Raw genomic sequence first — 72,089 nt, 5'->3', positions numbered from 1 at the left:
TGTTTAGGTCTTTGATACATTTGGACTTAAGTTTTGGGCATGGTGATAGATATGGATCTAAATGCATTCTTCTACATGCCAGCATCCAGTTATGCCAGCACCATTAGTTAAAGATGCTTTCTTTTTTCCATTGTATATTTTTAGCTTCTTTGTCGAATATCAGATGTTCATGCATGTATGGGTTAATATCACGGTGTTAAATTTGATTCCATTGGTCTTCCTGTCCATTTTTGTGCCAATACCTACTGTTTTCAGGAATAAAGCTCTAGAATCATGATTGAGGTCAGGGATGGTGATGCCTCCAGATGTTGCTTTGTTAAGTAAGTTTATTTGGCTATCCTGGGTCTTTTGTTTTTCCATACAAATTTGATTATTATTCTTTCAAGGTCTGTGAAGATTTGTGCTGGTATTTTAATGGGGATTGCATTGAATCTGTACATTGCTTTTGGCAGGATTGCCATCTTTACTACATTGATCCTACCTATCCAAGAGTGTGGGAGATCTTTCCATTTTATGAGGGTTTCTTTAATTTCTTTCTTTAAAGGCTCAAAGTTCTTGCAATACAGATCTTTCACTTGTTTGGTTAGCATTACCCCAAGGTATTTTATGTTGTTTTTGGCAATTGTAAAGGGTGATGTTTTTTATTTCTTTCTCAGCCCTTTTATTGGCTACTGATTTTCTTGAGTTGATCTTGTAGCCTGCCACTTTGCTGAATGTGTTAATCAGCTGTAAGAGTTCCCTGGTAGAGTTCTTTGGGTCATTTATGTAAACTATCATATCATCTGCAAATAGTGAAAGTTTGACCTCTTCCTTTCCAATTTGTATCCACTTGCTCTCCTTTTGTTGTTGTATGGCTATAGCTAGAAATTCCATTACATACTGAAAAAGTATTTAGAGAGTGGACAGCCTTGTCTTGTTCCTGATTTTAGAGGAATTGCATTGAGTTTCTGTTCATTTAGTGTGATGTTGGCTGTTGGTTTGCTGTATATACCTTTTATTATGTTTAAGTATGTTCCTGTTATCCCATATCTATCCAAGACCTTTATCATGAAGGGGTGTTGGATTTTGCCAAAGGCTTTTTCCCATCTAGTGAGATGATCATGTGATTTTTATTTTTCATCTTGTTTATATGGTAGATTACATTGATGGATTTTCGTATTTTGATCCATCCCTGCATTCCTGGGATGAAACCTACTTGATCATGGTGAATCATTGTTTTGATGTGTTCTTAGACCCGATTTGTCAGTATTTTCTTGAGTATTTTTGCATCAGTGTTCATGAGGGTTATTTATCTGACGTTCTATTTCTTAGTTGTGCCTTTATGTGGCTTGGCGATCAAGGGTATTGAAGCCTCTTAGAAAGAGCTTGGCAAAGACCCTTCTGCTTCTATTGTGTGGAATAATTTGAGAAGAACTGGTATAAGCTTCTCTTTGAATTTCTGGTTGAATTCTGCACTGAGGCCATCTTGACACGGGCTTTTTTTGGTTGGGAGACTCTTGATGACTGCTTCTATTCCCATAGGGGATATAGGTCTATTTAAACTGCTTGTCTGTTCTTGATTTAATTTTGGCAAGTGATAGCTATCCAGAACACTGTCTATTTCCTTTAAATTTTCAAATTTTGTGAAGTACAGGTTTTCAAAGTATGATCTGATGATTCTCTGAATTTCCTCAGAGTCTGTTATGTCACCCTTTTCATTTCTGATTTTGTTAATTTTCATGTTCACACTCTGCTGTTTAAGTTTGAACAGAGTTTTGTGTATCTTGTTGATTTTTCTCAAAGAACTAACTCTTCATTGCATTGATTCCTTGTATTCTTTTCCTAGTTTCTACTTTATTGATCTCAGCCCTCAGTTTGATTATTTCCTGGCATCTACTCCTCTTGGGGGAGTTTGCTTATTTGTGTTCTAGAGCTTTCAGCTGTGCTGTTAATTCTCTAGTATAACTATTCTCCAGCTTCTTCATGTGGGAACTTAGTGCTATGAACTTCCCTCGTAGCACTGCTTTCAAAGTGTCCCATAGGTTTGGGTATGTTGTGTCTTCATTCTCATTGAATTCTAGGAAGTCTTTAATTTCTTTTTTTATTTCTTCTTTGACACAGGAATGGTGCAATTGGAGTGCACTCCTTGAATCCCAGCACTTGGGAGGTAGAGACAGGCAGATATCTGTGAGTTCAAGGCTAGCCTCGTGTACAGAGATAGTTCCTGTACAGCTAGTGCTGATACACAGAGAAACCCTGTCTCAAAAGGAAGAAAAAATAATACAAAGTAAAGCCTAGTAAATGTCTTGAAGAAACAAAATTTTAGCTCTATTTTACATGCTAAATCTGAGTTATATCAGTTCCTGTATAACAGATTCTTAATTGCCCCTCACTACCAACTATCTTAATAATGTTAATAAGGATGACAGGAAAAATAAAAGGAAATAGTATGTGCTGTGTTATTTACTTTTCTATTCTTGTAAAGAAACAACACAACCAAGGGAGCTTATAAAAGAAACATTTTTATTTGAGACTTGCTTGCAGTTTTCAGAGGATGGGTTGTATGGAGGCCAGCACCTAGGACTGATACTGTAGCATTAGCTGACAGCTCCCATCTTACCCACAAGCTGGAGGCAGAAGGAGAGTGAAACTGGAATGGTATTTGCTATTGAAACTTCAAATCCCACCCTCAGTAACATACCCCCTTCAATAGGAACATACCTCCTAATCCTTCCTAAATATTCTTGTATTGGAATCCAAAACTCAAACACATTAGCCTAAAATAGCATTTTATTTAAACCACCACATGAATTGAACAACATTTTTTTACCAAAAATTAGAATACAGAAACTCAACTTTAAAATATAAAAGGATCTGAACATCTCTGCGTCTTGCCATTGTTTTGCCTTATTTACCACAGATGTGACTGTGCCTAATTCTCTTTTCCTTTATGGATACCAATCATCTTATAGTAAGACCCACTCATATAAACCTTAGGGTGTAAAATTCAAATTTCTAGATAAAAATCTTTCTCTTTCAGGTATTTGTCTTCCCTGTCATGCGTGCATATTTTTCTTTCCTGAAACAATATGAGAATATGTCACTCTGTGCTACTAGAGCATGCATCATTGCATGTCTATCAAAATTAGACTCTGGTCTATCTTCTCACATTAAAACACATAGTCTTCTTTGAATCAATCACTTATCTTGAAACAAGCACTCTTTCTCCAAGTCCAGCTTTCCAAATCTTGTACAATATTCATGTTCGTATGCAACCCTAAGGAAGACATTAAGATAGGAGCTTTTTTACCTCAGTGTTCAGAAGTCCCCAGTCCCCTTATACTCTAATTTTGGAATTCAAGTCTCCAGAACAATTTTAAAATAAATTTGTACTGCCAAATAATCTAGCCTTGTGAACCTTGACTTAACACAAGCATCCTAATGTTAAAATCTTAGGACCAACTCTTCCAAGATCACAGAAGAACCAAAATAAAACCTCTTATTATAGCTCCATACAACATTAATATCGTCCAGGCATATTCCATGTTCATCAGTCACACTTGGTACATTCATCCATGAATGGTATTATGTTCGTTTCATTTGTGAATGATACCTTGGTATGTTACAACTTTCCATAATCCTCATCCAGAAGCTCTCCTTATACCACATATGGAACAAAGAAAAGCACCTTCCTTTGTCTCTTTGTTTATATAAATTAAATCACCCCTCCACTCCCATTTATCTTTACTGCTTTTCATCTGTTTATTTTCAAAATGCTACTTAATATTTAATCCCTTGGTTCTTATTTCAGTCTTGTATTTTATGTGGATCTTGTGTCCATTAATATAATGAATACGAATATCTTTTGATATAACAGAAGAAATGATGGCTTCTGGTGGATTTCTTGAGGAGCAATAATGAAGACATTCTAGGGTAGTAGTTTGGACAGAGGAGGAACTGCACTGTAATCAAAGTAAAACTTCATGGGCAGTGGTCTTTGAGAAAATAGGTGGAAAATGATCTGGTTCCAGTGTCCTGGACATGGAGTCTTAAGTACTCTGTCCATGAGCAACCTTTACTAGTTAATGCAAGGTCCAGGAATGGGGAAAAGTGAGTCATGACTGTCACATTTCTTCCAGAGAAGCATCCTTTAGACAGATAAGGAGAACTTTAGGGAAAGCCCTTCCCTGAACTTCAGAGAAAGGATAGAATTGGTTTTGAGGCTGCTTTTAATTTTGAAATCTGCAGCATACCAAATTGCCATACTTGGGGCCATTATTGATTTAGCCTCACCATCCCTTATCCAAATGGTAGAATTTTATGTACAAGATCATTAACTCTAGAATATCCAGAGATGAATCAGTTTTGGTCTAAAAGTAAAGAACATGTAATTTTTACATGCTGAGTTACTGAGACCCCGTTCTGACATTTTATCAATGTGTTCCTGTTACAGTCTCAGACCAAGATAGACAATGGTGTTCCTGTTATAAGCACAGACCAAGAATAAAATACAATTCAAATACAGTAGCTATAACCTTTATTTTTTTTCAGAACTACTAAGAGGAAAGACCTGAGGACCATGAACCAGAGTAGGCTTTATATATTTCATCAATTAACTGGGTTTCAGTTTCTTGTGTTAAGGTATTAAACTCACATTGTTTTGTTTTTACATTACTCTACTCCAAATTGTTTATTGTTTCTGTTCTTCAGTACTTAATAAATGAAAAAAACAAGATAAAAATGCAGGCCTACGGGAAACCTTGAGGATGATTCTGGACAGTCTCTAGAACACTGAGAAAAACAATTCTGCTATTTACCCCCCCGCCCTAGTTTAAAGAATTTCATTGTTAGAAGTTCTAGCAGGTTAATATAGCATGTCTTCTGATATTCTGGGCAGACAGATTTTCTTCGTTTTAATGATTTTAGAGTTTTTGGATCAAGCTTCCACCCAATACATGAAACTTCCAACAGCCATTCAATCCATGTAAGCATTACCCAGTTTTCATCCAGTTTTGAAAAGTTCTTCAAATCCCCACTTCAAATCCTGGCTGCTACTTTCTCTGATGACACTTTTGTTGTAGAAACTCATCCAGCCAATTGTCTTTGAGATACTACCCCTGCCCCACGTTGGGTACCAAATGAAGGATGATTATGGAAGTGCAGGAATGCATGAATAAAAGAATAACAAATATATATTTGGGCAACATTCACTGAAATGAAGTTAAAGATTCATGAACATCTCTACCCATTAGGCGTTAGAAGCTGTCATCTGCTCTCTGACCACCATCCAAGAGACCCAGCTTGATCCCAGTCTACACATAGTACCTGATAGAATGCCCTGAAGGGACTAGTACCTCAAAGACTATTGACTGAATGAGTTACCACAACACACTGTGATCTATACTCTGATTATACTTGAAGTCTTATACTCGGTCCCAGTCACTGGCTCTGCTTTTTCAATGTCACTCCAAAATATAGGCAGGAAATGTTCACCAAAAATATAAATCTCAGACAAAGCTAATTAATATCATTGTTCACTCTATAAATATATTTATACCTATGAGTAATATGTATACTTTCTCCATTTTGTCATTACAGGCATGTGGGTTATTTCCAGGTGAACACTGAGAACATACCTGAATACATAAATAAGTCTATGGGGTATAGAATATGAATACATTCAGTTTTATCCTCTTCCTAATTATTATGATGCTTTTTATCCACAGTGGCCATCATAAGATTTATGATATGTTCATTTCTTAGTTAAATTTATTTAGGATTTTTGCACAAAAGTGAATCTTGGCACTAATTTTGCTTTCTTAAAGAAGTGTTTATTAATCACTTGATTTTGTTCTTGTCTTTGTTATTGTTGTTGAAAAATTTGTGTAGAAAGTTACCCAATCTCTCTGGAATTTTAACTTTGTAATTGTTTTGAGGAAAGCTTTTTCCTTAAAAAATAAATAATTACAATGTGAAAAAAATGTAAAGGGATCTTTGCTTTTATATTAAGCTCACTTCATTGTCAACACATTTTTAAATTTTAGGTATTATTTTTATTTTTTAAGATTTATTTTTATTTTATGAGTATGAGAGTTTTGCATGAATGTATTTGCACCACATGCATGTCTAGTACCCATAGAGGCTAGACTAGAGCAATGAATTTCATGAAACAGGAATTATAAATGGTATGGGCCACCATGCAAGTGCTGAAAACCAAGCCTGCTTTTCTGCAAGAACTGATAAAAACATCCATGTCCTGCATTTATGTATTTTTTATTTATCCATGTGTGTGTGTGTGTGCGAGCATATGTGTATATGTGTGTGTATGTGTGTGTTTCTGTGTGTGTATGTGTGTCTATACTCATTAAAGGGCAACAGGTACATGCAGAATCTCAGTCTGCTATAAAAGCAGAAAGTACTCTGTAACTCCAGTGATAGTTCACTAGTCCCTGGCAAAGCAGTTTTTGCTTCTAAAACTACTAGAGAATAATAAAAGTAATGCATCAAAAGACAGACCCAACAATTATAATAAAGATGATTGTTTTGTAATGAACTCCTTTTCTTCTTTGAAATGATGGTGAAAATCCCATTAATATTCCTTAAGAATTTGGAGCATACTGAACAGATATTATAATGTCAGGCAGTATTCTATATAGGAGGTCGGCTCAAAATGAAATTGAAGTCCAATATTGAATTAAACAGTATATATTCCCTGATAATTTTAGCAAGAATGGGGCTTTGATATTCGCATTTATACAATGTGGTTAAAATTGTTGCACAGAAGAGACCATTATACTACTACATTTTATCTAGTATAATTTAAGATCGTTGTCATAAAAGCCACCTTTTACAATTATGATCTCATTTTCATAAAAGCCAAAGAAAAGAATGTCTGCATGAGAAGAAATACAAAGATATTTGCAAGAAAGATGTGTTTAGTAATGGATGAAAAATTTATGTGGTGAATAAATCTACTCTTTGCATAATTAAAAGCAGACTATCTCTAAAAGTTTCCATGTTAACAGGCAAATGTTACCTACGTTGATAATTAAATATAAAAATAGCAACACAGTTGTCATACTAAGATTTCTTCTTTGGCATAATGTTAAAACAAAGGCAGAAGTAATATTAGTAAGGTGTATACACACTGTCATATATAATAACTTCATTAGATGATACACTGATCAGTGGTAGTGTAACTTCTTTTATATTTATTTTTATTTTATTATTTTAATTTTAATAGCTTGCTTCACATGTCAATTCCAGTTCCCTCTCCCTCCCCTCCTCCCGCACCCCCACCATCTCCCCCCAGCCTCCCACCCTATCGCCACTTCCTTCCACATAGGGGATATCTAGAATCTGTCATTTCACTCAGGACAGGGTCCAGGCAATCCCCTAAAAGTCCAGCCTGAGGGAGCATCCCTCTTTGTGTTATGGACACACAAAATTCTTAAGCAATGTAAGCTTTCTTAGCATTTTATACTGAAAGCATCCATGAAAAAAAATGTTAAAGCTTGCTTTAATAGTGCAATTATGACGTGAAATTAGCACTCAGAAGAATTTACACTTAAATACATTGCAGCTTACTCTCTGGGCAAGTCACTATCAGTTTTTATCCTATTTTTATCATTATTATTTTGCCCCAATCATGATTTTACATGAAATTTTTGCATGCATATACACACACACACACACACACACACATATATATATATATATATATATATATGTATACTGACTACATAAAAATACAGTGCTTTATGAATGGATAATAAAGCTATGTGTTCAAATCTAGCATATTTCAGGAATAGAGACATGGCTCAGCTGTTGAGCACATATACTGCCTCTGCAGAGGATCTGAATTCAGTATCCTACAGCCATGGCAGGTGGCCTACAAATGATTATAACTGTAGCTCTATAGGACCTAGCTTCTGGACTCTGAGATTACCTGAAATCATATGCATGTGCTCACACAAAAATGTGCACAAATATTTACGACTAAATTTTGTGGCTCTAGAACCAGGCTGGCGGGAAGGCTTCTCTCAAGGAAAAAGCTTCTCTTTACATAATGGTGTCAGAAGTGGGATTGAATTTCCATGCAAAATAACAAAATCTTTAAAGGAATTTTAGAAACAGAAGAATGGGGAGAAGCACAGATTTTTCTTAGCAGCATTTTATCAGGTGGGCTCTGTTCTGCTAGCGACAAGCCGAGATTCATGCGGCTCGCTTACCGGAGTCGCCCTGACTCTTCATAAAAAGAAAAAAAAAACAGCAAGGTTCTCTTAAAAGACTCTGCTCACAATTAAAAAGTTATACGTACAGCTGGAAGTGGCAGTACCACATCTCTGAGCAGGCAGCTTTTGCTGGATGTCAGACTGAGACAGTAAGCTGAAATCACGCTTACGCCGCCATCTTGGAAAACTTCAGTTTAAACTGCCACGGTTTTACAGATAAGGCATGTGGCCAGAAAAACGTAAAGATTTACAGCAAATTCAGACTTGGATGAACAAAACCTCTAAAGGTTTACAGTGTGTTTAAAAATATACATGAGATTGAGAGAGAAAATGAAATGACGAAGTGGTAAATAAATAAAAATGCCACCATTGTTGTAGCACATGCCGGTAGGATTTACTCCAGAGGCAGAGGCAGGCAGATTTCCAAAGAGAAACCCTGTCTCAGAGAAAAATAAATAAAAGTTAAATAAATAAAGTAATAATAGATAAATAAATAAGCCACACAAAGATGGAAAATACACAGAGAGTCTGGTTACTGTACGCTATTGTGTTTTTCAGTTTTTTAATTGCTCAGGAAGGAGCAACTGCTAAAGTACACTTGATTATAAATGCTGATGAATTAATTCAACTTATATCTTTTGAAAATGCCTTGATTTCAATTTTAAGTATAAGGATATGTTACTTGGAAAAGGAGTTTTTAGTTATGTTTCTACAGAAAATGAAAAGCTGAGGATTCCTTCCAGGCTTTCGTGGTTTGAAGAACCAAGACCCCCGGAAGCAGTGGGCCAGGTGTTTCAACAACTGAGACAGCTAAGATGATGGAGCTGTACAGACCATGAAAATAAGGACTTATACAGGTTTCTGAGTTTTGTCATGATCCCCCTGGTATGAACAGCACCCCCTTTCAGCACGAAGCAGTTTGGAATGAGCGACATCCTAATTCCCATCTTGTTTATAAATCTTTGTTTTCATTTATATGAGATTGTTTATAATTGGCTAGTGATCACAGCCAATCTTTTTAATGGTAAAAATTGAATACAGACTATAGACAGTTAATGATAATAGAATTTATAGTTAGTAAGTTAGGTTTTCTAGATATACAGAAATATATTTTAGATAGATAAACAGTCTTCAAACCTCTCAAAGACCTTCAGAAAATGGCATTTAAAATGGTTTAGGGTTTTTCTTGACAATGAGAAATGTCTGCTCCTGGCAGCACCAATTATGTCTGAGAGGAAGATGGGCATCAAAGAAACTTGTTATAGAGTTTGCTTTCAACATGGCAAGATTGGCCATTTGGGCAAGAAACTACTTTTGCCTGTACTGTTTGACTGTTGCTGTATAAACTGGACATGCAGGACCCACGGGAAAGTGACTGCTGAACTCAGTCTTACAGGGTTCCTGATTCATGGAAGAGACTACGAGATATTCTACAGGACACAGAGAAATGACTGACAGACTGCCAATGCAGATGAACAGTTTTGAAATTTCCTGCTTTGCTGAGAAATCTTCTGGACACATTGTGGCCTATGGGCTGAAGATGGATGCCCCGACAATACAGAGGAACTTTGGGTGACTGTCCAGGTAGCAAGATGTCTCTGTCAATCCTAATGTTTATATAGTATCCTTCTGTGGTCTTTGATGGAGTTGAAGACAGATAGTTATAGTTATAGTTTTCCTTTGTTATGATAAAAGATAAGCTACACAGAAATTTGAACTCACAAGAATGGGATTGATGATATTTTCTTTAAATCTTGCTAAATGTTGACAAAATATTGTAACTTTGCTCTTACTTGATAACTGTTCTGTTATATATAATTTGACTATGTTAAAGTTAAGACCTCTCTTTTTGTTTAAACAAAAAAGAGGAGATATTGTGGAAGTCCTATTATTTGTCAGTAAAGCACTGCTGGCCAATAGGAATCTAGATAGGTGGGACTAGGAGTTCAGGAGAACTCTAGGAAGGGTAAACACAGGAGAGTCGAGATGTAACGCCATGTGGTAGGAAGCCCGGAAGTTTCTCCAGTAAGAGACATACTTAGATTAACAATTATGGGGTAATTACTTAAGTCAGAGTTAGCCAGTAAGAAACAAGCAAGGCCAACAGCTTCATAATTAATATAGCCTCCTGCGTGTTTATTTGGGACTGATGCAGCTCTAGAACCAGGCGGGCAGGAAGGCTTCTCTCAAGGAAAAAGCTTCTCTTTAGAAAATCTAAAGTATACCTTTTTGTAATGATTTAACTTTATATACTAAGCTAATTTTTTGAAAACACATCTAAGTAGCAGTTTTTTCTCCATGATGTTTAAACTGAAGTATAATATGATCTATCACATAAAATTTTAATATAATATACTACATGCTTTAGTATTAACTGCTTTTTAATTTTCAAGAGAAACTCCCTACCTAAAATGAAGATGATTTTATATTTAAAAATACAGAGATGATGTAGTATGAATACATTTTTATTCCATAGCTTTAAGCTATCCATTAGAAGATGAGAAAAATTGGAATGGTGGGGTAGGGAAGCATAGAAATAGCATGAGTCTCATTTTCTATCTATTCAATTGTTTACTGTTTCTTATGTTCTTCATTCCCTGTCTTCAGATTCATATTTAGATATTTATATTAATAAAGGCTGTAAGGTGAAAGGTTTTCCTCATTTTTAAAAATAAAATATCTTGATATTAATGCAATTTGTATGATAACAAAATATTTGGTGCATATAAATAAGAGTAACCTATTACATTTACTCTCAGGGAGATGACATCCAAACAGGAAATATTGTTCTTATATTCCAGTGGCAAATATTTTCAAAAAATGAAGCAAGAACTACAAAGAGCAGTAAGAGGTAGGCTTTTTAATTTTTAATGGAAGAAGGTTCATAAAAGTTCAGGATTTGAGATGTTCTTGAACAAGGAGATAGATGTATAGTGAATTGGGAGAAAGAATGACATTTCAACAAGACTGAAAATATAAAGGTTGGATATAACTGGATATGTTGGAAGAATAATAAATAATTTAAATTTACTTAAACCTAAGCTAAACTTAAGAAAGTATTGACACATATAGTATGTTGGCATTCATGTACTGACATACTGAATTGCAACTTATTCCAAGTATATATTGAACTTACTCTGGATCACATATTGCACATAGGTCAGCATGACAAAACTAATGTTCTGTGTGAAATAAAAAAAGAAGAAGAAAAATGAAGGTCAAACTATTGTAAGTAAATCTCCAAAAGTTGTTCACTTTAACATACAGTGAAGTATATTCAAAGACCAAATTTCATTGTAGAGTTTTTTATACTTAGAAAACATTATTATGTTTTGATCATTTCCTTTTACCTCTTATACCAAATCATAGAATTTGTGCAAGTTCAAACGCAAACGTGAAACAATTCAAGTTAGCCATAACTGTTTCAGAGCCCAGAAATTTTGAATAGTACATGTCATTTAAATTTAGCTAACTTTCTGGTTTCTAATCGTGCTGAAATCATAGATGCTATTGACTTATTCCCTTGCTTTATTTACTAAAGTATGCTGGTGTCACTGTGCCATAAAAGTACAAATCCCATCACTTGATCCTGTTGATTTTTCAGAAAGACTTCCCATTTCTCTTTGTATTGTTTTTGCCTGTAGGGACTTGTCAAAAATCTATGTCTTCTCAAAGGTGACTCATTTATGCAGTATGTATGAAAGTGCTCTTATATCTATAGCTGAGAGCAGAATTAAACTGCTAAGAATTATTTTGTGGAATTGTGATACATCCGGTTAATGTACTGGTCTATGAATTTTCTAATTCTCTCCCCATTTGAATTTTACTTACACATTATTAAACTTCCCTATTTCTTTAACATTAGTTTGTGGTACTATATCTTTCTATTATACAAGACAAATTAAAGACATATGAAATACACATACTTTAGACAAAACAATTGAGTTACCTTATAAAATAAAACTAAGTTGTTTCAGGCATGTTAATGTATTCACAGAGAACTAACTACTGTGGCAAGAAGTTAGAGATAAAAGAAATACCACATGAAACAGATATAAAATATAAGCATTTATTTTTTAATTTTAATTTTAAATAGCTTGTTTTACATGTCAATCCCAGTTCCCTCTCCCTCTCCTCCTCCAGCACTCCCCCATCCCCCACAGCCTTCCACCCTATCGCCAATTCCTTCCATATAGGGGATATCTAGAGTCTGTCATTTCACTCAGGGTAGGGTCCAGGCACTCCCCTAAGAGTCTAGGCTGAGAGATCATCCCTTTTTGTGCTATAGGCACACGATCACTGTTTGTATTCCAGGGATAGACACTGATCCACTGCTCAGGGCTCCATAGGTTGCCCAGGCCTTCGCACTGACACTCACTTTTGGGGCAGTCCAGATCAGTCTCATGCTGGCCTCCCAGCTGTCGGTCTGGGGTCCAAGAGCTCTCCCTTGTTCAGATCAGCCATCTCTGCTGGTTTTGCCAGCCCATTCTTTGCCAAATTGCTCATCACTCCTCTCTCTGTCACTGGGTTCCTTGGGTTCAGTTCAGTGCTTAATTGTGGGTGTTTGCCTCTGCTTCCATCAGTCACTGGATGAAGGCTCCCAGATACTTACAGACATCAAGTTCATTATCAGGAGTAGGCATTCGAAGTAGTCTCAACAATATTGCTTAGCTTGCCAATTGGTGTCATCACTTTAGATCACTAGAAGTCACTCTGGTGCCTGATCTGTCCTCTAACCTATGATTCCCTCTTCCCCCTATTCTACCCCCCAGTCAACCTTCCTGTTACCCCATGACCTTCTCTCTCTTCCTCTTCTCTCCCTCTCTTCCACCCAGCTCCCACTCGCCCTCACCCCTCGCCGTGTTCCCCATCCATTCAGAGGATCTTGTCTCAATCCTCTTCTCTTGGGTACTATGCATATCTTTTAGGTTCTTTCCTGTTTCACAGACTCTCTATGAGTGGAAGTGCAGCCTGGCACTATCCTGATCCATGTCTAAAATACATATATGAGTGAGTACATACCATGTTTGTCTTTTTGCAACTGGGTTACCTCATTCAGGATGGTATCCATTTACCTGCGAATTTCAAGATTCCATTGTTTTTTCTGCTGAGTAATACTCCATTGTGAAAAAGTACCACGTTTTCTCTATCCACTCTTCAGTTGAGGGGCATCTAGGTTGCTTCCAGGTTCCGGCTATTGCAAATTATGCTGCTATGAACGTAGTGGAGCAGATGCCCTTGTTGTATGAATTTGTCTCCTTTGGATATATGCCTAAGAGTGGAATTGCTGGGTCGTGTGGTAGATTCATTCCCATTTTCCTGATGAAGCTCCATACTGATTTCCTAAAGTGGCTGGACGAGTTGGCACTCCCACCAGCAGTGGAGGAGTGTTCTCCTCCCTCCACATTCTCTACAGCGTAAATTGTCTTCGTTTTTTTTTTTATTTTAGCCATTCTGACAGGAGTAAGATGGTGTCTCACAGCTGTTTTGATTTGCATTTCCCTGATGGCTAAGGATTTTGAGCACTTTCTTAAGTGTCTCTTGGCCATTTTAGCCTCCTCTATTGAGAATTCTCTATTTAGTTCTGTACCCCACTTTTTAATTGGATCCTTTCGTGTTTTGGAGACTTGCTTCTTGAGTTCTTTGTAAATTATGGAGATTAGACCTCTGTCAGATGTGGGGTTAGTGAATAACTTTTCCCATTCTGTGGACTGCCTTTTTGTCTTGTTGACTGTGTCATTTGCCTTACAGAAGCTTTTTAGTTTCAGGAGGTCCTATTTGTTAATTGTCGATCTCAGTGTTTGTGCCACTGGTGTTATGTTTAGGAAGTGGTCTCCTGTACCGACTCGTTGAAGAGTATCTCCCACTTTCTCTTATAAAAGTTTCAGTGTGGCTAGATTTATTGAGATCTTTGATCCATTTGGACATAAGTTTTGTACAAGGTGATAAACATGGATCTATGTGCAGTCTTCTGCATACCAGTACCCAGTTATGCCAGAACCATTTGTTGAAGATGCTTTCTTTTTTCCATTGTATAGTTTTAGCTTATTTGTCAAAAATCAAGTGTTCATAGGTGTGTGTGTTAAAATCAGGGTTTTCAATTCGGTTCCATTGGTCTACCTGCCTATTTTTGTGCCAATACCAAGCTGTTTTCAGGACTATAGCTCTATAATAGAGCTTGAAGTCAGGTATGGTGATGCCTCCTGAAGTTCCTTTATTGTATAGGGTTGTGTTGGCTATCCTGGGCCTTTTGGTTTTCCATATAAAGTTGATTAATGTTCTTTCCAGGTCCTTGAAGAATTGTTCCGGAATTTTGAAAGGGATTGAATTGAATCTGTAGACTGCTTTTGGCAATATTGCCATTTTTATTATGTTGATCCTACCAATCCAAGAGCATGGCAGATCTTTCCATTTTCTGGTATCCTTTTTGATTTCTTTCTTTAAAGACTCAAAGTTCGTGATATACAATTCTTTCACTTCCTTGGTTAAAATTATCCCCAGATATTTGATGCTGCTTTTGGCTATTGTAAAGGGTGATGTTTCTCTGATTTCTTTCTCAGTCACTTCATCATCTGTATATAATAGGGCCGCTGACTTTTTGAGTTTACCTTGTATCCTGCCACATTGCTGAAGGTGTTTATCAGCTCTAGGAGTTTCCTTGCAAAGTTTTTCCAGTCACTTATGTAAACTATCATATCATCTGCAAATAGTGAAAGTTTGACTTCTTCTTTTCCTATTTGTATCCCCTTTATCTCCTTTTGTTGTCTTATTGCTGTAGCTAGAACTTCAAGTACAATATTGAAGAGATATAGAGAGAGTGGGCAGCCTTGTCTTGTTCCTGATTTTAGAGGAATTGCTTTGAGTTTCTCTCCATTTAGCTTGATATTATCTGTTGGTTTACTATATATTGCTTTTATTATATTCAGGTATGTTCCTGTTATCCCTGATCTCTCTAGGACATTTATCATGAAGGGGTGCTGGATACTGTCAAAGGCTTTTTCAGCATTTAGTGAGATGATCATGTGGTTTTTGTTTTCAGCTTGGTTATACTGTGGATTACATTGATAGATTTTCTAATGTTGAACCATCCCTGCATTCCTGGTATGAAGCCTACTTGATCATGGTGGATAATTTTTCTGATGTGTTCTTGAATCCGATTTGCGAGTATTTTATTGAGTATTTTTGCATCGATGTTCATGTGGGAAATTGGTCTATAGTGCTCTTTCTTAGTTGTGTCTTTGTGTGGCTTGGGCATCAAGGTAATTGTAGCCTCGTAAACAGAGTTTGGCAGTGAGCATCCTGCTTCTATTGTGTGAAATACTTTGAAAAGTATTGGAATTAGCTCTTCTTTGAATTTCTGGTAGAATTCTGTACTGAAGCCATCTGGGCCTGGGCTTTTTTTGTTTTGGAGACTTTTGATGACTGCTTCTATTTCATTAGGGGTTATAGGTCTGTTTAGATTGTTTATCTGCTCTTGATTTAGTTTTGGCAACTGATATCTATCCAGGAAATTGTCCATTTCCTTTAACTTTTCGAATTTTGTGGAGTACAGATTTTCAAAGTATGCCCTGATGATTCTCTGGATTTCCTCAGAGTCCGTTGTTATGTCCCCTTTTTCATTTTTGATTTTGTTAATTAGCATGCTCTCTCTCTGTCTTTTGGTTAGTTTGGACAGAGGTTTGTCTATTTTGTTGATTTTCTCAAAGAACCCACTCTTTGTTTTATTGATTCTTCTCAATGTTTTCCTGGTTTGTACTTGATTGATTTCAGCCCTCAATTTGATTATTTCCTGGTGTCTGCTCCTCCTGGGTGAGTTTGCTTCTTTTTGTTCTAGAACATTCAGCTGTGCAATTCATTCTCTAGTATGACTGTTCTCCAGTTTCTTCATGTGGGTACTTAGTGCTATAAACTTTCCTCTCACTTTCCTCTCAACACTGCTTTCAAAGTGTCCCATAAGTTAATGTATGTTGTGTCTTCATTCTCATTGAATTCCAGGAAGTCTTTAATTTCTTTTATTATTTCTTTCTATACCCAGGGATGGTGCAATTGTGCATTGTTCAATTTCCATGAGTTTGTAGGGTTTCTGCGATTTGTGTTATTGTTGAATTCTAATTTTAATGCATGGTGGTCTGATAAGATACAGGGGGTTATTCCAATTTTTTTGTATCTGTGGAGATTTGCTATGTTTCCTATTATGTGGTCAATTTTAGAGACGGTTCCATGTGGTGCCGAGAAGAAGGCATATCCCTTTGTGTTTGGGTGGAATGTTCTATAGATGTCTGTTAAACCCAGTTGGATCATAACTTCTATTAGTTCTTTTGTTTATTTGTTAAGTTTCTGTCTGGAGGTCCTGTCTAGCGGTGAGAGCTGAATGTTGAAGTCTCCTACTATTAGTGTGTGAGAATCTATGTGCATTTTGAGCTTTAGTAATGTTTCTTTCACGAATGTAGGTGCCTTTGTATTTGGGGCATAGATGTTTAAAATTGAGACTTCATCTTGATATACTTTTCTTTTGATGAATATGAAGTGTCTTTCTTCATCTCTTTTGATTGAATTTAATTTGAAGTCTAATTTGTTAGATATTAGGATTGCTACACCCGCTTGTTTCTTGGGACATTTGATTGGAAGATCTTTTCCCAACCCTTTACTCTGAGATAACGTCTGTCTTTGATGTTGACATGTGTTTCTTGTATGGAGCAGAAGGAAGGGTTCTGTCTTCAAATCCATTCTGCTAGTCTGTGTCTTTTTATAGGCAAATTGAGGCCGTTGACATTGAGGGATATTAATATCCATTGATTGATGATTCTTGTTTGTGCTTGATTTATTGGTAGTGAAGTTATTTTGAGTAGTTTCTCCTCCCTTTTTCTTTTGGTGTTTTGTAAAGTGGGATTATATATTGCCTGTGTCTTTGTGAGTGTAGTTATCTTCCTTGGATCTATGTTTTCCTTCTAGCACTTTCTGAAGAGCTGGATTCATGGATACGTATTGTTTAAATCTGGCTTTGTCATGGAATATTTTGTTTTCTCCATCTATGGTAATTGAAAGTTTTGCTGGATATTGTAGTCTGGGCTGGCATCCTTGTTTCCTTAGCGTTTGTAGGTCACCTATCCAGGATCTTCTGGCTTTCATCATTTCCATTGAGAAGTCAGGTGTAATTCAGATAGGCCTTTGTATGTTACTTGGCCTTTTTCTTTAGCTGCTCTTAATATTTTCCCTTTACTCTGTATATTTGATGTTTTGATTATTATATGGCGAGGTAACTTCTTTTCTGCTCCAGCCTATTTGGTGTTCTGTAAGGTCCTTGTATTTTCTTTTTTTTTTCCTCCAGATTTATTTTGGTAAAAAAAATCAGATATAACCTTTCAAAAATTACATTAATGTTTAACATGCATTCAAATAACTTTCTTTTTTCCAGTTTAAATTTAGATAAGAAAGGAGGTTGCTTCACAAGTCAGTTCCAGGTCCCGCTCCCATTCCCTCCCCTCCTCCCGTGCCATCCCCCCACCCCCCCCCGTTATCCCCCTCATTCCCCCAGGGAGGGTTAGGCCCTCCATGGGGGTGTCCATAGTCTGTCATTTCATATAGGGCAGGGCCTAGACCCTTCCCCAAGAGTTCAGGGTGAGAGTGCACCTCACATTGTTCTATGGGAGTCCAAAGTCCGTGTGTATACTTGGGATGGGTACTGTTCTGCTGCCCAAGGCTCAGTAGGTTCCCTAGGCCTCCTCATTGACACCCAAATTCAGGGGGTATTGATCTGTCCCATGCTGGATTCCCAGGCTGATGCCTGGGATTCAAGAGTTAAGAGTTAACCTTTGTCTGGTCAGCTGTTTCTGGGGGTTAAACCAGCCCAGTCTTAATCCCTTTGATCATCAGACCTCCCTCTCTGTTACTGGCTTTCTTGAGTTCTCTTTCTTTAGGTTAGGGAAGTTTTCTTCTATGGTTTTGTTGAATATGTTTTCTGTACCTTTGAGTTGTATTTCTTCGCCTTCTTCTATACCTATTATTCTCGGGTTTGGCTTCTTCACGGTGTCCCATATTTCCTGGATATTTTGTGTTAAGGATTTGTTGGTTTTGAGATTTTCTTTGGTTGACGACTCTATATCCCCTAATGAGTCTTCAACACCTGAGATTCTCTCTTCTATCTCTTGTATTCTATTGGTGATACTTGCATCTTTAGTTCCTGATCATTTACCCAGCTTTTCTATTTCCAGCATCCCCTCATTCTGTATTTTCTTTATCGTTTCTATTTCAGCTTTCAATCCTTCAACAGTTTGAGTTGTTTCCTTTTTTTCTTTTTGGTTGTTTTCTCTTGGTGCTCTTTAGATTCTTTGAGAGATTTGTTTATTTCTTGAAATTTTCCCCCATTTCATGGATTTTTTGTTTGTTTTTTCTTCTATTTCTTTAAGGGATTTCCTCGTTTCTTCTTTGAGTGTCTCTATCATCTTCATGAAATAATTTTTAAGGTATGTCTCCTCTGCTTCATCTATGTAGTGCTTTTCGGTCTTGCTGGTGTGGGTTCCCTAGATTCTGGTGGAGTCATGTTGGTCTTTCTATTGCTGAGTGAGCTCTTATTCTGTCTTCTTCCCATGTCTTCCTCCAGTGGGTGCTGGTGGGGTCTTTCTGTCTCCACTGGTCTCCTTCCTTCCTGAAGCTGAAGCTGGGGATGCTGACAATGAAGCTTAAGCTGAAGCTGGGGTTGCTGGAGGTTGGGGCCTGGAAGGGCTGATGTCTTTCCTGAAGCTGGGCTCACCGGGGTTTGGGGCCTGGAAAGGTTGATGTTTTTACTGTGTGGGTGGGTCTTCTGAATGCCAGGAGTGGCCCCAGAAGATCGAGGGAATAGGTGTTGGGCAGGGGATTGGGGGTGTCTCCACTGGAGACCCAATCTCACCTGAAGCCGGGCTCACCAGGGTTTGGGGCCTGGAAGGGCTGATGTCTTTCCTGTGTGGGCAGGTCTTCTGGATGCCAGGAGCGGCCCTGAAGCTGGGCTCACCCCAATATAAGCATTTAATAAAATGCTAGGTGCTTATGAGAAATGATGAGAAAAATATTTATGTCATACTATAAAGAAATATGCAAAATCACATTTTAATGAAAATGATAAGTTGTAGATTATTATATGATACTGCTGTTTCTTACCATATAATGAAACCATAATGTCAAAAATATATTTGCATTGGCTTAACTATGCATATAGAAGAATCAGGAAGATAAATTAAAAACTAATTAATATAGTTATACTGTAATGCGAAACAGTAAGATGGGAATGTAAAAAGAGCCACAGTAAATTAGAAGTCTCCCAGACAGTTCCATTCTAAGAGTAAAGTTTGGTCACGCAAGAAAAATCTCTGGGACAAGGAGAAAGACACATTTACTAAAAGTCTTTCTTCATCAACATATATCCTGGATATGCATCCATCATTTTTATATATTTTTAAACTTTAGTGGGCTAGGGGATTCAATCAGTCCTATTTTTTCCAGTTTTTGTGGTTACATTTTAGCACAAACAAGGCATAGGCATGAGCCATCTATTCATTTTCTTCACTGCACAGCCTGGCAATGGGATTAGTGACTCTGATGATTAGCTGTGCTGATCTTTCTATGATGGTTCCAGTGTTCTTATAGGAAATACTATGAGCAATCTCAGCAAAGTAGCATTTTTTGCACATCAACAGAATGTCGAGTACTTAACGTGAACCAGAAGCATGTAGAATACACTACACAGCATGCTCATCATTTGCCTTTTCCTCCTGTAACAGATATTGGGCATCAGGAACTAGCTCTTGAATCTTCTCCACACCCTGTTCTTAATATCTCTGGATTTCTGCAAGTTTTGATTAACATACAGATTTGACTGGTCCTTGAAGAACTTCTTGGTACCTTTTTGACAAACCTGGGCTTCACCAGAGGCCAGAAGGAAGCTATCCAGAGGGCAGCAATGATGTGGGGAAGAGATGGAAATCATTTCTCAGTCAGAAATGAAAAAGAAAAGAGGTGCTGCTCCTCTGACTAACACTCTCACTATATATATTTTACATATTTTTATAAATTATTTAATTTTTCTCTTATTAAGGACAAGCCCAAAACTAGGGTTTATGGCTGGAATATGAAAGACATGTGACTTTACGGTATCGGGGACAGTGAAAGACTTAAATTGAGATATGAATATTATATTTTGCATATATTTTAGTTTTTATACTATGTGAATGTAATGTATACTCACCAATTAATAAACAGGCTAAATTAATAAGTGTCTCACCTCCTCTCAATGGATTTAAATTATAGCACAAATTATGTGGTATTAGCTTCTAGGAACTATGAAACATGTACTGTGAAAGTTCAGATAATTAATACATTTCATTTTGTATGTTATACAGCTCTGTCCAGTCCACATTATTCTACCTTTGCAGTATGGAAGCCATTATGAAAAAAATGGGTGTTGCTATGTTCGAATAAAATGTTATTTACAAAAAGAGATAGCAAACCAAAGTTGACTTTTGTTGTACAATTTACTAATCTCCATTTTAAATATCTAATCCTGTTAGAGATAAATTTAGGGAACTAAATAACAGAAACATAAATGCTAACAAAAAAGGAAAAGTGGCCTATGTATCACCATTTTTCACAAGCAGAAAGAATATGCCATCTCAGCAATAGCATTTTGGGTTACTTAGTTGAATCTGTTTGACTGTGTTGCCATGTAAAATAATTGATGCCAGCTATTTTCAACAAGGTCCTCATGCATTTTGATTTAATTTTTGCTGCTGTTATAAAATACCATGGCAAAAGCAAACTGACCAAAGGGGTATTATTTTTAGCTAATTATTCCAGGCTATATATAGTCCATCAATGAGTAGAAGTCAGACAGGACTTTTATTCATTACTTAACTTCTATTGGAATTTTGAGAATTTTACATAACACCTTATATCTATATAATCTGTTATATTTCTATCATCTACATCAATACAGCAATGAAGAGCAAGCAGACTAACAGAAATTTTGAGGACAAATGTATACATAGAGTATCAATATCACAAATTGATCAGACTATTGACAAATTTTTGCTTAAATCTAATATTATTGTACAAAATTCCCAACAGTTTATTTACATAAAATATTTACTGTTTCTAAAATGAAACAAAATTTAGGAGTTAGCCAAACACAGAAAATACCATCTTTAGTAACTTTCTCCCACATATTTCCAATGTGGTTGCCTGGAAATTCCAGTTTCATAAAATTTTGCTATTAAGTTATCAGATAAGGAAAGAATAGAAAAAGTGAGAAACATTATGAAGCTTGGAAATCTAGTATGTCAGTATCCTAAAATGTGTAGTAAATGAAAGCCATCTGCAATGAGTATTCCCCCACTAGCCTGGTTCCAGAGCCATATCAGTTCTAAATGAAACACAGAAAAGCTATTGGTTTCAATGCTGTTGGCCAATATAGGGTTTCTCATTGACTAGTTCTGTCTTAAGTAGCAACACATACATATATACATACATGCATATATACATATATACATACATACATGGTCTTACCTTACCAAGGACGCAGCTTCATTTGTCCCCTCTTCCCGGGATCACATGGTAACTACTACACTTGGCTACATTTCCCAGAATTCTCCTCGACTTCTAGTCCCACATATCTTGCTTCCCTATTTGCCAACATTGCTTTATTAATCAACCAATAAGACAATATATACACAGAAGTACTTCATCCATCATCTCCTTTTTTCTGTCTAAATAAAAAGATTTTTTTAAATTTTAACATAGTAAAATATATAAGAAGGCAGTTCTTAAGCAAGGGCTATAAATACAATATTTAGTCCACTAACATTTTGCAAGATTTAAATAAAATATCATCTATCCTATCTTTGCAAGTCTTACATGTAACTGATCTTTTATCATAACTAAGGAAAGTTCCCCTGTGGTGTTGGTGCATCCATCTTCAGTCCGCAGACCATAGTGTGTCTGGCAGACTTTTCAACAAAGCAGGAAATTTTAAACTGTCTGCCTGCATTGGCAGTTTGTAAGTCATTTTTATGTGTCCTGTAGAATGTCTGGCAGTTTCTTCCATGGATCAGGAACCCTTTAGGACTGTCCATCTTGTTTTGCAAGTTTAGCAGTCACTTTCCTGTTGGTCCTGTATATGCAGTTTATATAACAACAGTCAAACAAGTCAGGCATGAGCAGTTTCTTGCCCAAATGGCTAATCTTGCCATATTGAAAGCAAACTCCATAACAAATTTCATAGATGCCCATCTTCCTCTCAGACATAATTGGTGTGCCAGGAATAGTTGTATCTCACTATCATGAAACACCCTAAAATATTTAAATACCTCATATTCTGGAGGTCTTTTAAAAGTTTGATAAAAATCTCTCCATCTCAAAAAATCGCTGTTTATCTAGGAAACCTAACAAATATAACTATAAGTTCTGACTATTGTAGGCAACTCTCTATAATCTGTATTTAATTATACATTACATTTTAATGAGTTATACAAACACAATACCTAAACAAGAGAAGAAATATACATATAACAAAATTGTTCTTAAATTTGTATCAATAAATGAAAATCCATATCAATACAAAGTATTAATGTCTATATCACATTCTCTTTTTTCCCTTTAGAAAGATATTGACTGTCATCATTAACATTTATAAGCAACCCCATTTACATAAAAACAAAATTTACAAACAATATTTGGTCCTTGTTTCTTAGTCTGCATGGCTGCATCATCTCAGCTGTCTTAGATGTTGGATCACCTGGGACACTGTTTCAGGGCGTCTTGCTTCATCAAACCAGACTAGTATGGGAGGAATCCATGGCTTTACATTTTCTGTGGAAGCAGAAATTATTTCTGTTATATTTAAATTTAGAAGTCAAATCAATTTTAAAATATGTAAGTTGGATTAATTCAGTAGCATTTCATTTAGCAGTTGTTGCTATTTTTTAGCAGTCAAACAATTGAAAAACAACACAATAGCATACAATATCCAGACTCTCTTAGTAATTTTCATCTTTATTTGGCTTTGTTATTACTCTATTTGTTTTACTTTTATTTTTTATTTTTCTCTGAGACAGGGTTTCTCTGTGGAAATCTGCCTGCCTCTAGTTCTGGAGTTCTGGGATTAAAGGCTTGTGCACCACACCCCGTCATTATCCTGTATCTTTTTCTCTTCCAAGTCTATGTATACTTAGTAACACACTATTAACCTTTTAGAGGTTTTACTTTATCTGAATCTGACTTTACTGTAAATCTTTATGCTTTTCTGGCCATGTGTCTTTTATCCGCTGTCTTTCCAAGATGGCAGTTGTAAGTTTACTGCCAACACTGGCCATGCAAGTCTCTGCTTGTCTCTAGCAAAACAGAGACCACCCAAGAAAATGTTTCTACCAAGAAGCCGTGCTTCTCTCTGTTCTTCTGTTTCTCAAAAATCCCTTTTATGCTTTTGTCATTTTATATGGAACTTCATGTCATATGTTGCAGGTACCATATGTAACATGTACTCTATTCTGCCAGCTTCCTGGATCCCGCTACTGTTCCAAGCCCCAAATTTAATACATGAGACACTATTTTAATTATGAAGTTGTTGGCCATTTGCTATGATTTCTTAATGGCAGTATTATTATTAACCCATAATTACTGATATATATTTTATAAAGTCTTATCTTACTAAGGATGCAGTCTCATGACTTTTCTCTTCCCAGGCTTACATGATGATTCTCTACTCTTGATTGCATTTTCCAGAATCCTCTTCCACTCCTAGTCCCCCTATCTTGCTTCCCTATTGGCCAACAGTACTTTATTCATCAATTAATTAGACAACATATACATAGAAGGACTTCCCATATCAGCTATCAAGCTAGAGTGACATTATTGGCAATGAAAGAGTTGGCAAGTTTAAACATAACATATAAGAGAACATCAATTATTCCTATTACTACAATGATTCTTATGAACCATGATGTCTATTGAGTTGTTAAAAGAATACTCTTTTAAACTACAAGCACCATTGCATTCTAAACTTTATCAGTCCTGACATATGAAAAAAAAAGTATTAAATGTATAACATCTGGAAAATACCAAAGAATTTAATTTTTAGCATTAAGGAAAACACTGAGCCAAATCCCTGGAATCCATTTGCAGAGAGGGAGAAGGGATGAGCAAAGGAGCCAAGACAGTTCTGGAGAAACCAGTGGAAACAGTTGACCCGACCCATTAAAGGCACAGAGTCTCTAGTCTTAAAACTGGGAAATAAATTGGATCATACCAAACCTTCTGAATGTGGGTGCCAGCTAGGAGGCAAGGGCAGTCTATGGGACCTCTAACAGTGGAGCCAGTGTTTATCCCTAGAGCACAAATGTACTTTGATATCCCATTCCCTATGGAGGGATATTATTGCAGCCCAGATACAGGAAGGAGTCCTTGGGCTTTCCCAAAAATAATGGGACAAACTTTGTCAGTCCCCATGGAGAGCCTCACTATACCTGGGGAGCAGGCGGGGCATTGGTTGGGTGGTTGGTGAGGAGCTTGTTAGGATGGGAGGGCAAGGGATTGGTGGGATTGATATGTATATAAAAGTGCTTCTAAGATAAACAAGCATTAAAAAAGAAAATATTTTCAATTTTTCTAATTCATAATTAGACAAGTCAACATTGAACTATGTATAATGTATGAAAATTAAAATGTACAGAATCTATGCAACATATGAAAGCAATCAAAGTTAAATCACTTATTCCATCCTCTTAATAGAAGAAACACATGGCATGTCTACCATTTTAATATGAATTAAAATTCCTAATATTTGCTATTGCTATTAGCTCCCATTGAAGGAAGTCTCAATAGTTTAATTGAATCAATATAATATTCTATTTTGTCTCAGTTGTGACTACTTCATATAGGGTTGCCCTTCTTTCTCATTTCCCACTTAAAAGATATTTTTTCATGACCTGAATATCTCATATTCCAAACAACATCTTACAGGGATGAAATTTCAGAGAAACACAGTAAGTGAAATGCCAATGATTTCTTTCAAATCAGCGCCCTCTTACAGAGCTAACACTCTGCAAATCATACAATGAGAATATAAGAGTCCAAATGTCTCTTACTCATCTTACGCAAAGAACAATCTTTTGTACAAATAGAGGCAAACTGAAAAGATCACTAGTTAGTTTTCTACACACCAAAAACTAATAACCTCAAAAGATGATGGGATATGCTCACAAATTTTATAATACATTATTTTGAACAAGTTTTCAACAATTCTTTAATCAATAAACCAGTGTGTGTCATACAGAAGTAAACAGATTACAATTATGATCTCTGGTGACAGTGAAATAATTTGAAAACAAATGAACATGTTTCAGAGAAACAAGAGGAACATATATACTTACAAATACAGGCATAACAGGACCATCAGAAAGAGAAAGTAATATTTCAGGAGAGAGAAGATACATAATAGAAGAAATTGCAGCCTGAAATTTCCCAACATTGAGGAACATGCTATGTATAAGAAATTCAACAACTCAAGGTGAGATAAAATTCTGCATTACAGTATATTGCAAAGTGCATCCAAACATCATTCAAAGTGGAATTAACAAGCCATAAAATGGCACAAATGGTATATTGATATTTTTATCATATGTTTATAACTAGCAACTCTATTCAGTAATTATGTTAGTAATTAGCTACAGCAGGGCATTTTAGAGAAATTGCTCAATGACTGCTAAAGTGCTAGTGAATGAAGCCTCTAGGATCGCAATTAAGGTAGTCATCAATCTAGTTATAGGGGAAGGACATCAAAGTCAGCCTCTCCACTACAGCCTAGATTCTTAGTTGGGGACATCTTTGTGGATCTCTGAACATTTCCCTAATGCCATATTTCTCTTTAAACCTACACTGGCTCCCTCTATTATTACTCTTCTGCATTTCTCCCGGATTCAGTTTTCCTGATCCCTTTTTTCCTCATTGCCCGTCCTCTTCTCCCCTTCTCTTTCTCCTACCTCCCTCACCTCTCCCCCCATGCTCCCAATTTGCTTTAAACATCTTGTCCCTTTCCCCTTCTTCCATGGACCATGTATTTCTCTCTTAGCGTCCTTTTTGGAATCCAGTTGTTGAGAGGTAGTGGGGATGAATAAAGCAGTCAAAAATGTGCTGGAGAAACCTACCAAAACAACTAACCTGACCTAGTGAGAGCACATGGACTGAAACAATACCTCTGAATGTGGTTGTCAGTTAAGCGGCCTGAGCAATCTATGGGACCTCTAATAGTGGAACCAATATTTATCCCTAGTGCACAAACAGACTTTGGGAGCCCATTACCTACAGATGGTTACTATTTCAGTTCAGATACACGGAGGAGGGTCTAGACCCTCCCTCAAACAATCTGACAGAATTTTATGATCTGCCGTAGAAGGGTTCACTATCCTTGGGAATGGATGGGGTGGGTTGGGGGGTCTGTGGGAAACATGGGTGGATGTGAGTGAGAGCGAAATAAGATTGTTTCTAAATAAAAAATAGGAAAAAAGAGAACTAGAAAGTGAATGCAATAGAGTAAATGTCTAAGGAGGAAGATCAGTGCAGTGATAAAATAGTTAGCAAGTGTGAGGTCCTGAGTTTAACCCCAAGCACTGTTACAAATTCAAATATTTTGTGATATTCACATAACAGAATATAGTCTGGCTAATGAATGAAGGAAGTCCTGGTATATTCTCCCGATACATACTATATAATAGGCCAGCTACCTAGTAGACAAGTAGACAAATAACATATGAATGAAATTGCACAAGGAGAAGTATGAAGCATGGGCAGAAAGAGAAAGAAGTCGAGAATAGAAATGAGGGAATTAGTAGTATATTCAGACCAGTTGGGAGGAATTGGAAGTGATCATCTATTTTATGAGATGTACTAAAATAGATTGTGGGAGTGGTGACAATATCCTGTGCATGTGAGTAAAAGCAAAAAGAAGTGAATAAACTCTGAATAGTGTATTTTAAATGGATGGATTATTCTGTTTGTAATTTATCCAACTGCTAAATTCCAAGGCAAACACAGTGAAAATGTTTAATTCCTAAATAAGCTTCTGTAATTACTAAAACGATAAAAATGATGAAAGATTTTAGAAGTGTACCAGCTTTAGATAATACTAGAATGAATAAAAAGTACTAGTCAGCATTGACACTTAATATTTGATACTCTTCTTTCAAATGATTTATTTTTATTTCTTTAAATCAAACAAACAATATATTTGTTGATATTCTGACATCCTAAGTCATTAAAGTTCCATAGACTTACATTTTGGGAGACATTACATTTTTGTATTTTAATATAATATTTTTATGTTTTTGAGAATTTCATACTTGTGTACAATATATTTTGATCATATTCACTACTACATATCCCTCTTCAAATCCTCCAAGGTATCCTCATCTCCCCTTGCTAACGTCTCAACCCCATGACATCCTGTAAATTTACAATTCAATAAGTTCAACTATGGTTGCCTGAATGCACAAGTGTGGGGACCATCCTTTAGAGCACCATTAGCCCAGGAGACACAATCCTATGTCAACTGATTCTCTCTCCTTCCCAGTATCCATTGACTATCAGTAGTTTCCTAACCAAAAGTGGAACCTTGTGCGGTCCTTCCCTGCCTGTATTAGAGTTACTATGTTATGAGAGACCCCAGGAGCATGGAAACTTTTTATAAAGGAAAACATTTAATTGGGGCTACATTACAGTTAGATGTTTCAGTCTATTGTCTTCATGGTGGGAAGCATGGTGACATGCAAGCAGACAAGTAGGGAGGTAGCTGAGCATTATACATCTTGATTGACAGGAAGGAGGAGGATTGAGAGCCCCTAGGTCTAGATTGGGCATTTGAAACTGCAAAACATATCCCCAGTGACATACTTCCTCCAACAAGGCCATACTTACTTCAAGAAGGCCAAACTCAGTCAAAAAGGCTACACCTCCTAATGTCACATCCTAAACATTCAAATATGTGATTCTATGGGGGCCATTTTTGCTCAAACCACATCTCATCCCCCATGCTACAATGTTGACTGGGTTTGTTGTGCAGGTCTTATTAGGTGACCACAGCAGTGGTGATTTCGTGATAGTTCAAAGCCTCGTCATATTCCCCAAACACAATTTAACAGTACTCCTTCCAACACTTAGCTCAATTTTATACCCTCTTTCTCATAATGTTCCCTAAGCCTTAATGTGAGGGCATATAGCATAGATGTCTCATTTAGGGTTGAGCACTCGATCAGCACTTATTTTCTACACTCTGACAAGTTGTGAGTCTATCTATTAAGCACTATTCATTGCAAAATTAAGATTATCTAATGAGGACTGAGAACTGAATTAATCCATAAGGCAGTTTTATAGTATATCTATTTAGCAAAATTATAGTAATAGATTCTCCCATAGGGACTATGAGCTCCACAGTCAATGATTCTTTGCCAGATTTACAGTACCAGATATGAATTTCCTTGTGTGGAGAGGGCTTTAAATCCAGAGAGAAAGCTGTTGGCTATCCCTATCATATTCATGCTGTTTTTTCTCCCATGGGCATATCTTACCAAGCTGGTCATTATAGAGTTCACAGCTTAAGGAGTTCACAGCGGGGTGAGAATGCTGCTCTCCACTACCAAACTTAATAATATTGTAAAATCTATCTAACACGGAGGAAACTTATATGCCAATACCAGCTTGATTGCTTCAAGTCCTGTGTTGAAACTGTGGTATTTTCAGCAGTGGGATATTACAATCAAGTTACTGTAGGCAATCAAAACTGATGCTAATTGCATGTACTGTTTGTGTGTGGTGGGTTCTCTGGAATACTTCCTTGTCCTGATCAACAATCAGAAGAGAGGTATTATATATTTGGTGTAACAAAAAAATAAATGACACAAAGTCAGATATTGGGGCTCAAACTTCAAATTGATCATCAGAAAAGCAAAGCAGCTTGTCACTGCCTCAGACTGAAAGGGCTTAAACTGTCTCCATGAACTCTCACCAAACCTCAAACTGTTGCCACTCCTCAGCATAGTTAGAAACTCCTGAGAAATCAATGTCTTCCCTATCCTCATTGTGGCTGGAGAATGAATCCCTAGTATCTTCAATGTGGCTGGAGAATGAATGCCTAAGACTGAGACCTTGCTCCTGTCTTATATACCTCTCATGAGTTCTGAAATGAAAGGTGTGAGCTATAATTTTGTTTTAGACTGATTCCCTCTAATGTATCCCTGCATGGCCCTGATAAAACAGTGATTCATCTTCATTAATCTCCTGAGTCCTGGGATTAAAGGTGTGTACCATCACCTTCAGACCTCTATAGCTTGTGACTGAATTTGGTTTCTGAATTCTCAGACAAGTTTAATAAATCATAAATAATATATCACCTAAACTTGTCACTAGACTTTTTGTGTAAAACTTTGTGACTTTGGGTGGATCACCACTCCCCATGTAGGGTAATGCTATTTTAAAAATTTATGTTTGAGACACAGTTTTACTATATAGACAGGCTAAAACTCTTGATTCTCCTGCCTTAACACCTGAATACTAAGATTGCAGTCATGTCCCACCATGCATTTTTGTGGTTTTGATAGCTTTGAAGATCAGTGATTAGATTTTATATTGTGAGATGCCTCTCTATTGGAATGTTTTTGAGTTGTCTTTTCATAAGTAGACAGGAATTATAGATTTAGACGAGTAAGAAATTTTAAAGCATTATACTGTGAATACATACATAATCTATAATGCTTTCTTTACCTGACAGGGCAAAAGCTGAGTATGTAAAAGTTCTCTATTGATTTTGCTATTGCAGTCACTTCTACTGAATGTGATATGTGTTAAACAGAAAGCCTATATATAGTTGTGTTATTCCTCTTTTAAGTTGTCAAAATTAACTAGAAATTCTTAACGTGAAATTTACCTGTCTCTGATTAATTTAAACTATAAGCTTATTTCAATAAAGATCAAATGTAATTGTTATATATTTTGGTTTTTACTGTATTTGGTGCTCAAATTGGTCTAGGATTAGGCACTAAAGGCTCATTAACTGGGTTTCTATTATTTATGACACATCTCCAATACAGTGTTATGTTTACTTCGATTAGAGAAATTTTCATCTTTATTTTCAACCGCTATAAAATGTTTTAAGATCAATTTGTCTATTTCTTTTTTGAGTACTAGAATCTGTTATATTCACCAGGCATAGTAGAGCACACCTATAATCCCAGCATGTGTGAACAGAGGTAGACAGAGTGAAAGATACAGGTCAGCTTGATCCCAAGTCTCAAAAAAAAAACCCAAACATTTAAAAGTCAGTTGTTTTTTTTTCATTATATTGTGTGTACTTGAAAATGGTAAGGAAGATGAATCTCTGGGAGCTCCTATCTTTTGAGTGTGTGGCATTTCTTGTAGTAAAATAATGAAACAAATATTTATGCAATTATTCATGTAATATATATCTATAATTTGTCTATGTCTGATTTTTTTGATTTTTCGAGACTGTCCTGGAACTAGCTCTTGTAGTCCAGACTGGTCTCAAACTCACAGAGATCCTCCTGCCTCTACCTCCCGAGTGCTGGGATTAAAGGCGTGTGCCAACAACGCCCGGCTTCCATTCATTTCTAACTAGAGTCATTTCTCTGCATTTTCACTGATGATTTGTATGTTTAAGCCTAACTACGTTCTTTCATCATACCTACCATTAATTCTTAGAAATCAACTACCTTGTAAAGATTTTTAAGTAGCTCCATGTGGCAGTGTTTCATACATTTTGCAAAGAACTAAAATTATACATCATTATAAATTATTTGCTTGGCAATATTTTAGTCAGTCTTTTAAAAAGTTACAGTAGAGGAATCTAAGTGCTTGCTTAATTATCATTACTTTTAGTTTCTCAGAAACATTAGCCAGTATTGTCCCACATACTGGATATCAGATCACCTTTGATATTTCATCATGTTTCATAATTCCTGTCATCCTAGTGATATCTGGTCACTCTAGGTTCTCTTCATAGTCATATCAGAACAGTTTCAAAAGACTCTAACTCTAATTTCAAATTTTCTTGTAACACTTTTCTGTCCACCAAACTTCACATTGCTCCTTGTCTGTAATCATATGTTTATTTATATTGTATTTGGACTTGAGACCATTTTCCTGCCTCATTGACTATAAGGCCCCATTGCAGTAGTCTGTGATCTTCCAAATGCCCTGAATAAGTCTTTCATTACCTAACTTAAACAAATATCATTGTGTTTTTCTTTAGAAAATCATCCTGAACAGATTCATCTGACTAAAACTATATATCTTAATAGATTTATCCATTCCCTATACTTCAAATACCTGATGTCTCTGATACTTTTATAAATATGTTTGCACTTTTATTTCCTGAATATGATGTAATTGGAATCATGTAATTGATGACTGTTTAAAATGAACTTCTTTCACTTAACAACATATGTTTAGAAGTTTTCTACATATCGTAATTTTAGTTTAATGAGGTAAATACCAAGGAATATGCTGAAAATTCATGTGCAGAGTAATTTAATATTACAAAAACAGCGGAAAGGCCCACAGTTCCACCACAATTTGAGATTGTGAGATTTCTCTGTATTTATTATTTTTATTAGCAATACTAGCAAATGTACAATCATATCTTAAATAAGACATTTTAATTTTTAAAATTTGTACTAAAGTGTGCAATTAAGTCTCATGGATTTTATTTTGCATTTAAAATCTTACTATGTAACCTACACAGGATTTACATTTATTATGCAGCAGATCATTTAGAATTCTTGATCATCCTGCCTCAGTTTCCTAACTTCTGGGATTTACCCCTTGATCAATTTTTTAAAAAATATATTTATATATTTAATGACATACAACAGGTATGTTTTCTTGTATTTTTATGCTTTTAGTGCCCTATCTACTCTTGCTAAGTAGAGAGCCACGAAGATTTATCCAAGTACATTTCCAGAGGCTATTCATCTTTACAGAATTTACAGTTAATTCTATATACATTTTAGATACCAGGGTTACAATTTAAATAAAATAATACTTTATTTTATGCACATATACACTTATTTTTATCAACAAATATTAGTATGCTATGCTTTTTCCAGTCAATGGGTTCAAGAATCAAAAAGCTATTGGATCTGGTGGCCATTGATTTTCTAGGATGCAATAGTATCCAGTTAAGCACAGCAAGATCTTAGAAATGTCCACTACTCTCACATGTTCAGGTATCAAAGAGGTGAGTATATCCTTGAGGATTTTTTTCCAAGACTAAATCACATCTTAAATCTTTAGAAATGTTACATAGATATTTCTCTGAGTGGGAAATTTAGTAGTAAAGAGGGTAAAGTTTACTTGAGCTAATCAAAACGAGGTAATCAAAACGAAGAGAGTTAGAGTGTCTTAGTTATTTGAGCAGATTACTTTTAAATCTCTGGAAGACTTTATCTAAAGCAATGAAATTCCTTTGGAGGAGACTTAGCATTCACTTAAATGAAAGAGACTACCCTTGCCCTAAGATGATAAGTAAAAATGGGGTGTTTCATGTAAGCACCTGCTTGGTGGCTAAATGTTTCATACACAGCAAGCTGAGTAATTTCTGTGGAGGTTAAAAATCAAGTTAGTAACCATATAGAAAATGATGCGAACAAATCAGCTGTGAAATCATGGGTGGTAGCTCAATCCAAATAAAGATTTGTGTCTCACTTTACAAAAATATTTTCATAAGGATCATTTCTATAAAAAAGAAGAAAAGAAAAATGTTAATCACTGCAATAGTCTACAAACTAGTCTCTGTACCTAGAGATAAGTAGCTGAAATCATTTATAGTTTTGATGCAAAACATCATCAGTCAGCATCAAATCAAGAAGTTCAGAACAAGAGATTTGCCACAACTCTCTTGTGAGAGTGGCCATTATTTAACATTCACTCTGAGATGGTAGGGTTCTTTGAAAAGGGCAGTTTTAGGTTTGTGAGAAACTTATGAGAAAATTTTAAAATATTAGGCTGTTAAAATATTTTAGAATTCAATCTAAATGCAAATAAATAAAAATCTCAAAAATTTACAAGCTAGACAAAAATCTAGTGATGGATTGCTATAGTATTATTGTAAAACATGCTGTGTTTCTTGACATCTATTCCAAATTTAAGAATGATATTCATAGAAAGTACAATTTATTTCTAAATATATATTTCAACCATAGTTTAATTGATTTGGATATTTCCATAAAGTGCAAATGGAGTTCTTTTTATTATTTATTTTTAAATTTAAATTAGAAACAAGGTTGCTTCACAAGTCAGTTCCAGGTCCAACTCCATTTCCTTCCCCTCCTCCCATGCCCTCACACCAACCACCCCAATATCCCCTCATTTCCCCAGGGAGGGTGTCCATAGTCTCTCATTTCATCCAGGGCAGAGCCTAGACCCTCCCCCAAGAGTTCAGGATGAGAGTACATCTCACATTATTGGATGGGAGTCCAAAGTCCATTTGTATACTCCGGATGAATATTGATCTACTGCCCAAGGCTCAATAGATTACCTAGGCCTCCTCACTGACACCCCCATTCAGGGGGTCTTGATCAGTCCCATGCTGGATTCCCAGGCATCAGCCTAGGACTGAAGAGTTAACCCTTGTCAGGTCAGCTGTTTCTGGGGGTTAAACCAACCCAATCTTAATCCCTTTGGTCATCAGTCCTCTGTAAAGAGAAGCTTTTTCCTTTGAGAATGCCTTCTGGCCAGCCTGGTTCTAGAGCCGCATGAGACCCAAATAAACACACAGGAGACTATATTAATTATTAAGCTGTTGGCCTTGATTGTTTCTTATTGACTAGCTCTGACTTAAGTAATTACCCCATAATTGTTAATCTAAGTATTTCTCTTACCAGAGAATAGTTCCGGGCTTTCTACCCCATGGTGTTACATTTCAAATCTCCTTGTGTTTCTCCTTCCCAGAGTTCTCCTGGACTCCTAGTCCCACCTATCTTGATTGCCAATTAGACAGACAGTGCTTTATTGACAAATGCACAGGACTTCCCCCAACATCTCCTCTTTTCTGTTTAAACAAAAAGGAAAGTCTTAACTTTAACATAGTCAAATTGTATATACCAGAACAGTTATCAAGTGAGAACACAGTTACAATATTTTGTCAACATTTAGCAAGATTTAAGGAAAATATCATCCATCCCATTCTTGTGAGTCTAAAGTTCTATATGTAGCTTATCTTTTATCATAACTAAGGAAAACTATAACTATCTGTCTTCAACTCCATCAAAGACCAAAGAAGGATAATATGTAAACACTAGGATTGACAGAGATATCTTACTGCCTGGACAGTCACCCGAAGTTCCTCTGTAATGTTGGGGCATCCATCTTCAGCCCATAGGCCACAATGTGTCTGGAACACTTCTCAGCAAAGCAGGAAATTTCAAACTGTCCATCTGCATTGGCAGTCTGTCAGTCATTTTTCAGTGTCCTGCCGAAAGTCTAGTAGACTCTTCCATGAAGCATGAACCCTGTAAGACTGTTTGAGTTCAGCTGTCACTTTCCTGTGGGTTCTGCATATCCAGTTTATACAGCAACAGTCAAGCAGTCCAGGCAAGAGCAGTTTCTTGCCCAAATGGCTAATCTTGCCATGTTGAAAGTAAACTCCATAACAAGTTTCTTCGATGCCCATCTTCCTGTCAGACGTAATTGGTGCTGCCAGGAGCAGACATTTCTCATTGTCAAGAAAAACCCTAAACCATTTTAAATGCCATTTTCTGAAAGTCTTTCAGAGGTTTGAAGACTGTTTATCTATCTCAAATATATTTCTGTACATCTAGAAAACCTAACTAACCTAACTAAAAGTTCTGACTATTATAAGTAACTATCACATTACATTTTAAAAGATCAGTATAAGCACCATACTTAATCAACAGGAGAAATATACACATCACAAAATTGACCTTGAATTTGTATCAATAAATGAAAAACCATACCCATACCATAATTCACCTTTTTACCATTAAAAGAGATTGGTTGTGATCATTAACCAATTATAAACAATTCCATATAAATGAAAACAAAGGTTTGTAAACAAGATGGGAATTAGGATGTCGCTCATTCCAAACTGCTTTGTTCTGGAAGGGGGCGCTGTTCATACCATGGGGATCATGACAAATCTCAGAAACCTGTATAAGTCCTTATTTTTAGGGTCTGTAAAGCTGCGTTATCTTAGCTATTTCAATTGTTGGAACAACTGGTCCACCGCTTCCGGGGGTCTTGGTTCATCAAACCACAGAAGCCTGGAAGGAATCCTCAGTTTTTCATTTTCTGTAGAAACATAAGTAAAATCTCCTTTCCCAAGTAACATATCCTTATACTTAAATTTTGAAGTCAAGGCATTTTCAAAAGATAGAAGTCAGATTAATTCAGCAGCATTTATAATCAAGTGTACTTTAGTAGCTGTTCCTTCCTAATCAATCAAAAAACTGAAAAACACAATAGCGTACAGTATCCAGACTCTCTGTGTATTTTCCATCTCTACGTGGCTTATTTATTTATCTATTATTATTATTACACTATTTCTTTCACTTTTATTTATTTTTCTCTAAGACAGGGTTTCTCTTTGGAAATCTGCCTGCCTCTGCCTCCTTCAGCAAATCCTCCCAGCGTGCACTACCACAACCGGCTTCTTTATTTTCTCTCTCAATCTTACCTATATTTATAAACACACTGTAAACCTTTAGAGGTTTTGTTCATCCAAGTCTGAATTTACTGTAAATCTTTACGTTTTTCTGGCCACGTGTCTTATCTGTAAAACCGCAGCTGTTTTAAACTGCTGTTTCCTAGATGGCGGGCATAAGCGTGATTTCAGCTTACCGCCTCAGTCCATGCTGACATCCAGCAAATGCTGCCACTTCCAGCTGTACGTACACAGCTTTTAATCGTTAGCAGAATCTCTTAACACAACCTTGCTGTTTTTTTTTCTTTTTATGCCGAGTCAGGAAGACTCCGGTAAGCGAGCCACGTGAATCTCGGCTTGTTGCTAGCAAAACACCTGAGAAAAATGCTGCTATCAAAAATCTGTGCTTCTCTCTGTTCTTCTGTTTCTAAAATTCCTTTAAATCTTTTGTTATTTTGCTTGGAAATTCAATCCCGCTCCTGACAGCCATTTGTAAAGAGAAACCTTTTCCTTGTGAGGAGACTTCCCACCAGCCTGGTTCTAGAGCCGCATCAGTCCCAAATAAACACACAGGAGGCTATATTAATTATGAAGCTGTTGGCCTTGTTTGTTTCTTACTGGCTAGCTCTGAATTAAGTAATTACCCCATAATTGTTAATCTAAGTATTTCTCTTACCGGAGAAAGTTCTGGGCTTCCTACCCCATGGCGTTACATTTCGACTCTCCTTGTGTTTCTCCTTCCCAGTGTTCTCCTGGACTCCTAGTCCCACCTATCTTGATTCCCTATTGGCCAGACAGTGCTTTATTGACAAATGCACAGGACTTCCCCCAACAGTCCTCCTCTCTGTTATTGGCTTTCTTGAGTTCATCTCAGTGCTTAGCCATGGGAGTCTGCCTCTTCCTCCATCAGCCACTGAATGAAGGTTCTGTTTCCCAGAATCTCTGTCCATGGGATTGTACACTGGCATTCCCTGGGTCTATGTCTAAATTCCATATATGAGAGAGGGCATGCCATGTTTCTCTTTTTGTGACTGTTTACCTCAGTCAGGATGGTTTCTTCTAGTGTCATCCATTTGCCTGCAAATCTCAAGATTCCATTGGTTTTTTTTCTGCTGAATAGCACTCCATTGTATAAATGTACCACATTTTCTCTATCCACTCTTCAGTTTAGGGACATCTAGGTTGCTTCCAAGTTCTGGCTATTACAAATAATGCTGCTATGAACATAGTGGAACACACATCCTTGTTGTATGAATGGGTATCTTTTGGATATATGCCTAAGAGTGGAGTTGCTGGGTCTTGTGGTAGGTATATTCCCATTTTTCTGAGGAATCTCCATACTGATTTCCAAAGTGGCTGAACAAGTTGGCAATCCCACCAGCAATGGAGGAGTGTTCCCCTTTTCCACATCCTCTCCAGTATACATTGTCGTTGATGTTTTTGATTTTAGCCATTCTGAGAGGAGATGTTATCTCAGAGTTGTTTTGATTTGCATTTCCCGGATGGCTAAGGATGTTGAGCACTTTCTCAAGTACCTCTCAGCCATTTTAGACTCCTCCATTGAAAATTCTATATTTAGTTCTGCAGCACACTATTAATTAGATCCTTGGGTGTTTTGGAGACTTGCTTCTTGAGTTCTTTGTAAATTTTGGAAATAAACCCTCTGTCAGATGTGGGGTTAGTGAATATTTTTCCCATTCTGTGGGCTGCCTTTTTGTCTTGCTAACTGTGGACTTTGCCTTACAGAAGCGTCTCAGTTTCAGGAGGTCCCATTTACTAATTGTTAATCTCACGGTCTGTGCTACTGGTAATATGTTCAGGAAGCTGTCTCTTGTACCAGTTCGTTCAAGGGTACCACCCACTTTCTCTTCAAAGAGCTTCAGTGTGGCTGGATTTATGTTGAGGTCTTTGATACATTTGGACTAAAGTTTTGTACATGGATCAATCTGCGTTCTTCTACATGCCAGCCTCCAGTTATGCCAGCATCATTTGTTGAAGATGCTTTCTTTTTTCCATTGTATATTTTTAGCTTCTTTGTCAAAGATCAGATGTTCATATGTGTGTGGGATAATATGAGGGTTTTCAATTCGATTCCATTGGTCTAACTGTCTATTTTTGTGCTAAAACCAAGCTGTTTTCACTAATATAGCTCTATAATAGAGCTTGAAGTAAGGGATGGTGATGCCTCTGGATGTTGCCTTGTTGATCAGGGTAGTTTTGGCTCTCCTGGGTCTTTTATGTTTCCATACATAATTGATATTGTTCTTTTAAGGTCTGTGAAGAATTGTGCTGGGAATTTAATGGGGATAGCATTGAATCTGTAGATTACTTTTGCCAGGATTGCCATTTTTACTACATTGATCCTACCTATCCAAGAGCACGGAAGATCTTTCCATTTTCTGAGGGCTTCTTTAATTTCCTTCCTCAGGAAAATGGGAATTAATCTACCACTAGACCCAGCAATTCCACTCTTAGGCATTTATCCAAATGAGGCAGGTTCATACAACAAGGGCATCTGCTCCACTATGTTCATAGCAGCATTGTTTGTAATAGCCACACCTGGAAGCAACCTAGATGCCCCTCAACTGAAGAGTGGATAGAGAAAATGTGGTACATTTACACAATGGAGTATTACTCAGCAGAAAAAAACAATGGAATCTTGAAATTCGCAGGTAAATGGATAGCACTGGAAGAAACCATCCTGAGTGAGGTAACCCAGTCACAAAAAGCAAACATGGTATGTACTCACTCATATATGGATTTTAGACATGGATCAGGATAGTGCCAGTCTGCACTTCCACTGATAGAGAGTCTGGGAAACAGGAAAGAACCTAAAATATATGCATATATGCATAGTACCCAAGAGAAGGGGATGGAGACAAGATCCTCTGAATGGATGGGGAACATGGCAAGGGTTGGGGGGGAGTGGGACCTGGGAAGAAGAGAGGGGGTTAAGAGGAAGAGAATTGGTCATGGGGGAACAGGAAGTTGAGGGGGTGGGGGTAGAATAGGGGGAAGAGAGAAACATAGGATCGAAGATAGATCAGGCACCAGAGTGACCTCGAGTGATCTAAAGGGGTAACACCAATTGGCAAGCTAAGCAATAGTGGAGGGACCACCTCGAATGCCCATTCCTGATAATGAACTTGATGTCTATAACCATCCGGGAGCCTTCTTCCTGTGACTGATGGAAGCAGAGCAAAGACACAATTAATCACTGAACTGAACCCAAGGAACCCAGTGACAGAGAGAGGAGTGATGAGCAAATTTGCAAAGAATGGGCTGGTAAAACCAGCAGAGACAGCTGATCTGAACAGGGGAGAGCACTTGGACCCCAGACCGACAGTGTGGAGGCCAGCATGGGACTGATCAGGACCCCCCCAAATGTCAGTGTCAGTGAGAAGGCCTGGGCAACCTATGCGGCCCTGAGCTGTGGATCAGTGTCTATCCCTGGTATACAAACTGTCTTCGTGTGCTTATAGCACAAAGAGAGATGCTCTCTCAGCCTGGACTCTTAGGGGAGTACCTGGACCCTACCAAGAGTAAAATGACAGACTCTAGTTATCCCCTATATGGTAGGATTTGGCAATAGGTTGGGAGGGAGGGGGGGAAGGGGAGTGGGAGAGGAGGGGAGGGAGAGGGAACTGGGATTGACATGTAAAACAAGCTATTTGAAATTAAAATAAAAAATGATAAAAAAATAATTTCCTTCTTTAAAGATTCAAAGTTCTGGTGATACAGGTCTTTCCCTTGTTTGGTTAGTGGTACCCCAAGGTATTTTATGTTGTTTGTGGCAATTGTAAAGTGTGATGTTTCTCTGATTTCTTTCTCAGCCCTTTTATCATCTGTATATAGTAGGACTACTCATTTTCTTGAATTGATTTTGTAGCCTGCCACATTGCTGAAGGTGTTAATCAGCTGTATGAGTTCCCTGGTAGTGTTCTTAGGGTCATTTATGTAAACTATCATATCATCTGCAAATAGTGAATGTTTGACCATTTCCTTTTCAATTATTATCCCCTTGATCCCCTTTTGTTGTCATATGGCTCTGGCTAGAACTTGAAGTACAATGTTGAAAAGGTATGGAAAGAGTGGACAGCCTTGTTTTGTTCCTGATTTTAGAGGAATTGCGTTGAGTTTCTGTCCATTTATTTTGATGTTGGCCGTTGGTTTACTGTATATAGCTTTTATTATGCTTAAGTATGTCCCTGTTATCCCATATCTCTCCAAGACCTTTATTATGAAGGGGTGTTGGAATTTGTCAAAGGCTTTTTCAGCATCTAATGAGATGATCATGTGATTTTTGTTTTTCAGCTTGCTTATATGGTGGATTACGTTGATGGATTTTCATATGTTGAACCATCCCTGCATCCCTGGGATGAAACCAACTTGATCATGTTGAATGGTTGCTTTGATGTGTTCTTGGATACAATTTGCCAGTATTTTATTGAGTATTTTTTCATCAATGTTCATGAGGGATATTGGTCTGAAGTTCTCTTTCTTTGTTGTGTCTTTGTGTGGCTTGGGGATCAAGGTTATTGAAGCCTCGTAGAAAGAGTTTGGCAAAGACCCTTCTGCTTCTATTGCATGGAATACTTTGAGAAGAAATGGTATATGCTGTACTTTGAATTTCTGGTAGAATTCTACACTGAGGCCATCTGGACCAGGACTTTTTTTGGTTGGGAGATGTTTGATGACTGCTTCTGTTTCCATAGGGGTTATAGGTCTATTGAATTTGCTTATCTGTTTTTGGTTTTATTTTGGCAAGTGATAGCTCTACTTGAATTTCTTAATTTCCTTTAAATTTTCAAATTTTGTGGAGTACAGGTTCTCAACCTATGACCTGATATTTCTATGAATTTCCTCAGAGTCCGTTGTTATGTCCCCCTTTTCATTTCTGATTTTGTTAATTTGCATGTTCACACTCTGCTGTTTGGCAAGTTTGGACAATGGTTTGTCTATCTTTCTGATTTTTTCAAAGAACCAATTCTTCATTGAATTGATTCCTTGTATTGTTTTCCTAGTTTCTACTTCATTGATTTCAGCCCTCAATTTGATTATTTCCTGGCGTTTATTCCTCCTGGGGTAGTTTGCTTCTTTGTGTTCTAGAGCTTTCAGCTGTGCTGTTAATTCTCTAGTATAACTGTTCTCCAGTTTCTTCATGTGGACACTTAGTTCTATGAACTTCCCCCACAGCACTGCTTTCAAATTGTCCAATAGGTTTGGGTATGTTGTGTCTTCATTCTCCTTGAATTCTAGGAAGACTTTAACTTCTTTATTTCTTCTTTGACCCAGGGATGGTGCATTTGTGCATTATTCAATTTGCATGAGTTTGTAGGTTTTCTGCAATTTGTGTTGGTGTTGAATTCTAATTTTAACACATGGTTGTCTGATAAGATGCATGGAGTTATTCCAATTTTTTGAAGCTGCTGAGGTTTGATATGTTGCCAAGTATGTGGTCAATGTTTGAGAAGTTTCCATGTGGTTGTGAGAAGAAGGTATATTCTTTTTTACGTGGATGAAATGTTCTATAGATGTTTGTTAATCCCAGTTGGGTCATTACTTCTATAAGACCCTTTGCTTCTTTGTTGATTTTCTGTCTGATATTCCTGTCTAATTGTAAGAGGGGAGTGTTGAAATCTACCACTTTATATGTGATTTAAGTTTTAGTAATGTTTCTTTTACGAATGTGGATGCCTTTGTATTTGGGGCATGTATGTTCAGGATAGACACTTCATCTTGGTGGATTTCACCTGTGATGACTATGTACTAACCTCCTTCATCCCTTTTGAATGATTTTACTTTAATGTCTAATTTGTTAGGTATTAGGATTGCTACACCTGCTTTTTTCTTGGTTCCATTTGATTGAAAATTTTTTCTCAACCTTCAACTCTCAGGTAATGTCTGTCTTTGAGGCTGAGGTGTGTTTCTGGTGTGCAGCAGAAGGATGGGTTTTGTCTTCGAATCCATTCTGCTGGACTTTATCTTTTTATGGGCGAGTTAAGGCCATTAATGTTGAGGGATATTAATGACCATTGATTGCTCATTCTTCTTTGATTTGGAATGGTTGGTGGTGGTGGAATTATGTGTGCAATTTCACCCCTTTGTTCTTTTGACTGTTGGTAGAGAGGGATTCTCTAATGCCTATGCTTTTCTGGTTGTAGTTAACTTCCTTGGGTTGGAATTTTCCTTCCAAAACTTTCTGTAGGGCTGGGTTAGTAGATATGTATTGCTTGAATGTAGTTTTGTCATGGAATATCTTTTCCATCTATAGTGATTGAGAGCTTTTCCGGGTATAGTAGTCTGGGCTGGCATCCATGGTCTCTTAATGTTGGTAGAATATCTATCCAGGACCTTCTGGCTTCAGAGTTTCCATAGAGAAGTCAGGTGTAATTCTGATAGGTTTGCCTTTATATGTTACTTGGCCTTTTTCCTTAGCTGCTCTTAATATTCTTTCTTTATTCTGTATATTTTGGGTATTGATTATTATGTGGCAAGGGAACGTTTTTGTGATCCACTCTATTTGGTGATCTGTAAGCTTCTTGTACCTTCATTGGCATGCCTTTCTTAATGTTGGAAAAGTTTTCTTCTATTATTTTGTTGAATATGTTTTCTGTCCCTTTTAGGTGGTTTTCTTCTCCTTCTTCTCTACCTATTATTCTTAGGTTTGGTCTTTTCATGGTGTCCCATATTTCCTGGATGTTTTGTGTTAAGGATTTGTTGAACTTAACATTTTCTTTGGTTGATGAATCCATTTGTCCTAGTGTATCTTCAACACCTGAGATTCTCTCTTCCATCTCTTGTATTCTGTTGGTAATGCTTGTATCAGTAGTACCTGACCATTTGCCCAGTTTTTCTATTTCCAGCCTTTCTTCAGATTGTGGTTTTTTTATTGTCTGTATGTCAGTTTTCAACCCTTGCACTGTTTGCATTGTTTCTTGCAATTTTCTGTTTATCTTTATGTCCATTTGTTGCATTTTATGAAATTTTTGGTTTGTTCTTTCTTCCATTTCTTGCACTTTTTGGTTTTCTTTTTCTTCCATTTCTTGAATTTTGTGGTTTGCTTTTTCTTCCATTTGTTGTATCTTTTGGTTTGCTTTTTCTTCCAGTTCTTTATTTTTTGTTTTTTTTTTTCTTCCATTTGTTGCATTTTTTGCCTTGTTTCTTCTTCCATTTCCTGTCTTTTTTGGTTTGTTTTTTCTTCCATTTCTTGCATTTTTTGGTTTGTATTTTCATCCATTTCTTTGAGGGATTTTCCTATATCCCCTTTTAGAGCCTCTATCATTTCCATGAAGGTGGTTTTAAGGTCATTCTCTTCTGCTTCATTTGCATTGGAATGTGGGAGTCTTGCTGGTGTGGAGTCTCTAGAATCTGGTGGTGTCATATTTGTTTCTCTGTTGCTGAGTGTGTTTTTGTATAGTCTCTTTCCCTTCTCTTCTTCTAGTGGGTACATAAAGATCTCCTTACTGGTCTGGTGGTTAGGGGACCAGAGTTCCCTTCTGCTGGGTGCTAGCAAGTCCAATAATCTGGTAGTTCTTCTTTTCCTTGTCCTCTTTCTGGTCCCGTGGGTGGAGAAGAAGACCAGGAATCTGGGGTGCTTAGCTTCCCACCTGGTCTCCTGGACCCTTTGCTGGATCTGCTCATTTCTTGGTTTCGCTGCTGGGACAGAAGACCTGGAATCTGGGGCGCCTGGCCCCCACTGGGATTGGAAGCTCTGTACAGTTCCCAGGCGATCCCCAGGCACTGGAACACAGGCCCGAATGCAGGGCCTTTTTTTACCTGGTCCTGCCTGATCAGCTGGTCCCCTGGTCTCCCTGGATCCACTGGTTTCCTGGTCTTGTTGGTGGGAGAGAAGACCTTGAGTCTGCGGTGTGTGGCTCCCACCAGGATTGGAAGCTCTGTGCAGTTCCCAGTCAATCCCCTGGCACTGGAACACAGGCCTGCATGCAGGGCATGTTGCACCTGGTCCTGCCAGAACAGCTGGTCCCCTGGTCACCCTGGATCCGCTGGTTTCCTCCAAATGGAGTTCTTAATTGGTCTAGATAAAAAAAAATCTGTAGTCAGATATAGAGGAAAATGCTGAGAGATCAGAGACAAGGAATAAGCCACCACCACACATTACCTCCTACTTGTCTCAGCATACCAGAAAACTAGTTCCTCTTTCTCCCTGCTTATATTCTGTTTCTCCCCAGCTACCTCACATCCGGTCTGTATTTACAGACCAACAGACTTCTATGGTTAGCTAGTGGCTAGCTCCATTCTCTGACCTTTAGACAGGCTTTATTTGTACAAGCAAGATATCATCACAATAAAGTGCATGTAGAAATAATTATTTAGGCTCTTTCTAAATGTTGTTTCTTACCTATAGTGCTGAAGTACATCTCTGTAAAAAGAGGCTTTTTCATTGAGAGAAGCATTCCCACCAGCCTGGTTCCAGATCCGCATCAGTCCCAAATAAACACACAGGAGGCTTTATTTATTAGGAAGCTGTTGGCCTGGCTTGTTTCTTACTGACTAGCTCTGACTTAAGTAATTACCCCATAATTGTTAATCTAAGTATTTCTCTTACCAGAGAATAGTTCCAGGCTTCCTACCCTATGGTGTTACATCTCGACTCCTGTGTTTCTCCTTCCCAGAGTTCTCCTGGACTCCTAGTCCCACCTATCTAGATTCCTATTGGCCATCAGTGCTTTATTGACAAATGCACAGGACTTCCCCCCAACACATCTCTCTCATTTTCATTTTCTCTCATGTCAAGGAACAAATTATTCCAAGTTTTAAGACAGGATTTATTTTCCAAGATTGTTTAGACTCTTACAACATTTCACTAGAATATTAGCACTGCTGTTTCCATATTGTATTATTTGAATAAAACTGAAATCCTTCTAGGATATAGATAACAATTTTTTCTGTTTTTAAATTTTTCAGCAAATCAAAGCTTATGTAAAAGTAATTCTAGCAAAGGAGCATATTCCAACCCTATATGGAAGCAGACCATGGCTACATAGGCCATGAAGTTCTAGATTTAGTGTCATGTGTATACAGGAAAAAAGATTTTTGGATTCTTTTTCCTTGGTTAAGAAAAGATGCTGAGGGCTATGTGATAGAACACTCCCTACATGAAGGTCCTGAAAAGCCATTTCTTTATACTGTAAATGTGAAGCCCAAATTGTGATGAAGACCCCAGGATATTGGAGTTGTCAGAGCTGTGGGATATCTGCCAAGAAGAGCTTCTGAAAGAAAGAAAAAACCAAACTTTTGCAGTCAGCAGAGCTGGCAGGATAGATCCATCTAACTCCTTGGATATTGGTCATGCAGTTAAAGAATTTGGAATTTGCCCTGCTTGGTTTCAGTCTTGTTTGCTCCAGTATTTCTTCAGTACTCAGAATTTTTTCTCCCCTTTGGAATGGTAATATATATTCTGTGCTATTTTATAATAGAAATATTCAATTTTCTCTTGCTTTTGATTTTGTAGAGGTTGCAGTTAAGAAATAGACTTGAGTCTCAGAACAACTTAAGTTTTATACTCTGTTGAGGCTGTATAACAGTCTGGTGACTTTTGAAGTCAGAATCAATGCATTTTGCATTATAATATGGCCAAAAGATTAGGGTACCAGGAAGTGGAATGTGGTGGTTTGATTGAAAATGGTCTCCACGGGCTCATATATCTCAAGTTGGTGAAACTGTCACGATTAGGAGATGTGGTTATTTTGGCAGAGGTGTCACCTGTAACAGACTTGCAGGTATCAAAAGGCCATCCCATTATCAGTTATTGCACTATGTTTATAATTGTGGATCAAGATGTGAGTTCTCAACTACTGCTTGCCATCATGAACACTGTAGACACTAATCTTCTCATATCATGAGCTCCAAATTAAATATCTTCTTTTACAAGCTGTCATGTTCTTGGCATTTTATCATTGCAATTGGAAAGTAACTAATGCCATTTCTAGACACCTACAATGTTTAGAATGTCAAGCAATTCTGCATAGAGTAACAATAAACAGATGAGAAAATAATATCTGTAGTATGACGGAGAGGACTTTAGGTGTATGCCTGAGTTGTAAAGTTCAGTTGTGTTGTAGATCAATACTCATTGTCTTGAAGAACCCCCATATTTATTCCCATAGGGATTATACCAGTTTACACCTCCACCAACCATGAATAATATTCTTCGTTTTTCACATCCTCACTAGCATGTACTGTTACTTGTTTCATTTATCTTGGCCATTCTCACTGGGGTAAAATCAAATCTTTGCATTTCCCTTATGGCTAAGTATGCTGAGCATGTCTTCAAAAGTTCCCCAGACATTTATGTTTCAGGTTTTAAGTACTCTCTGTTTAGTTCTATACCTTATTTTTTATTCTATTTTTATTTTCTTGATGTTCAATATCTTTTTAGATCTTTATATTTCCTAGATACTAATCCTAGATACTAGCATCTATCAGTTGTTACAATTGGTAGTTTCCCTCCAATCTATAGTCTTTAATCAAATGATGGTGGCCTTTGCTGTACCGGCATTTTTTAACTTCATATGTTATCATTTGTCAATTGTTGTTCTCAATAGTACCTTTTCTTGTAGTGTCCTGTTAAGAAAGTCCTTTCTTGTTCCATTGAAATCTAGCCTGTTCTCTTGTATCAGGCTCAGGGGAGATGGTCTGATTTTGAATTCCTTGATATATTTAAAGTTGATTTTTAGACAGATTGATAGATATGAAAAATTTTTGTTCTTCTACATGGAGTTATTCAGTTTGACAAGCTCCATTTGCTGAAGATTCTATCATTTTCTCTAGTGACTATTTCTAGTTTCATTGTCAAATATCAGGTATCCATAGGTTTGTGAAATTATGTCCAATTCCCTTTTTATTGCAGATCAGGGAAGCATCTATTTAGAAGTATTCACATACATTGTTTCTTTAAATATACAGATAAGACTAGCTAAGTACTTTTGATTTCTGTTTTCATTATTGTTCAGATAGACCTTTTCAAAAAACTTATAGTTGTACATATTACATGGTTATCCTCCAATAACAGAACAATGATATTTTACTTGGTGTATAATGGTGGTATTTTATATACTTATTTATACTTATTGGCAGAACAACTAGATATTGAGTTTGTTGACTACCTTTCTCAAAAGTCTTCTTTAAATGGATAAAATAATCTTTTGCTGTTTCATATTTTTTATCATGTTACTTGATAATGGAGGCATTTATAGCAACTTTTTTTGATCAGTGAAACATTAGTTACCCAGTAAAATAAAAATGAGAACTTTAGAACTAGCTCAGTCTTCTAATGACCAAAAAAGCTGCCACATCTAAGAGGTGTTGTTACATTGGGACTGTTTTCATGTGAGATAAATCATCTCATTTAATTCAGTTAATCATAATTGATAAATTTGAATAAATACTAAATTTTAAGGAAATATTGTCAAAATCATTCTGTAAGTTCAGATAATTTCTGAATCTAAGTAAAGAAATGAAGGAAATATATTGGTATACTGCTGTGGAAGTTTGCTAATTCCTAGGTCACAGTCTCATAGGTCTCAATATTTATAAGCAAATTATAGTACTTGGATTCTTTATTTTAAAATTTTATTTTCAGGTTGGAGATATTACTCATTGGTTAAGAGCCCAATTCTCAGCACCTATATGGTGGCCTACAACCATCTGTAATGTGATTTGTCATCCTCTTCTGACCTGTAGGCATAAATGCAGACAGAACAATGTATACATAATGAATAAATAAATCTTTTAAAAATTTTAGTTTTCACTTTACATATCAACCCCAGTTCTCCCTCCCTTCCCTTCTCCCACTCCCCACCTTTTACCCTTCCTACCCCAATTCACACCTCAGAGGGGCGGGGACCTTCCTTGGGGAGTCGCCAAAGTCTAGCCTACCAAGTTTTGGCAGAACCAAGTTGCTCCCCCCTTTATGCGAACTCTGAAAAGCTAGTTCATGTCCCTGGGATATGTGCTTGTGTCACTGCCAGGAGGCCCCATCAGATAAATTTACATAATTTCCACTGACATTCAGAGAGTCTAGTTGAGTCCCATGCAGGTTGCCCAGCTGTCAGTTCATATACAAGCAGCTCCTTCGACATCAGGTCAGCTGTCTCTGTGGTTTTCCCCATTGTGGTCTTGATCCCCACCTTCTTCATATAATCCCTCCTCCCATAGTACTTGTTGTAGGCTTCACGGACGCTGTAACGATAAGCGACACTTACTGGAAGTAAAACTAAGTATTCATTGTAGAAATTACTCACAAGACACCAAACAAGTAACCCAGACGAGACAAGCCGTTTACCTCTGCCGAACCAGAAGCCGAACTCCAGGAAAAGAGACCGAGACTTCCTGTGTGCTGTCTTTTATACCTTTCCCCGTAACGCCCCCTAGCCATGCCCAAAAGTGGGCCTGGCTAGTGACGTAGTTCCGCCTACGTATGTATACGTCTTTACGTCCAGCCGTATACGTCTTTAGTCCTGCCTAAAGTGGGTGTGGTTAGTGGTGTGGTAAACCGCCCTTTTATTACCTCATCTGTATGCGCCTCTAATAAGTCACATGTTTAATGGCGGCATCAGACTTCCTCCTACAACTTGTAATGGTAAAAAATCAAAATGATGGATTGAAGAGATGACTCAGAGCTTCAGAATACTTGTTCTTACAAAGGAATCCGTTTCCATACCGAGAACTTAGATGATGGCTCAGAACCATCTGTAACTCCAGTTCTAGGGTATGAGATGCATTCTTCTGACGTCTTCATGTACCTGCCATGCACTTAGTATGGATACTTACATGAAGGAAAATCACTCTTACAAAATTAAATTTAAAATATCTAAAAAGTAAAACATTTTAAAAGATATTAGCTACATCTAAATTTGCTTCATGAGAATACTATATTTTCAAAAGCTAGAATTTCCACCAATCACTATAAATACATAAAATTATGCAGTTTGAGAAGCCATTGGTTCATTAAAGTGATTCCGGTACTTGACTACTTTTCTTCAACTCCAAGCAGATACAATGAATGACAAAATACATATAAACATGAAAATGTGTAGAAATTTTGTATACTAATAATAAGCCTCTATTTAATAGACAGTTACATAATATAAAATTAATGAATTTCTTGAAGGGGTTCATAACCATTTTGCCATTCTCTTTAAGACACTTATCTTGTTGAAATGTGATAGATCAAATGTGGTAGTGATAGATCAAATGTACAACTAATAGGGGGGCACCAGTGAGTGACTGCTTTAAATCAGGCTGAAGTTCATAAAATTTGCCATTATTTGGTGTTGTAGAATATTACTTTAACTATGTAAAGGTATGTTGCATATGTTTAATTATGTAAGGGTGTCTTGTATTTGTTTTACCTTGCCTGCTTAAGACACCTGATTTGGATAATAGCAAGCTGAATAGCCAATAGCTAGGCAGGGGAGGGATAGGTGGGAATAGTGGGCAGAGACTATAGTAATCTAGGCTCAAGGGAGGAAGGAGAGAATAAGGAAGGAAAAGAGGCAGATGACAAGGGACAGGGAGGCAGGCAGCTGCCAGCCAGCCTGATACGGAGGAAGCAATGAAAGTAGGACAGACAGAATGGTAGAAAAGTAAAAAGGCCCAAGGCAAACCATAGATGAAGAGAAACATGTTAAATTATCAGCCAGTGGGACAAGCATAAGATGAGTTTGAACTTTCATAACTAACATTAAGTCTCAATGTTAAACTTGGAATTTGGGTGGCAGCCAAAAAGAAAGTCTGCTGCAAAGCATTCTCAAATATTATCAATATATATGGAGAAAGACATGTCATGGTGGTATTCAACTTTAAATACATTACTCAGTTGAGAGGCAGATGTAGACAAATATCTGTGAGTTCAAGCCCAGTCTGGTTTACACAATGATTTCCAGGCCAGTAATGTCACTGAGATCCTGTATCAAAAAGAATAAAAGAGAAAAGAACAGCACGCATGAAGATCATATATATCCATATATTTCTTCTACTTTAACTTTGTATAATGTCATGTTTCTATGGCCAATAAAATCCAAAGATTTATAACTTAATAAAGTCCTCTTGTGTATATGTACCACATTTTCATATCCATTCATCTTTTCATGAACATTTAGGCTGATTCAATTTTCCAGCTATTGTGAATATAGCAGCAAATAAATGACATATTTTCCGGTTAATTGATGTAACTGTAAACATTTATATTGAGTTTGGTAGCCTAGAACCAGAAAGACAAACACCATTTGGTTTCTCTGGTCTGTGGATCTTAGCCTCAAAACTTCAGTTATATTTGTTCATCTTGGGGTATATGTAGAAGCGAGAAAACTAGAAATGTACATTTTGGGGAATATCTTAAGGGATTAGAAGCTAGTAAAATGTAACAGTACTGAAGAAGAAAGGTAGAACACATATTTAACCAGGAAAAAGGGTTGCAAAACTGGGGAGTTGAGGAGGTGGGAAATAATGGCTAATCAAAGTAAGTATGATATTTAAAAAGGTACCTAGAAGCCTACTACATTGTGAATCAACATATTACGTTAAAAAGTATAGAAGTTGTAAGTAGTGCTACTTCTAGAGCAATTAATTATTATATATAATCCAAGTGCCAACGGAGAAAAGACAATAATGGTCTTACCCAAATGTGAATATTGTTAACTACATCATCAATCTACCAGGGAAGATATGATCACAGGTGCAACAGTGGCAGAAAGGTTATGAGGTTTTATAACTCCTGGATTGGTTTTGAAGTCTATCCACCAGAGGTAATGCATGATACCGTAGAATCAGTCTTAAACCAATGTTTAGGGAGTTCATAGACCCTCGCAGAGATATTAATACTATTTCTTTACTAAACTGACATGACACCAAACTGAAGTCTAAACATTTATGCTTATATGCATTTATAAATGCTATTCTTATCTCTAAGCATAAAAGGTCAATTTTGAGTGAATGACAGTGAATTCAGAGACTCATAGCATTACAGTCTTATAACACATGGCCACAGGTTTGTGCTCAGCCCTAAACTGGGTATTTTTACCAACCCCCTAAGAATCAGGAAACCCTGTGAAAGAAGAAGCAGGAAGAATTAGGATAGGAGAAGACATGTGTAATGCTATGTTCCAGGCATGAAACAACCACTGAAAATAAGTTTTCTTAGGAGCTATGTTTTTCTGGTTGCATGCATTGGGATTTCACACAATTTGGCTTCTCAAGAGCAAATCATGAGTCACAGAGAGAGGCATGGTGTCCTACCTACAGTTACTACCTTTAACAATGAATTGGCCCACACATATGAGAATGGATATCTCAAAGCTTGTGGACACAGAGAAAGTCGTAATTAAAATATGCTTCGCAAAACAGAACAAAAAGGCTTCACTGTAGAAAGGGGACCTGTAGGTAGGCGATGGCAAAGGTGAAATAACAGATGTGGAAGAGAAATTACAGCTGGTGGGGTGAGAATAAACAGAATATACTAGACACACACATATATATATAATAGTCAAAGATCATATTTAATCAATACAAAATATGAAAAGAAGAATAATTATCTTGTTAAAATTTTAAGTGAAACTGAGTAATCTTGTCACAACATCTAAAATTTTCTTCCTTATTCCTCTTAATAAAGTGGCTGAGCAAAAAGTCCAAGGACAAACACGATAATTGATAAATCCGCAGAAGGATATGGAGAGTATTATGTATGGAAGATGACATCTCATTTTGCTTAAGACAAAATGAGTTAAATTATTAAATATTTAAAATAGAATTATACAAATCCATTTGCTTTTTCAGCTCTTCATTTTAGTTTCAATTTCTGATATAAGCCCAAGTATGCTACATAGTGCGGTTGATTGATACAGTCGTGTGAATGTCCAGGTCCTTTATTTGAAATGGAGAATCATAAGAAACACGAACTCAGTCTTACATACATTTTATTAATCTCACCTCTGGAGTCCTGGCAATATGTAGGACTTTTTCATTAAATGAAATGTTTAATGATTTAGTGTGCTTTCCTGTTTACTTCTCCCCTCTCTCTTATAACTCCACACTAAAAGCACATTCATATTTTTTGTTTTCCAATTTTTATTAAAATCAGAAACAAACTTGTTTTGCGTGTCCATCCCAGTTCCCTCTACCTCCCCTTCTGCCCTGCCCCCCCACTCAACCCCAATCCCATCACTTTTCTTCTCCCCAGGAATGGGGAAAGCCTTCCATAGGGGAACTTCAAAGTCTGTTATATCATTTGGAGCAAGACCTACACCTTCCCCCTTGTGTCTACGTGGAATGGTCTGGTCTCCAAAAGTTCATTTATATGGTAGGGGTAAATACTGATCTACTACCAGGGACCCCATAGACTGTTGAGGCCTCCTCACTGACATCCACATTCAGGGAATCTGAATCTGTCCCATGCTTGACTCCCACCCATCAGTCTGTGGTTCAAGAGCTCCCCATTGTTCAGATCAGCTGTTTCTGTAGGTTAAACAAGCCCAGTCTTGACACCTTTGCTCATCAGTCCTCCCTCTCTGTCACTGGGTTCCAGGTGTTCAGCTCAGTGTTTAGCTGTAGGTGTCTGCCTCTGCTTCCATTAGTCATTAGTTGAAGGTTCTGTTTCCCAGACTCTCTGGCAGTGGGATTGTATGATGATACTCCCCAGATGCATGTCTAAAATCCATATGTGAGTGAGTAGATACCATGTTTGTCTTTTTTGTGAATGGGTTACCTTACTCAGGATTGTTTCTTCTAGTGCCATGCATTTGTCTGCAAATTTCAAGATTTCATTGTTTTTTCCACTGAATAGTACTCCATTGAGTAAGTGTACCACATTTTCTCTCTCTGCTCTTCTGTTGAGGGACTTCCAGGGTACTTCCAGGTTCTGGCTCTTACAAATAATGCTGCTATGAATATAGTGGAGCAGACGTCCATGTTGAATGAAAGTGCATCTTTTGGGTAGATGCCTAAGAGTGGAATTGCTGGGTCTTGTGGTTGATTGATTCCTATTTTCCTGAGGAATCTCGATACTGATTTTCAAAGTGGTTGTACAAGTTGGCACGCCCAACAGCAGTGGAGGAGTCTTCCCCTTTCTCCATGTCCTCTCCAGCATAAATTGTCATTGGTATTTTTTATTTTAACCATTCTGACAGGAGTAAGATGGTATCTCAGAGTTGCTTTGATTTGCATTTCCCTGATGGCTAGGGATATATTATCAATGCTTTACTCTGAGGTAATGCCTGTCTTTGTAGTTGAGGCATGTTTCTTATATGCAGCTGAAGGAGGAATTCTGTCTTTGTGTCTACTCTGCTAGCCTGTGTCTTTTTGTAGGAAATTAAGACCCTTAATATTTAGGGAGATTAAGAACATTGAATGTTAATTCTTTTTTGTTTTGGATTTGTTGGTGTTGGTGGTATTGTGTGTGGGTACACTCTGCTTTTTCTTTTGACTTTTGGTAAAGTGGGATTAGTTAATGCCTTTGTTTTTATGAGTGTATTTAACTTCTTTAGATTGGAGTTTTCCTTCCAGTACTTTCTGTGGGGCTGGATTAGTGGATATGTATTGCTTAAATCTGGTTTTGTCTTGGAATTTCTTGTTTTCTCCATCTATAGGGATTGAAATCTTTGCTGGATATATTCGTCTGGGCTGGCATCAGTGGTCTCTTAGTTTTGGTAAAGTATCTATCAAGGACCTTCTGTCTTCTATGGAGTTTCCATGGAGAAGTCAGGTGTAATTCTCATAGATTTCCCTTTATATGTTACTTGGCATTTTTCCTTTGCTGCTCTTAATATTCTTTCATTGTTCTGTATGTTTGATGTTTTGATTATTATGGGATGAGGCGACGTTTTTTGTTTTCCGTGCTATTTGGTGTTCTGTAGGCTTCTTGTACTTTCATTCACATTTCATTCGTTAGGTTGGGGCAGTTTTCTTCTATGATTTTTTGAATATGTTTTCTGTACCTTTGCATTCAGTTTCTCCTCCTTCTTCTATACCTGTTATTCTTAGGTTTGGCATTTTTATGGTGCCCCATATTTACTGGATATTTTGTGTTAGGGATTTGTTGGACTTATGATTTTCTTTGGTTGATGAATCTATTTCTCGTAATGTATGTTCAATGCATGACATTCTGTCTTCCATATCTTGTATTCTGTTGGTTATGCTTGCATCTGTATTTCCTGAATGTTTACCCATCATTTTTAATTCCAGCATTCTGTCCACCTGTGTTTTTTATTGTCTCTATTTCAGCTTTTAAACCTTGAAGTTTTGAATTGTTTCTTGTAATTTTTGGTTTATTTTTTCTTCCATTTTTTAAAGGATTTTCTCAATTCCTCTTTTAGTGTCTCCATCATCTTCATGAAGTTCTTTTTAATATCTTTCTCTTCTGCTTCATCTTGTGTTGGGATGTTCAGATCTAGCTGGTGTAGAGTCCCTAGACTCTGTTGGCATCATATTGGTTTTTCTGTTGTCAGATGTGCTGTTATATTGTCATCTTCCCATTCCTTCTTCCAGTGGGTAAAGGTGGGGCCTCTCACTCTCCCAGTGGGTATGGGTCCAAGGCTCTCTTCTGGTGGGTGCAAGCAGGTCCAGTACTCTGATGGGTCTCAGGGTAGATGCAGGTGGGTCTGAACCACTCTCCCTCCTGGTGAGTGAGAGAGGAATTAGAACAGAAATATCTGATACTTGTGTTCGCTTGGTCTGTTTTTGGGTGAGTCGACTGGCCTACATTCCCCAAGCCAGGATATCTCAGAGTGGGCAAGAGGAAGTTGGGTCTGAGACAGGTACCCAAGCTCACCTCTCCCCTGAGTGGGGGCGATATCAGTGGACTGGCATTTGATTGCTTGGTCTGCAACAGGCAAGTCAACCTGCCTACAGTCCATAAACCAGGAGATTTCAGAGTTGGCAAGCAGAAGTCTCACCTTAAACAAGCTCACCACTTCCCTGAGTCTACAAACATGCTCTTAATAAATCACATATATTAAATCTTCACTTCAAATACTCCTTATACAAAACTTTATCTAAGACATGGATTATGTTAAATGAATTTTTTATAAATGAAACAAAGGCAATTTTGTGATTTAAATATGAATGGGATTGAGAAGCAGAAGACTAATCCACACATGTGAGGTCATTTAATGATATTGAAGTATTAAACAAACTTAGTAATATTTGGCATTCTGTAAGACACATTTACTATCTCACTTTGACAAACTACTTTCATATATGATATCCCAATGGAGATAAATAATAAGAAGAATGAATGTTGAAGTTTACCTGGACTTAAATTATGCATCGTTGGGGAGGTAGATGAGAGACAGGGGAGGAACAGGAAGAGAAAAGGGAGGGTAAATTGTGGTCAGTATGAAAAATAAATGAAAATGTAATTGACTAAGATTTAAAGGAATAAAATATGAAAGAATGCAATCTCAAAACTTTTTGAAGGAAAATGGATTGAAACTATGATTTTTTTAAAAAAGGAAACAAAACTAAGTCAATATTGAATAAAATCTTAAAGTTAGAATAAATAAATGACAATAGAAGATGCTATATTTTACTTGGCAGAACTGGAGATATGATTCAGCAGCTAACATCAGTGTTAGTACTATAGTAGCCTTTGGTTCAGTTTGAAGCACCCTCATGACAGTTCACAAACATCTATAACTCGTGTTCCAGGGATTGCAGCTTCCATTTCTGATGTCTGAATTCACCTTCAGGTAAAACATTAATTTACATAAAATACAATAAATATATCTAAAATATTGAGTGTACAAATTTATTAAAAACAAGATGACTAAACTTACTAGGTTTTTCCTTACAAATAAACAATTTTAATATTAACAAACTCCAAATTCATCTCCACACTGTTCCAAAAGTTGTATTTATTGCACAAGAAATAAAGACTGTGAAAAACAGCTGAAAACTACAACCACAGTAAACACTAATGAAATATGTTAACATGTCAACTTTAAAAACACAATAAAATTTTTTCAAAAATGAATTAAAAATACTAAAAGATAACTAGTAAGATCAATTAACATAAATAAACAAGTATCTGTGTAAAACCTAATTTCTAAATACTTCATAAAACTGCCTCATAATTCATACAGAAAAGAGTAAATAAATACAAAGGTAAATGTATAAATAAATATCTTATTATTTTAACATACTCACAAAAATTGACCAACCTTAATAATAACTGAGCACACACAGAAACCATGGTTAGCAAATCCTAATTAATTTACACTAAAGGAAACTGTATAAATAAGTGTCACAAAGCAAACACTTGAAGCAAGTCTAAATCAGCTCTAAAATCTATGTATGTTTTATATCATAAAACAAAGCTAAACAAATATTAAGGACTTGAGGCAGGCCACAAAATCATAGGAAATCCTTGGCCCTTGATAAAGGAGAGAAGATGCTTACTCAGACATATTGTTCTGAGAGTCTCTTGGAAGCCCCTGACCAAACAAATCAAAAGGAGGTTCCATGTATGTGTCACTGGAGTTTCTGTAAACCTATGAGTGTTGACGGAAGTATTATTACCCCATGTGAAATATATATGCATACGTGAAGCTTTTCTTTCTATATTCGTACCTTCTGTGACTGTGTCAGGTTACATACTTTCTTTTTTGGTTTTTCGAGGCAGGGTTTCTTTGTATTGTTTTGGAAGCTGTCCTGGAACTTGCTCTGTAGACCAGGCTGGCTGCAAACTCACAGAGATCTGCTTGCCTCTGCCTCCCAAATGCTGGGATTAAAGGCGTGTGCCACCAACACCCAGCTCAGGTTATATACTGAAATGTAGCATTGGGAGTTATGATCCCAGAATAAGAGACAAAAATATATCCATAAGTACAATTAAACAATTGCACAAACCTAAATTCAATGAAAGGTTTACTGTGTGTTTATATCTGTGTGCATATGCTTGTGCATGTTCGTGTGTGCATGTGTGTGTGTGTGTGCTATATAATATGACTTTTTCAAATATACTTAGTGTTATTTATCTCTACTTCCTCTCTCTCTCTCCGTGGGTAAAGGCTGACTCTTGCCCATTTTCCCCTTCCCTTACTACACCCCTTGTCTATTTCTCCCACCTCTCCCCACTGTCCCTGTTCATAATGAGGTAATCCACACCTAGAAAGAAACATGCTGTATGTTGTCTCTTACTGCTGGATCTAAACTCAAAATCTTACACTTGAGTATATAACCTAAAGTTATCTCACAATGTAGAAAAATAGAAAATTATCTAAGTAACTTTTTGAAATGCAAGTTAAGAGCCACTAAAAGGTTACATATAATGATTATTCAATTAACTGTGATTTTCCCTTGAGGAGTCCATAAGTATATTTGGATTTGTCTTATTGTTTGTTATTTTCCCTTGTGGAGCTGATATTTACACCTGATCATGTCTTACTTCCTGTGAATATTCCTTACTGAGGCCAGAACTACACTTTGACTATGTGACTCTCTGTGATTCTTCCTTAAGGATGCATACCAAAACTTTGGTATGACTTATTGTTGTGACTCTGCCTTGAAGAGCCCTTACCTACATTTTCTGTCTCACTTTCAAGACACTTGCTTGAGTTATCCTCAACTATGCTCATGGCCATCTATCTCTTTATGGCTGCTTCCTCTTCCATGTAACACAATTGCTTATGACTACTTTAAAATTATCTTCAATAAAATCTCCTCTAACTCTGCTTTATTATGTTAAACAGGACTGAAATTCTCATCAGTATTGAAAACATGAATTCTACTTTGGCCTACATTAGGTTTCCTAAAAATCTAGGGGCATTTACTAGGCTAGTGAAAGTAGCAGAGTGGAGTTGTATCTCTACTGACAGATCCATTATCTAAACACAATATGGTAGCGCTAAAATCAAAAGAAGGTAATCACTAGAAGTTAAGAAATATATTTCTAAATAAGAAATGAGTTGAGAAACACAAAAAAGAAAATTAGTAAATATTTTCAAATGAAAATACTATATAAAAATTTTGTAAAACATATTCATGAGCTGTGCACACTATTTCAGTTAACAGTGAGTGCTGCTCTGTATTTTGTCAACTTAACGCAAGTAAAGGTTTCTAAGGAAAAAGGACCCTCAGATGAAAAATTGGCCCCTCATCAGAGTGGCCTGTAAACACGGCTTTGGAGCATCTTTTTAATTAATGATTAATGTGGGAGACAATAGTTCACAGAAGTTTTGTGCTACACCTTGGCGGAAGGTAATGAGTCCCATAAGAAACCATGTAAAGGCTGATTCCCAATTTCCAGAGAATCAACCATATTTGTATAGCAAATTGGCTATACAAATTTGTGCACCCAGAACAATGGAAAAGTGTTCACCCCTTTCCCCATATCCTGTCCAGCATAAGCTGTCATTTGTGGTTTTGATCTTAGCCATTCTGACAGTTTTAAGATGGGATCTCAGAGTAATTTTTGATTTGCATTTCCCAGATGGCTAAGGATGCTGAACATTTCTTTAAATATTTCTCAATAGAGAAATCTCTGTTTAGAACTGTACCACTTTATAAATTTGGATTATTTGGCTTTATAATGTCTGGTTTCTTGAATTATTTATATATTTTGGAAATCAGCCTTCTATCTGATATGGGGTTGATAATGGTCTTTTCCTGTTCTGTAGGCTGCCATTTTGTCCTATTGAAAGTGTCCCTTGCCTTACTGAGGCATTTCAATTTTATGATGTCCCATTTATTTTTGACGTTATTGTCTGTGCTACTGGTATTCTGTTCAGGAAATTGTCTCCTGTGCCAGCATGGTCAAACCTACTTCAAACTTTCTCTTCTATCATGTGGGGCATATACCCAAAGTATGTTCCTTTCTTTCACAAGAACACTTGCTCAACTATGTTAATAGTTGCTTTATTTATAATAGTCAGAACATAGAAATAAACTAGATATCTCTCAACTGAAAATGGATAAAGAAAATGTGGTACATTTAAACAATGATTATTATTCAGCTGTTAAAAACAATGACATCATGAAATGTAAGGCCAATGGATGAAAGTATAAAGAAGTCATCCTCAGTGAGGTAACCCAGACCCAGAAAGATAAACATGATTGATGCCTACCCATTTGCCATCAGAGAGACTTCATCTAGTAACTGATGGAAAGAGATGCAGAGGCCCACAGTCAGATATTAGGCTGGGCTTGGAGAATCCTGCTTGAAGAGATGGATAAATGATTGTATGAGCCATAGAGGTCAAATATAGATGATAGATAGATAGATAGATAGATAGATAGATAGATAGATAGATAGATATAGAACCCTGGACTGACACTGCTTGGTTGGCCAAGAACCTGAAACTAGATAGGGCATGGACCTGAGGAAAGCCAAATACTATTTTTCCACTATAAAAGTAAGAGCAATAAAATCACTCCAATTATATTCTGCTGTATCCAGAGATCAATGTCTCAATTAATAATCATCACAGAAGATTGTTTCTGCAGTACATGAGAATTAATACAGAAACCCACAAATTGACAATGTTCAGAGAATGCAAGACCTTGGAACATTCAGTCCTAATTGAGATGTGTTCCTAATAATCTCCTCTGCATCCTGGGAATTCTGTGAAAGTGGGGATAGAAAGTGCCAACTGGTTCAGCCACTTTGGAAATCAGTATGGAGATTCCTCAGAAAAATGGGAATAAACCTACCACAAGACCCAGCAACTCCACTCTTAGGCATATATCCAAAAGATGCCCATTCATACAACAAAGATGAATGTTCCACTATGTTCATAGCAGCTTTATTTGTAATAGCCAGAACTTGGAAGCAACCTAGATGTCCTTCAACCGAAGAGTGGATAGAGAAAATGTGGTACATCTACACAATGGAGTACTATTCAGCAGAAAAAAATAATGGAATCATGAGATTCGCAGGCAAATGGATGACACTAGAAGAAACCATCCTGAGTGAGGTAAACAGTCACAAAAAGAGAAACATGGCATGTACTCTCTCATATATTGATTTTAGCCATAGATCTGGGGAGTGCCAGCCTACAATCCTATGGCCAGAGAGTCTGGGAAACAGAAACTACATTTAGTGGCTGAACGAACAAGAGGCAAACTCCCTTGGTTAAGTACTGAGCTGAACTCAAGAAAGCCAGTAACAGAGAGGGAGGACTGATGATCAAAGAGATTAAGACTGGGCTGGTTTAACCCCCAGAAACAGCTGACCAGACAAAGGTTAACTCTTGAATCCCAGGCATTAGCCTGGGAATCCAGCATGGGATTGATCAAGACCCCCTGAATCTGGGTGTCAGTGAGGAAGCCTAGGTAATCTATTGAGCCTTGGGCAGCAGATCAGTACCCATCCCAATTATACACACGGATTTTGGACTCCCATAGAACAATGTGAGGTGCACTCTCACCCTGAACTCTTGGGGAAGGGTCTAGGCCCTGCCCTATATGAAATGACAGACTATGGACACCCCCATGGAGGGCCTCACCCTCCCTGGGGGAATGAGGGGATAACAGGGGGGGTTGGGGGGAGGGCACAGGAGGAGGGGAGGGAAAGGGAGAGGGACCTGGAACTGACCTTTGAAGCAACCTTGTTTCTTATCTAAATTTAAACTGGAAAATAAAATTTAAAAAAAAGAGTAAGAAAAAAAAAGAATCAGAAGGCATGGAATACACCAAAAAAATAAGGGTTTCTAAACACAACAGGATAAATGTGCACTGAACTTACAGAGACTATTGTCAGCATGCACAGCCCCTGCACAGATCCAAGCCAGATGGAGTACTGTCACTTAAAGAGAGAAGTGGACACAAGCTCCGATCTCTAACTCAGAAGCTATGTGCAAATGACAAGTGCTTGAAACAAACAAAATGTGTTTTCTCCCCAATAGAGTTTCAGTAGGAAAACACAGAATGCACTCCATGGTATCTTCATGCTTTTGTTTTTGTCTCAAATTGCTTTATTTGATCATTTTTTTAATTGCTGATCTTTGGCTTGCATGATATGGTTTCTGATCTTCTGTTATTATGTTCCTTGTTATCTTGTGTACTCGTGTCACTCTCTGAGTATGCATTTCTCATGCTTTCTCTTCATTCTTGTTTGTTGTGTTTTTTGAAGGGGTTATTTTGTTTGCTTGTTTTTTTTTGTAGCTTAGTTACTGTTTTTGTATCTTTGCTTGATTTATTTGAGAGAGAGATAGAGATAGAGCGATAGAGATAGATAGATAGATAGAGAGAGAGAGAGAGAGAGAGAGAGAGAGAGAGAGAGAGAGAGAGAAAGAGAGAGATGCTTAGAGATTGATGTCTGGGAATGATCTGAGAGGAAATAACAGTGGTAGGCCAATTATCAAAATATATTGCATGAATGAAGTTACTTTAAATAAAAATAATACAGGTACAGAACTAAAAACATTGCAAAAATCTGACCCATGTGGAATATAAAAAATGTTATCTCATTCATCCAAATTGAGATTATGAGAAGGTAAGCAGAATAGAGAATAGGGCAAATGAGGAGAGGCCAATATGACAGCTAAGCAATTCAACTGTTCTACCATGTCAATAGACTGAGTATAATTAACTACAATATATTGTACAGTTTAAATGTGAAATAAGAGGATTTATTCAATGGTTAATTCCCAAATGCATGGGAAGGTAGAGGTAATTATGTTAAAGTATGGGTACATACACACACACACACACACACACACACATATATATATATATGTGAGAATCATCATTCAATAACAGTGTCTATGTGTCAAAAAATAAATAGAATAATATGTAAACTGATGCAAATGTTAAGTATTTCATCAAAACACAATGTCTACATAAATTGGGCAATACTAATAGATGGGATCATTAGGTTTCAATCTAATTAAAAATTATAACATGATCTTAGGGTATTGCAAAATATATTCATAAGAATTTTGCCTTATTACTTTGAAATAATTAGTCTAAAAGTGTTCTTTGCTTGCCTGACAAGTATTCAAATCAGTACTCAGATTTATTGTTGCCAAATTACTTGACTATTTTCCAGAACAAAGGATAATAGTGTTCATAGAACTACATGAATATTCAACAATCAGAGAAGCAAAATTCCCAGTATCTTTATTCCAAGAACAAAAATTTATCAGGTCTCCAATGAAGCAGGAAATAATTCATAATGAGATAATCAATCAATCAACTGAAATTCTCAAAGAACAGACACAGATGTTAGAATTAGGAGATAAAGACATAATTTTATTATGTAAGTAGAAAAGTTCAACTGCAATGTGAAATGGAGATGTAACTCAAGCATTACTGCCAAAGATGAGACTTACAAAATGTACTGGAAAATTTGAGAGCAAACACACATTATTTTTTGCATTTAAAAATAAGAAGTCTAGCAACATTTGTTGAAGATTCTTTGTTTTTTCCATTGTAAAATTTTAGGCCTTTGTCAAAGATCATGTGTTCATACGTGTATGTGTTAATGTCTGCACGTTGAATTTGATTCCATTGGTCTATCTGTCTATTTTGGTGCCAATACCAAGCTGTTTTCAGGACTATAGCTCTGTAATACAGCTTGAAGTCAGGGATGGTGATGCCTACAGATGATGCCTTGTTGAACAGGGTTGTTTTTGCTATCCTGGGTCTTTTGTTTTTCCATATAAAGTTGAGAATTGTTCTTTCAAGGTCTGCGAAGAATTGTGCTGAGATTTTAATAGGAATTGCATTAAATCTGTATATTGCTTTCAGTAAGATTGCCATTTTTACTATGTTGATCCTACCTATCCAAGAGCATGGGAGATCTTCCCATTTTCTGAAGACTTCTTTAATTTCTCTCTTTAAAGACTCAAAGTTCTTGGGATACAGGTCTTTCACTTGTTTGGATAGAGTCACCCCAAGGTATTTTATGTTGTTTGTGGCTGTTGTAAAGGGAGATGTTTCTCTGATTTCTCTCTCAGACCTTTTATCATCTGTTTATAGTAGGACCCCAGATTGATAGCTGTGTGGAAAGTATGGAACTGATTCAGACCCACTGAATGTAGGTGTCATTGAGGCCTAGGTAATCTATGGAACTTTGGGTAGTATTTATCCCTGGTGTACAAATAGACTTTGAGTGTCCATGCCACAATATGGGAGGCTCTCTCAGCCGGGATTCTTGTGGGAGGGCCTAGGCCCTGCCCCGGATGAAATGACAGACTCTGGAGATCCACCATGGAGGGCCTCACCCTCCCTGGGGATCAGAGTGGAGATTGGGTTGGGGACTGAGGGGCCTGGTTGTGGGGGTGGGTGAGGAGAGGAGAGAGAGGAAGCTGGGATTGATATGTGAAACAAGCTAGTTTCTAACTTAAATGAAAAAGGAAGAGAAAAAAAGAAAAAAAAACAAGAAGTCTACAAAAAAACAATAACAATTATTTTTAAAGAAAATACATTAGGTTGGTTCTGCTGCTGTGATAAAACTAAAAGAAATGATTTATTTCATCTTACAGTTCCATGTAACAGTTCATCACTGAGGGAATTTAGGGAATGAACAGAGGAAAGATTCGCAGATCAAATTTGCTTACTGGCTTGCTGTCTTTCACTTGCTCAGATTGAATTCTTACATACCTTAGTACCACTTGCCCAGGTCTATCACCTCCTACAATAAGCTCTCTCCCAAGTCAATCATTAATCAAGAAAATGCCACACAGATTTCCCCACAGCTCAATTTTATGGAGACAATACATTAGTTGAGGTTAATTTTCCCCAGTAAATGCTAGTTTGTATCAAGTTGACAAAAACTAACTAGCACCAAAAAGAAAGTTAACATAAAATTAAAAAAAATTAAGATGAGGTTAGCAGTTAGACTAAAGTTAAAAATATGTATATTCAATGTTATCAAGAAGAAACAAAATTTTATATCATGCATTGGAGTAGAAAGTATAAAATGGTGGAACCATCTTAAATAATAATGTTTCAATTGTCTAAAATGTTGATCATAAGCTGGAGAGATGTCTCAATGATATGAGCACTGAGTTCCTTCAGAATTGGTTTGATTTGCAGCACCTACCCGGTAAGTCCTAATTTTATGTAATTGCAGTTTCAGGGCACCTGATCCTTTCTTCTGACCTCCATGGATATCTGGAAACAACTGGTACACAGAAAGTCACACAAGTACACACATATATGCATAAATAAAAATAAAATAAGTCTTAAATACAAAACCTTCAAAGAAGAGTCTATCTTGCCAGATGGTGGTAGTGCAAGCCTTTAATCCCAGAACTTGGGAGACAGAGGGAGCACTACCAGCCCAGCTGAGAAAAGTTCATTAAAACTGTATATGTTTATTTATACACTGACTTATGTGCATTACATGTTTTAGGTGGTAAATAGCATGATTCCTTGTGGATTCTTCAGACATCCACACTGTGATTTTATCCATCTTCCAGATTCTCCTGTATTTAACTTCGTCCCCATTCCCTAAAGAGCCTCCTGAATTTTCACTTGTCCTCTATCAGATCATTTGAATCATACCATTCCCTTTTAACCTTTTGCACCTTCTTCTGTATTTACCTCCCTTTCCCTCCCAAAGGAGAACAACCATTCCCATTTTCCACATAGACAGAAAAGGAGGATGCAGTAGATTTAAGACCTTATGCAATCAATCTCTTTCCCAAGCCCCAAGAACCAATTATCTATTTTTGATCATCACAGTTTCCTTAATTTTGGCTTTTCCTTGGAGTTATATGAGAGAAAAGAGACAATCTTATGCCTTTTAAATTACATTTTTCTTTCACTTACATAATGGTATTTTGACTGTTTACAGTCCCTTGGACATTGTCTTTCCTTAATTCCTTAATTTTCTTAAACACAATAACATACTGTTTCTTTTTCTTTTTCCTTGCTTCCGAGAAACTTACAGTCTAACTAACTTTCATCAACATTCTACATCGAGGCTCCGAGGATATCTTGTTTGTTTTCCATTAAAACATCCTTTGGTTTTATTGAAATATACCATGTAGTAAATCATAGTGAATCTTGGGGGTGGTATCCAGAGAAATTATGTATATTTCATTTTTTTTACTTGAACAAAAGTTTAAACTATAAATATTTTAAAATATATTATTTTTCCTATTATTGATAATACATTTTTGGGTCACACAACATATCCTGAATATGATTTCCTCTCCTTCTATTTCTCCTAGTTCCTCTCCCCTTCCTTTACTATCCAAATAAACTCCAATACAGTCTCTGTGACTGCATATGAGTTTAGATATTGTTGGTCTAAAGGTCCTTGTTTTCTTGGTATCTTTCATCTCTTCTGCCTTTTACCCTTTGTCTGCATAATCTCCTGCAAGGTTCTCTGAGCCTGAGGAGGGACATTTATTAGAGACATTCCAATTGATTTTAAGTGTTCCAAGGTCTCTCTATGTTTCCATAATGTTTGGCTGTGGATCTCTGTATTTGTTCCCATATGCTACAGAAGGAATCTTCTCTGATGATAGCTGAACAAGGTGCACTGTTCTATGAGTGTAATAGATTTTCATGAGGAAACATTTTAATACTACTGTATTTTCTTAAGAACAATGCTACTTGTTTTCATCTTATGCCCCTTGTCACCTCAGGGGTTTGTCTGGCATGGGTTCAATCTCATAGACTGTGCCTTAAGTCACATTAAGTATTGCTTGGTTACTCCCACAAACTTTGTCCACCATTGTTTTAGCATATCTTGCATGAAGGACACCATTGCCAGTTAAAGGGTGTGTGGCTGGGTTGGTAATTATATTTCTTTTAGTAGCATGCAGAGTAAGAGTACCTTTCTGTATCAAAGACATTAGAACATAGGTGTAAGGGATCATAGGCACCAAATCGACTTTTTCTTTTTCTATTTTTGACAGTTTTTATTATATATTTAAATTAGAAACTAGATAGCTTTCCATTTCAATCCCAACCCCCTCTATCTCCCCTCCATGCCTACTCCTCCTCACCAGCTCCGCCAACCCACCTCCCAATCCACACTCCATTCTCCAGGGAGAGTAAAGCCCTCCATGGGGGATCTCTAGAGTCTGTCATTTCATTCCAGGGAGGGCCCAGGCACTCCCCCAAGTGTGCAGAATGAGAGATTATCCCTCATTGTGGGATGGGCACCCAAAGTCCATTTGTGTACCAGGGATAAATACTTATCTACTACCCAAAGACCTATAGATGTCCTCGGTCTCCTCACTGACACCCTCATTCAGGGTGTCTGGATCAGTCCCATGTTGGCCTCTCATCCAACAGTCTGGGTACAAGGTCTCCCCCTTGTTCAGGTCAGCAGCTGTCTTGACCCCTTTGCTTATCCCTCCTCCCTCTCTGTCACTGGGTTTCAGGAGTTCAGTTCAGTCTTTAGTTGTGGGTGTCTGCCTCTGCTTCTGTCTGTCACTTGATGGAGGTTCTAGAATAGTATGTAAGATAGTCACCAAAACCATTATCAGGGAGGGGTATTTAAAGTAGTCTATCCACTAATGCTTAGTTTGCCAGTTAGTGTCATCCTTGTGATTCTTTGGAGATCTCACTAGTTCCAGATATTCCCTCAAACCTAGAATTACTAACTCTCATCATGCTCTCCTCTATTCTTCCCCCAACTCAACTTTCCTTCTCCCCCATATCCTCCTCTCAACTCCTATTTTCTCCCTCTCTTTTTCCTGGCTCCCTTTCCTCTCCCCCATGAATGCTCCCAATCTGCTCAGGAGATCTTGCCTCATTCCACCTTCTCTGAGGTACCATGCATATCTCTCTTTGGGTCCTTCCTGTTTACCTAACATTCTGGCAGTGGGAATGTAAACTGACACTCGCCTGACTCATGTCTAAAATCCATATATGAGTGAGTACATACCACGTTGGTCCTTTTGTGACTAGGTCACCTCATTCAGGATGGTTTCTTCTAGTGCCATCCATTTGCCTGCAAATTTCAAGATTCCATTGTTGTTGTTTTTTCCCCACTGAGTAGTACTCCATTGTGTAAATGTACCAAATTTTCTCAATCAACTCTTCAGCTGATGCACATTTAGTTTGCTTCCAGGTTGTGTCTATTACAAATAGTGCTGCTGTAAACATAGTGGAGCAGACATCCTTGTATGAATGTGCATCTTTTGGGTAGATGCCTAAGAGTAGAATTGCTGAGTCATGTGGTAGAGTTATTCCTATTTTCCTAAGGAATCTCCATACTGATTTCCATAGCGGCTGTACGAGTTGGCACTCCCGCCAGCAGTGGAGGAGTATTCCCCTTTCTCCACATCCTCTCCAGTATAAACTGTCATTGGTGTTTTTGATTTTAGCCATTCTGACAGGAGTAAGGTGGTATCTCAGAGTTATTTTGATTTGTATTTCCCTATTGCTATGGATGTTGAGCACTTTCTTAAGTGTCTCTCAGTCATTATAGTCTCCTCTATTGAGAATTCTCTATTTAGTTTTATAGGCCACATTTTATTGGATCCTTTGGTGTTTGGAGACGTGCTTCTTGATTTCTTTCTAGATTTTGGAGATCAGCCCTCTGTCAGATATGGGGTTAATGAATGTCTTTTCCCATAATGTGGACTGCCTTTTTGTCTTGTTGACTGTGTCCTTTGCCTTGCAGAAGCTTCTCAGCTCATATCAATGAGTTGTGTACATGTTGTTTTCCACAATGGTGCATTACTGTCAGTTTGTGAAGAGCAGCCTATAGTATTGGCAGCAGCAGCCTATAGTATTGGCAGCAGCCTGGTTTCTTCAGGTATTCCCATGGGACCCCTTTGGCCAACAACTCAATTAGTTGTAACCCAGTCCCCGGACTGGAAGCTTCATTTGGTGATAAGAGATGGCCATTTGGGAGATCTGTGTCTCTCCCATTATTTGGTGTTTTCTTTTAGATTACACACACACACACTCACACACACATATACATACATACACACATTTATATATATATATATATTTCTATTATATTATATTAGGTTTCCTCATTACACCTCAATTGGCCCTTAAATGATTTTTTTCCTTCAGGGAAATTGATAACATAAATATTTGACTTTCTTTCATAATTTTGTTACATCAGTTTTTCTCTGATTTTTCTTTTAATTTCATTTCAATCTCAGTAGCTTTCTTGTTTCTTAAAAGTGTTGTCAGTAATTGCTTGTTTAATAATGAGCATTCATTTCTAATGAGTTTGCTAAATTTATTTTTCTTGAACTCAAAAATATTGGTTTTAAAACTAATTCCTGGTTTCATCTTATCTATTTTTAATAATTTTATCCTAAAATATTTATTTGATGATATTTAATTCAAGTAAAATATTACCGTTTTACTTTGTTCTCTTGTTATTTGAAAGGAAACCTTTCATGAATTCAAATATTTTCCTCCATATATTAAAGTATTGTAACATCATATTTATTTTAAAATTGTTGTTCCTTCTTAAGCATTCCTGTTAAAATAGTTTTATTATTCTTTAAATTTTCATAAAGTATATTTTGATCATATTCATCCCCACTACTCCCTCTAAATCCTCTCAGATCTACGCCAAGCTACTAGTTTCCCCAACTAGTGTCTCATGTAGCCCAGCCTGACATCAAACTCACTACATAGCCAAGGATGACCTACTGAAATTCCTGTGCTCACCACCTGTGTTCAAGGTTTAGCAATATGAGTTGCAATGTCTGGCTTATGTGGTATTGGAGATAGTCCCAGAGTTTTGTTTGGTAGCAACTGAGATTTATCTCCACAAATTTTATTAATTATCTTTTATACAATGTATTTCTGTATCTTTTCTATGTTTATTTGCGCAGAACTGACTTTCATGGTATAGTTTGCTGTGGCACTCAATGTATAGTAATGATGTGTGCATATCCCAAGTTATAGTGAGGCATATACACTGTAACTGAGGTATACAGAACACACACACATTTTGGGTTTTGTGCAAGTGGACATAATGGTTTAAACAGTGATGGCATTGCATAAGTATTCACTTCTCAGAACATACCTCCATCAAAGGACCCAACTATTTTCTAGGAAAGTTAACAATCACATAACTTTATTGTTGTACACTGTTAATTTTTTCTAGTATACTATTAGTTATTATTGCTACTTATTTTGTCAAACATATAAAGTACATTTTTCTCTATGTATGTATGTATGTATAAGAAAAAATCATAATTCGTGGTTTGGTGTTACCTACAATTTCTTTCAAATGTTGAAATGTTTTGGAACAAATTGCCTGAAGATCAGCAGACTACTCTATCATCTGTTTAAGCTTTTCTTTCTCTCTGCTGCCTTCACATTTAAGTACTGGGTCATGTCTGTGCAAATGGTTTCCTCCAGACAAACTACATTCATTAATTTACCCTGTGACCCCACATAGATTTAGTCCCCTTTCTATAGGATTTTTGGATTCATGTTTTAGTTTCTTTTTCTGGGAGTGATTTGGTATTGACTGCCTGAAGAAATCGACTGCCCTCTGCTACTTTTTTCTCTTTGACAACCTTTCAACCTCTGTTCCTTCTGCATTGTGCCTACAGGTTGTCAGTAAAGGTAGTAGGAAGACAACAAGAGATGTGCTGCAATTTTTTTATTAAAGAATTAAAGTGTTTCAGAGAAGGTTCTCTTCTTCCAATCGTGCTGGTATTGTTGAGACTTTGTTAAAGTGTTTGATTTTATGATTATTTTTGAAAAAGGAAGAGGGAATCTAGAAATTTGTAACAATAGTTTTCCAAATCTTTTTCTCTCATTACTATCTTTTAGTTTTAATGAAAAATATATGATTTGAAAGTAAATTCCTTAAACATTCTCAATATTCTTTTTAAAGCATTCTTACGTTAACACACACAGTAAGAAAACATTAGGCATTTTTATGAGTACTTAAATTAAAACGACCTGAGATAAGATGATTCAGATGAGGAATAATATTAGTGGATAGTGTAGTTTCTGTAAGACATTTAAAGCAGAGTGTAAGATTATATAGCTTGGCATGAAACAATACAGGGATAATTGGAAGAACAAAGGTGTAAGATTAAATATGTCTTGAATTCAGCTGTAGTGATTCTTTTATGAGAAGCATAAAAAAATAAGAGCAATACGGAATAATTAATGTCAGATCCGCAATTGAGGGCAAAGATAATATGATAGTTTATTATTCAATAAAAAAGTCCCACTCATTTTATGAGGTTCTACTAACATTGTGTCTCGGTAATGTCAAAGCTATAAAACTTTTACAGAATCTATGATACTTTTTATGCTACATATTTGAATGTTGGTGATAAATTTTACAAATGCTTACTTTGTTAATATACACCAGTTAGATCTAAAATGACTATATATTAAATAAATACAGGAAATCTCTAGAAAAGTTGTACACAAATACATAATGATGGCAATTCATTTGTGTCTATACAGAGTGGTGATGATTTCACAGCAAAAAGCATGAAGTCAATTAGAAAAAAGAAGTATGTAAAAGCAATAACATACAAGTTTCAGTAAGATAATGCTGTGTTTTATAAGGAGATTTGGATATAACTTAATAGGATCCACCAATGCACGTGCACAAATAATCTATCCAATGAGCGGAAATTTAGTAGACATACAACTAGAAGAAGAGGGATCTTAAAAGCCAGCACTGCTTATCAATTCTTCTTAGATTTTTAGTTTACAAAACTAGGAAGTAGTAATTTTATGTTGTTTAAACTATGTGCTGGTTTAAATTATTTTTCTTCTTTTTTTAGCGATAGAAAGAACTTTATTTGAAACTCTGATCTACCAAGTTAGCGTTTTCCAACAACTACGGGAGCAGAGACCTTCACAGGCTTCATAATCTTTTGTTTAGGTGCTGCTTTTGTAGGGGCTTTAGCAGCAGCCATTGCAGTCTTCTTCGATGCCTGCTTAGCCTTTTTTGCTTCCTTGGCAGCCCAAATAGCCTGCTCTTGCTGAGCTTTCCTGACTTCTGGTTTCTGATTCTGCTTGGCCATGATATCAGCAAGGGATGCACCAGTGATGGCATGCTGGAATTTGGCTACACGACAAGTTCGTTTTTTATGAATTTCTTCTGACTGTCCTTTTGTGTGTTTTCTTCTGTAGAGGACAGTCCAGTTTATCTGCCAAGGATTCCTTTTGGAAAGGAACGCGGATTCGCATTTTGCTTTAAGAAACTGGAAAACCTTCCCGTCGGTCCTGGCATAGAGCTGCCCATGTCCCGGGTAGATCTTGCATCCGCCGAAACTTCACAACTCATCCTTCATGGTGAGATGCTGCCTGGCCCGAGGGAAGAGGGTGTAGAGCAAATTATTTTTCTTCTAATCACTTAATTATTATTGTATATTTATTGACTCCTTACTTAAACATCTTCTCTCAGTTTTTTTTCAGTTAATGATTAATTCATTTAGACCTTTTTCCTCATTTGTCACACACATATTTTTATAACTTTATGTTTATGTTTATCAAGTAATCTTTTTCAGATTAAAAATAAAAATTGCTGCATGGCACTAGAAAAGTAACCATCCTGAGTGAGGTAACCCAGTCACAAAAAGACAAACATGGTATGTACTCACTCATGTATGGATTTTAGACATGGATCAGGAGACTGCCAGTCTGCAATTCCACTGACAGAGAGTCTGAGAAACAGGAAAGAATTTAAGAGAGATATGCACGGTACCCCAGAGAAGGTGGAATGATGCAAGATCTCCTGAACAGATTGGGAACACGGCGAGGGGTGGGGGGGAAATGGGAGCAGGGAAGAAGAGAAGGGGAGAAGAGGAAGAGAGAGTAGGTCATGGGGGAAAAGGATGGTTGAGTGGGGGGTAGAATAATAGGGGTAGAATAGAATGAGAAATACCAAAATAGAGGCAGTCATAGGTATGAAGAGAGATCTGGCACCAGAGAGACCTCTAGCGATCTAACAGGATGACACTAACTTGCAAGCTAAGCCCATTAAATGCCATTCCTGATAATGAACTTGACATATACCTTACATGCCATCCTAGAACCTTCGTCCAGTGACTGATGGAAGTAGAGGCAAACACACACACAGCTAAACACTGAACTGAACCCATGGAACCCAGTGACAGAGACAGAGGAGCGACGAGCAAATGGGCAAAGAATGGGCGACGAAACCTGCAAAGACAGCTGATCTGAACAAGGGGGAGCTCTTGGACACCAGACCAACAGCTGGGAGGCCAGCATGGGACTGATCCAGACTCCCTGAGTGTGAGAGTCAGCGAGGAGGCCTGGGCAACCTATGGGGCCCTGGGCAG

At 37.0% G+C, this 72,089-nt stretch overlaps 1 pseudogene; it reads right to left on the bottom strand.

The window, feature by feature from the left end:
• Positions 1 to 70,604: 70,604 nt before the first annotated feature.
• LOC101825714 lies at positions 70,605 to 71,078 on the bottom strand (annotated as a pseudogene).
• Positions 71,079 to 72,089: the final 1,011 nt, after the last annotated feature.

Source organism: Mesocricetus auratus, unplaced genomic scaffold, assembly GCF_017639785.1.
Source record: "Mesocricetus auratus isolate SY011 unplaced genomic scaffold, BCM_Maur_2.0 Super-Scaffold_100003, whole genome shotgun sequence".
Taxonomy (NCBI): domain Eukaryota; kingdom Metazoa; phylum Chordata; class Mammalia; order Rodentia; family Cricetidae; genus Mesocricetus; species Mesocricetus auratus.
Note: the sequence above shows the minus strand (reverse complement) of the source record. Positions and strands in the feature narration are given on the sequence as shown.